We start from the raw sequence: 66,272 nt of genomic DNA, 5'->3' as shown, positions 1-66,272 counted from the left end.
GTGACAACAAACAACACATCTATAAAGGTAGCCTAATCCTGTCACTCAACAACATGAAAGCAGATCTAAATGGAAGAATCTCAGCATACTCCTTACAGGTAGAATAAACCATCTTTGGAATGGCGTGGCTCCCAAAGTTTTTATACCTCTTAAAATCTATTTCTAAACTATTGGAACAAAATTACAAGTTGGCAACATTTTTAATCCAGTATAAACTCACGTATAGAACGCATCATACGATTGGCAAATTTCACAAATTCTACAGCACACTAGCAGAGTCGTGTTTTAAGTGTAAAACTAACAATGACTCAATAATGAATGCCTTCTTCGAGTGCTATAAAGTCCAAAAGTCATGTGCTGAGTTAGAATGCTGGCTGTCAGAAGTTTTACAATGTAAATGTACTTTTTATCTGCCTATCTGCATATTTCAAGACATGGCATAGCCTATGAGGTTCGGTGAGATACCCAATGAGTTGGACAATATTATTTTTGTCACTTATATTACCAGTCAAAACTTTGGGCACACCTACTCATTCAATAGTTTTTCTTTATTTTTTAAACTATTTTCTACACTGTGTAAGGGCTATTTGACCAAGAAGGAGAGTGATGGAGTGCTGCATCACATGACCTGGCCTCCACAATCACCCGACCTCAACCCAATTGAGATGGTTTGGGATGATTTGGACTGCAGAGTGAAGGAAAAGCAGCCAACAAGTGCTCAGCATATGTGTGAACTCCTTCAAGACAGTTGTAAAAGCATTCCAGGTGAAGCTGGTTGAGAGAATGCCAAGAGTGTGCAAAACTGTCATCAAGGCAATGGGTGGCTACTTTGAAGAATCTCAAATATAAAATATAATTTGATTAACACTTTTTGGTTACTACATGATTCCGTGTTATTTCATAGTTTCGATGTCTTCACTATTATTCTACAATATAGAACATAGGAAAAATAAAGGAAAACCCTGGAATGAGTAGGTGTGTCAAGTTTTGACTGGTACTGTATAGTATATTGAAGAAGCTTTTACTTAAAATGCTGGAAGTCAAATGATACTCTAAGGTTAAGACAATGCAATAATCAAATGCTTCATTATTTAAATATGTATTGGAATTCGTTTTCTTAGTGATCCCCAATCAAGTGCAACATGGTAATTGTACCAGCATGCAGCTTCAAATCCAATACTGAAACGTGTGTGGCTCAGGGAGACCCGTGCGTAATTCTTTCCACTGAGCTGGAACCGCGGGGATAAAGCTCCTCCATGCTTCGCCTCATTAGGCTAATAATTCGGAGACTTTACGCATGTAGGCTAGCTCAGTTGAGCTCTTCGCTGTGTCAAAACCTCTGTGTGAAAATAAACTACTTTTACTGTAATTAACTTCCACTAGCTCACTGCTCACATCATGTGGACATCGAAATGCTCACAAAACACTTACACATTACTTGGGCTACATAGCTAATTATTTTTCCGAAAATGTGGATATAATATCTTGTTTAGGTTATAATATACCAAGTAATTATTGAACGGTCTTACCTCTACTTGAATTGTGGAACATTTGCAAAGCAGTGCGGCATCGTTTAAACACATCGCGCGAAATGATAATATATGTTCACACACTCCTCAACAGGTATTGCAAAGGACATCCGTCAATTTATTCCCAACCATGCCCAGAGCACTTGTCCGCATTCTCCAGACGCTGCATGTGGAGAGTTTAGTGCTGCGTGCATCTCCCAGTCAGAGCCAAATGCAGTAGCCTCCGGCTCCTCATCGGAGCAAGGATATATCAGGCTTTGTTTGCATCACTGATTTTGGCAACCTGCTAAAACATGTATTTACCTCCCATCCGCAATGCGAAAAGACGATTACAGCCGATAGGGATGCGCAAACACTCTTTACGCACCAACACAGACAAGAGCATTCAACCATCAACTCAGGTCGTCCTTTGCCAAACCATGAAAATATTCAACCCCAGGAGAATAAAACTAAAGCATTACTAGTTACTCACTGGGTGGTAACTCCATATCGGAATCCGCATAGTCCCTCACAGGATCCTCGCTGTTTCGTCTATATACACCATTAATTGCAACCGAAGCTCTTTTATGGATTTGTCGCTGGATTTGATTGCACTTATCCGGTAGTTGTTTCTACAACTGATCCGTTAGATTTTTGCTATTGATGACAATGAAAATGAAGTTGCATTGTCCTGTGATGACTATCTGAACGACTTCCGCTGTTATGGGTCCATTTTTTTATTTGATTGTTATCCAAATAATATCCATGTTTTCAAACAATAGTCCCAAAATGTAGCCTAAATCATGTCTCAAAAAAAGCAAGGAGGGACTTCCCATTCACCCATTATCTATGAATAATCCCCTGTACACGCTTTCCACTTGGCTGACTACAATTTCTACAGAAATTACATTTTAAACAACGGATCAAATATTCATTTTTTTACAAATTCATTGGACACAGTGACATCCTTTGTAATCCTGGTATGCAAGTGTACCAGAAGTGCCAGTGTGCCATGGTGCGCTCACAGGCCACAGCGTCACAAAAGTAATAGCCTTGTCCTAGAGTTTTATGTCAGTAATTCCGTTATTTGCTTGTTGATGGAATTTCTCAGAGGCTTTTTGTGTCAACATCTTTCAACTTTGTTTAGACGCCGACAACCCCCACCCAGTTTTGTTGACGCAGCGGTCGTCTCCCCGGGTTGTAGCCTGATGTCTGGGAGACACAGCCACGCGTGGCGGGGGTGGGGAGGCTTTCCTGGAGCCCTCCCAGGTTCCTGTCCAAAGATGTTGGTCACTGTCCTTCCTGCACGTTCACAGCAGCAGCAGCATCAGGCGACACATCAGCACAATGGGGAACCAATGTCTTTGCTCTTAGATGTAGATGACCCCCACTTCAGTCAATCAACATGGACATGGTCAACATCAACAACATAGCTTTTTTTTTAAAATCCACGTTATTTTCAGGTAATTTCAATAACAAAAAATACGACGTTGAATCAACGTGGAATACTGATTGGATTTGCGAAAATTCATCAATTTAAAGGAATTCTGCTATTTTTTACCAAGCCTTTCACCTAAATTTCAGATGTTTTTTTTGTGTTGATTTCATGTTAAATTCACGTTAGTTGGCTATCAGCCAAATGCAAATCAAAACTATAGGTTGAACTGATGTCGGTGCCCAGTGGATTGTGTGCACTGTAAAATAATTGTGTGCACCATTTAATCATTTCACCAACATTCACATGATGAATAAACATGTGGACTTGTGTTGGCTCCCCTAAGTTAAAGGCTTCAACTCAGTGGGCTAACGTTGTTTTCAGTTGCATATAGGCTATGACCCTGATTTGATACCCAGACAATCACATAAGGAGGTCCAAATAGTTTATTCCTGGTTTGAACTTCAGTTACTCAATACATCCTTGTTCCTAAACCCTGATGAATAAGGCTATTATCATTTAAGGAGTTTTATTAAGACTCTGTAATGACATTTAGGTTGTTGCTCAGAAGGAAACCGATAACTGTTGACATACTTTGACATATAGTACTTGGCTCACATCCAAATGAACTAGGTTCAGGTACCCAGTATCTGTATGAATCATTTGGGAACAAAGTTAATTTTGGTTTAAAAAAATGTGAGACGTGATACAATGATAATAACGTTACATAGCAACAGTAGCCCAGTAACTACTTGTAGTTACAAGCAGTGTCCATGCCAACACCGAAATAGAATCCATGTCTCAGGAAGATAATGAGTCACTTTCAAGGAATCTGATCAAGGTCAATGGGAGGCCGGGAGTCCACTCCGCAAGTTTGCAGACGGCATTCTTAGAAATGTTTCCTGCTGATATAGTTCCCTTGTGTTACAATCAAACACGTAATACAGTGGGGCAAAAAAGTATTTAGTCAGCCACCAATTGTGCAAGTTCTCCCACTTAAAAAGATGAGAGAGGCCTGTAATTTTCATCATAGGTACACTTCAACTATGACAGACAAACTGAGGGGAAAAAATCCAGAAAATCACATTGTAGGATTTTTAATGAATTTATTTGCAAATTATGGTGGAAAATAAGTATTATGTGCCCAGGGCTGGGGGCTGGGTCTATGTGTCCAGGGCTGGGGGCTGGGTCTCTGTGTCCAGGGCTGGGGGCTGGGTCTATGTGTCCAGGGCTGGGGTCTATGTGTCCAGGGCTGGGGTCTCTGTGTCCAGGGCTGGGGGCTGGGTCTATGTGTCCAGGGCTGGGGGCTGGGTCTATGTGCCCAGGGCTGGGGGCTGGGTCTATGTGTCCAGGGCTGGGGGCTGGGTCTATGTGCCCAGGGCTGGGGGCTGGGTCTATGTGTCCAGGGCTGGGGGCTGGGTCTATGTGTCCAGGGCTGGGGGCTGGGTCTATGTGTCCAGGGCTGGGGGCTGGGTCTCTGTGTCCAGGGCTGGGGCCTGGGTCTATGTGTCCAGGGCTGGGGTCTATGTGTCCAGGGCTGGGGTCTCTGTGTCCAGGGCTGGGGGCTGGGTCTATGTGTCCAGGGCTGGGGTCTATGTGTCCAGGGCTGGGGTCTCTGTGTCCAGGGCTGGGGGCTGGGTCTATGTGCCCAGGGCTGGGGGCTGGGTCTATGTGTCCAGGGCTGGGGGCTGGGTCTATGTGTCCAGGGCTGGGGGCTGGGTCTATGTGTCCAGGGCTGGGGGCTGGGTCTATGTGTCCAGGGCTGGGGGCTGGATCTATGTGTCCAGGGCTGGGGGCTGGGTCTATGTGTCCAGGGCTGGGGGCTGGGTCTATGTGCCCAGGGCTGGGGTCTATGTGCCCAGGGCTGGGGGTGGGGTCTATGTGCCCAGGGCTGGGGTCTATGTGCCCAGGGCTGGGGGTGGGGTCTATGTGCCCAGGGCTGGGGTCTATGTGCCCAGGGCTGGGGGCGGGGTCTATGTGCTGGGGCTTTGTGCCAAGAGATTGGGGCTGGGTCTTTTATTTATTTGTATTTTATTTAACTAGGCAAGTCAGTTAAGAACAAATTCTTATTTACAATGACGGACTACCAAAAGGCAAAAAGGCCTCTGGCGGGGACAGGGGCTGGAATAAAAAGATATATATATATAAGACAAAATACACATCATGACAAGAGAGACACCACAACCCTACTTAAAGAGAGACCTAAGACAACAACATAGCATGGCAGCAACACATGACAACACAGCATGGAATCAACACCACATGACAACAGCATGGTATCAACACAACATGGTAGCAGCACAAGTTAGGAACACATTATTTTAAATGATCAAATTTGAAGGAAACTTGCTAAGAAACAGGGTTCAATAGTGAAGTAGACTGTATAGACCATCTTATCACAAATTCAAACTACTGTATGTAATTCCTGTCACAATTCATTAACGCCATTGGGCCATTTGATTTTGGCATAATTTCAGACTTTCTATAAATATTGATTCAAAACAATGGAAGACCCAAGGTGTGAATTTCTCACCCACTATTAGTGTAAAATGTTGCATAGCAAACAGCTTGTGGGCACCTTGGATATTACAGGCTACAAAAGACAGGTGGTTTTACAAAGCACACCTTCACATGGGCATGCAGTGAGGCATCAAAGATAACCCAGGTGACTGGCTGTGCAGTCTCAATGTCTCTTAACATTGTCATGGCTCTCAGTCTGGACTGGGTCCATGGCTCGCTGAACTGTTTGCTCAAATCAAACTCTGAGCTGTTTGCTTATGCCTGAGCCAAAATGAGAGAGGGGGGAGAGAGAGAGACAAGGTACGTGCTGCGAGCCATGTGTCAGGGCTGGGGGCTGGGGGGGGGTCCCCGTCTTAGTGACTCCATGGCTGAGACCTACGTTGCCGTGGCATTAGGAATGATTTAAAAGGGAAAGAGGGACGAGCCCAAGGACACCCACCTCCCCTTGTTGTCAATAAACAAAGACAGCCAGGAGTCAGGGAAAGAGAGTGAGAGAGACAGAGGGAGAGAGAATCCACAACGTAGTAAACAGCAGCCGTGAAAGTGCATGGCGGCAGTCTTTCTCCCTGCCGACGGGAAGACAGCCAGAACGGTCTGCCTTCTGCAAGTCAGTCCACTGGCGCGACACAAGACAGGAAACTCACAGGAAAGAATGGTGGGACCATAGAGGCAGGAGCCAGGTCAGGGACAGTAAGCCTGTCGGAAGTTATTGTTTTCGGACCAACACCGGCGTCTGTCCGCAGTCGAAGAGTAATCTTCCAGTCGGGTCTGGCCTGGGACAGGTATCCACTTATGTCATGACCCCTCCAATAGGGATTTTCTGGGACAGGAAGCCCCGAAGTTCGTCACCACAAGAGCCGTACTGTGTCCTGCTTGTAATAACAGTAGCAAGTAGTTATTTAATACATTTGATGGGCCATGAGGAACGGGAGGACACTGACCTTTTGGATGTAAACAATGCTTCTGATAACTATCACAACTACCTCCCCACTCTTTAAGTCATTTTGTGGATGCCAGACACACTTCAACTGCATTGTATGTGACAATCTCACAGTTCCCTCCACACATTTCTTTAGATAAACTGGTCTTTCAACCGGCTACAGCGATCCTCTTCTCGCGCGATGATAAGTTGTATATTTGTCCATCTCTCCTCTATTCTGTTCAGTCTCCATTTCCGCCCACGAACAAAAAATGAAAAGGATGACACACAATAACCCGGTTAACTCCACCAGCACTCCCTCCTTCAATACTTAAAAACATTTTTACCAAGTTTTGTTTCCAGTTCCAGGGAAAATGGAAAACAAACAAGAACCAACAAGGCTAGTTCGTGCTGGTTCCGGCCCGGCACGCTTTGATTCCTCTACATGACATAACTCTCTCTCACCTCTTTAGTGTGTGGTATTCTATGGCCTGGCTGCCTTGGTCTCACCCTGACCTGCAGCCCAGGGCGTCATGGCGATGGTCGAGGAGGTGAGGCTCGTGCTTAACGCCACAATAAGGGAACATCTGCCAAAAGAGGAAATCTGACCTGCTGTTTGGCAGTCTCTACAACACCGCCTTTCCCTGTGGCCTAGCCGACCACCCTGACCTCGAGCCACCCCTGTTGATTGTTTATGGAAGAACCCCCCCCCCCCCACCCCCCACACACACACACAGCTATAAATACCTGGCGGCTCTTCAGCAAGAGGATTTTAATAGACTGAGAAGAGCCTCATCTACTCATAAACAGCAACTTGGTCGGAGACAGGTTCCACATCGCTAGTATAGCCTTTTTACTCTGGGGGGGAAACACAGCAGAGATACAGTATATTTGGTATTTAAATCTGTCACTCCTCCATAGACCTTTTCTGCAATAATAATGTGAAGAAATAATAGACCGTTATATTACTGTATGCTCCGAGACGGGGAGCCTACTTTTAGTATCATCCTAGGGTTTGGAAATGAGCCAAGTCTACTTGGGTCCCGAACTGTGCCAAAAGAGAGATGAAATCCCTATGACTGTAAGCAGTACAGGGCTGAGGGCTCGCACAGCTGTTCAAACTTCCCAGAAGCCCCGATCTCATAGCCTAACATGGCATAATAGAAAACACACTCCAGTCTAAATGACCCAATACAACACAGCTGTTTCATCTGCTCGTCCAGTGCCAATTCCCTTAATTCCTTTAACAGGGTGTAGTTGGTCAAGAAAGACAACACAAACACACGTGGCACTTGAGGCATGCAGGCAACACTATTCAATTGATCAACGGAACAAATCCAACAAGTGTCACAAACTAACAAAAAAGAATGGATCATTTCTTCAGGAGCTGTGGTTCAGTGGTTGGACACGCTTGATGCTCTCCTTAGCTATGGGGCCACAGAGTTCCCTATCTGAATAATCTTTTATCTATAGCGACATTGAGGCCCCGGTTCATTGACTGAACCCTGAGCTTTCTAACTACTTTAAGGATTTCATGGTTGGATTTGGCTCTATCATCCAAACTACGATAAGATCACCAAGTCTGATCATATCGGGTTGGGAAGGCTTCATGCTGTAATGAAAAGTCACAGATAAGGCCATGTGATTATCTAATGTGGTGTAGTCGCTTATTCTTTGTAAAAAAAAAATCCCATTGCATAGGGCTCAGACAATTACCGTATTATCGTGTAACCGACGGTTATGGATGAGACCATTATGACAATAAAATGAGTAAGTTCAGGAGTAAAGATTTGCTTAACAAGTCACATAATAAGATCCATGGACTCACTGTGTGAAATAGTAGTTTAACATGATTTTTATTAATGACTTCCTCATCTCTGTACACATGAGGTCCCTCAGTCAAGCAGTGAATTTCAAACACAGATTCAACCACAAAGACCAGGGAGGTTTTCCAATGCCTTGTAAAGGAGGGCACCCATTGGTAGATGGGGGGAAGAAGCTGACATTGAATATCCCTTTAAGCATGGTGAAATGACAAACACTTTGGATGGTGTGTCAATACACCCAGTCACTACAAAGATACAGGAGTCCTTCCTAACTCAGTTGCTGGAGAGGAAGGAAACCGTTCATGGATTTCACCATGAGGCCAATGGTGACTTTAAAATAGTAAAAGGAGAAAACTGAGGATGGTTCAACAACATTGTGGTTGCGCCACAATTACTAACCTAATTGACAGAGTGAAAATAAGGAAGTAGGTACAGAATTGAAAAAAATCCAAAACATGCATCCGGTTTGCAAAAATGTTTTCACTTTGTCATTATGGGGTATTGCGTGTAGATAGGTGAGAAAAAAAAGCGATGTAATCCATGTGGAATTCAGGCTGTAACACAACAATATGTGGAATAAATCAAGGGGTTATGAATCCATTCTGAAAGCACTGTAAATCACATCTGAAACTATAGACAAACAGAGTGTTTCTCCAGCAGACAGGATTTAAAGCAAATACGAAGCTACGGAGGGAAAGACATGTTTAGCCTCTCAGTTGTTTGGTAACATGACTGTTTTCCTTTCTTTTCACAATGGGGTTATTTTGGTGAAATTGTTGAAATTCCTGGCTTTTTCCGGGAAAGCATAGACCGCGATTTTATGGATATGTTCAGTTAAGCATAGTTAGATACATAACATGCACTATGTTAAAACATAACTCTGGCAGTACTTAATACATATTATTTAACAGTCTTTATTTAGGAATAAAATAGAAGTGTGTCCTAAGAGGGCATTTCCCCACCACACCACAACCATGGAAATAGTCAAACTGCCTGATCCATCTAACCACAGTATAGTTCACCACCTGTGGGTTTTACCCAGTTTAATTTCAAACACCACATGCTCTCAGGAATGATTATTCATCATCCCGACATATTCTCATCACATAGGTTCTTTTATCACTGCATTTTGATTGCATTATCTTAGCTTGACACCTGAAGTAACTCAAGCTCTAATCTTTGGAAGGCTGTCTAGCGATAGAAAGGTGACCCCTTCAATGGGGTTGTGTAGAGTCTGTAGTGGCCACATTGTGGTGTAAGGAAACAGTAATTGTCATTACTATGCAGTGGACACCAGCCATGCCAGCATGTCATTCACTAATCACCCCAAGGAGGATAACCATTAATAGCCTATCCAACTAGTGAATATAATTTTTCGATATTATGTCAACTTGATCTAGCCTCTCAGTCTTGTTAACATACAGTATGTGAAGCTGTGAGTTTAAAAGAGGAAAGTAAACTATTTCTAGCAGGGATGTGCCGGGCCAGTTTTCTAAGGTCCCACAGGTGGCAGTGCATGTCAGAGCAAAAACCAAACCATGAGGTTGAAGGAATTGTCCGTAGACCTCTGAGACAGGATTGTGACGAGGCACAGATCTGGGGAAAGGTACCAAAACATGTCAGCAGCATCGAAGGTCCCCAAGAACACAGTGGCCTCCATCATTCTTAAATGAAAGAAGTTTGGAACAACCAAGACTCTTCCTATAGTTGGCCCGCCCTGCCAAAATGAGCAATCGGGGGAGAAGGGCCTTAGTCAGGGAAGTGACCAAGAACCCGATGGTCACTCTGACAGAGCTCCAGAGTTCCTCTGTGGAGATGGGAGAACCTTCCAGAAGGACAATCATCTCTGCAGCACTCCACCAATCAGGCCTTTATGGTAGAGTGGCTAGATGGAAGCCACTCATCAGTAAAAGGTACATGACAGCTCACTTGGAGTTTGCCAAAAGTCCACTAAAGGAATCTGACCATGAGAAACAAGCGTCTCTGGTCTGATGAAACAAAGATTGAACAATTTGGTGTGAACGCCAAGAATCACATCTGGAGGCAACCTGGCACCATTCCTACGGTGAAGCATGGTGGTGGCAGCATCATGCTGTGGGGATGTTTTTCAGCTGCAAGGACTGGGATACTAGTCAGGATTGAGGGAAACATGAACGGAGCAAAGAACAGAGATCCTTGATGAAAACCTGCTCCAGAGCCCTCAGGACCTCAGACTGGGACGAAAGTTCAACTTCCAACAGGGCAACGGACCTAAGCACACAGCCAAGACAACGCAGGAGTGGCTTCGGGACAAGTCTCTGAATGTCCTTTAGTGGCCCACCCAGAGCCTGGACTTGAACCTGATCTAACATCTCTGGAGAGACCTGAAAATAGCTGTGCAGCGACCCTCCCCATCCATCCTGACAGATCTTGAGAGGATCTGCAGAGAGAAATGGGAGAATTTCCCCAAATACAGGTGTGCCAAGATTGTAACGTCATACCCAGGAAGACTCAAGGCCGTAATCACTGCCAAAGGTGCTTCATCAAAGTACTGAGTAAAGGGTGTGAATACTTATGTTAATAAGGTATTTGTGTTTATTATATATAGCATTAGAACACATTTCTAAAACCCTGTTTTTGTGTTGTCATTATGGGGTATTGTGTGTAGATTGATGAAGAAAACATGTATTTAATCAATTTTAGAATAAGGCTGTAATGTAACAAAATGTGGAAAAAGAGAAGGGGTCTGAAAGTGTACTTTCCAAATGCACTGTACATAGTAGTACATTCACACATACAGGAAGTTATGCCCACTGTTATCTATTCAAACACAGGCTTGTTCCTCTCTGTGAGACACTGGCCCATGCTTTCCAATGCATTTGTAGATGGGCACAGAGAGAGGGTCAGAGTTCGTAGTCCACTAAGATCGTCAGAGGGATGCAGCGGGCCTTACACCCTGGCCTCCAACAACACTGGCTCCCCCTGCTGGTACATAGTGGAGGTGCGGGCGAGCTCCATTCACCTGTTGTCGAGAGAAGTCAATGGCCTTGTCTGAATACCCATTCTTGCCTTCTAAATGGTAGACATTTTGGGTATGTCAAAAATGTAATGGCTTATTTGCTCCGTAAGGCTTATTTGATAGAATATACGTTTCGTAATGCTTAGGTTGTTACGAGTGTACTGATACAAATAGGACAAGTGACATCCCGTCAACTTTGAGAAAAAAACACTTTATATCGGATGTGTGCGCATGTTGTTCACACGCGTGTATCTGTACTCTCATTGGCTAGAATGGTCCCACCTGATCTTGCCTCTTCCCGACTGCCTCCGTTGACGTATTTTCATTTTTAGAGCGACCAATCGACAATCTTCTACGACTCTATTCAGGAAGAAAATCGTCATTCGAGACCCACGTGTGTTTGACAACAGCAGATAATTACATATGGTGACGCGTTGTACCAAAATTAACGAATGTCGGGAATCAACGAAATTGCGCATTAGATTTATGAATTCTCGGTATGGATGAGCCTAGTATGTTGATTTTTGTTGCTTACGTCATTCTATGTTCTTAAACAGTACGTTATCAGTAGTAGGTAGTACGGTTAGTACACAGTATGCATTTTTAGTAAGTAGTTGGCGAGACATATTTCAGACTCAGCTATTGTCTCTCAGTTGTTTGGTCCTAATCTAAATGACATGGTTATTTTATGAAGTGGTAATACGCGGTGTAGATTCATAATTCCATCTTCAACTGTAAAATCGCGAAAATAAATTAGATTTGTGCTATTGTGTCATTGGTTGTGAGCTCATATCCTAGCACTTAGTAAGTATCACCATTCATGCTGAGTAGAGAGAAGTGTAGCAGCCCCATGGCACTGACGGTGGAGGTCATAGGCAGCCATGTTGAATCAGTGGCTCCCCACTCACTTTGTTTCCTAAGAAACAAAAGCTATGAAACATGATACATATTTGTCTCCTTTAATGACCATCTGAGAGTGGGCTACAAAGTGGACTATAAAAGTCATGTTTTTTTTCTTCTGTGGTTTGCTATGTGTGCCATTTTCTCAAATAGAATGTACCCAAAAATATATAATTCACTACATTCATGCCACTCAGGACTCACTTCTTATAGTGGCCCTCGATGGGTATGACAGGTTTAACCCTTCTGACTATCAGGCTGCCACTGAGGATGGGGAGAGAACACATGCCAATAGAGAACACCAGTTTGTTGGAGTACATCAGCCATTCCCCATTTACCTGCAGGGGGTGAAGAAGCATTGGCTATAGGCCTACAACATCCTATAACTTCATATGTTTTGACAATTTAAAGAATGCATTGTCACTTAAATTGCCTACATACAGACAGAAACGTATTTGTCATTGACCATTAAAGACAGCCAAAAGAATAGTGAGACAGACCAAACTTTGTCATATAAAAGCTGACACTATTTAAATGTGTTATTTTTGTTTTTTTTCATTGCTACACTAGGCTACTTAATCTGGACTCACTGCCACAGCCCTGGGCTGGGTTTTCCAAAAGCATCATAGCACTAAAATCCTCTTTCGTCCATTTAGTTTCAATAGAATTAAGATTCTTTTAGTGCTAGGATACTTTTCGGAAAACCCAATCCAGACCAATTCAGATGTCAACTGCCATCTAATGAAACAGGTGCACAGGACAAATGTGAGGGTCAAGTGTTGCAATTGTGGTGGGGATCGTGATCCTTCGTTCCTGGAGTGCCCTGTAAGGGTGAATGAAATTGAGGTTAGAGTGGTCAAACGAATCTCCTATGCTGAGGCCATTAAAATAATTGAGATAACAAGTGATGCCAGTGAAGATATGGTAGTGGATATACCACAGCCTGTAGTAAATGTTTTCTGCAAGAAAAATATACCATGTGTATTAAAAAGGTGGATTTTGTTGCGTTCCTTGCCACAGTTATAAACTGTACAGCAAGTCTCGGAGGAAACTGGACTGTGGCTGCGGCAGAAACGTTTTTGGGACTCAGGGATTTTACATCTGAAGACTTGCAAGGGGTAATGGTAAGGGAAGACCCACCCCCCAGGTTCCCCTTGAGCCTGTGTAGGGATCAGATGTTTTATTTATTTTTAACTGAAAAGTTGTTTGATTTATTTTTGGTAGTTCCGTTATTTTCTGTTTCCATCACGCATCGTAGATGGCAGGATGCACATTGTGCGATCGCAAATATACCACAGAAGAATGTGAGGTTGCGAAAACAATGCCTCTCTCTTTTCGAATAATGATCTATTCATTGTATCCTAATTTTGCCTTTGGCACCTTCATTTCATATCATTTTACTTTTAGCCCGTCTATATCCCAATGTATTTCTGATTTTAGAGGACTTCGGAGACTAAATTGAGACATATTCTGTTTCAAAGAAAAGCTGAACCAACAACAAAATGTATTGGCAGAGGGAGGAATCTCGAGACGACCGTTGGAATATATATATACATATATATTTTGAGGTCATCGTTTGTCATTATCTTCTCCACACGCGCACAAGGTAGGGAGATCACCACCAAAGAACAATGTCATTTTTAGTAACAAAAACATCTGGTCGACTGTGAAAACGGTAAGACTGAGAAGTGTTAATTACTGCAATGCGTAATATCATACGGAATTTGACAGTTTATGTGGTAGGCTATATTACAAAATCATACAGACTAGATTGATCATCCAGGCAGGATCACTGACAGCCAGCTGTCAATCAATCATTTACAGGTGCCCGACTGTGCGCATCAGGCAAAAGAAGGGGGAGGTGTTAGGGAAGGGGGACAATCTATGTTTAAAACATTGAGAATGTGTAATCCATAAAATAGTGACCAATAACAAGCACCTACGCCGCTTCAGAAAATGTTTCCCACTAAGCCCAGATAGGAACTCATTCGTCAACTTTTGCGGATAGAGGGAACTATTTCAGCGAAGAACTGAGTCGCAGTTCTGACCAGACTGTAAACAACTCCACGTATGTTTTTCCCTGTACATCGAATAATATTCAAGGTTAAATGAAACAGGAAAACCGAGTAACACAATTGCACTTCTACCTGGATTTTTAAGGTTTAGATTGAAGAAGAAAATGACTTGCATCATGGAATGACAGCAGAATTGCCACATTGACAAGGGGTCTCAAGGATTGAAGACACATGGCTAATCTAGAGGAAAACATTTCTGAGCGGATTGACTGGGGTGAAAAGGCAGTGGTGGGAGAAAAACACAAAGGCACAGAGCTTAATGCAGATTGGACAGGGACTCTGCTGAATAATGCACACATTGGACTTCCTAGCCCAGCACCAGATGTTGTCAAATGCTCCCTAATATCTGGGGAGTGTCTCTACTTCCACTGTGGGTGTGATGGTCAGGACGACAGGGGCTGGGGCTGTGGCTACCGCACCTTACAGACCATGGCCTCTTGGCTGTGCCAGAGCTGGGCCCCACCACCACCTAAGGGCAAATGCAGACCCCCACCCAGCCTCCCCGAAATCCAGCACGCCCTGGTCGCAATGGGGGACAAGCTTGCCATGTTCGCTGGCTCTCGCGAGTGGATAGGGACGTTTGAGGCGGCCCTGGTCCTGGACTACTACTACGACGTCCCCTGTAAGGTTGTCCACGTGCGGGGTGGAGGGGTAGAACTAGAGAGAGCTGCTGAGGAGCTCCACCAGCACTTCCAGAGTCAGGGGTCTCCTGTCATGATGGGAGGCGACCGGGACAACTCCTCCAAGGGGATCCTGGGTGTGTGCACTCGGGCTGGGGGCCAGGGGAGCTACCTGCTGGTGATGGACCCTCACTACTATGGGCCCAGACTGGAGATGACGTCGGTGCAGGGGCTGGGGTGGGTGTCGTGGAAAAAAGTAGGGTCACTGGATCATAGCTCTTTCTATAACTTGTGTCTGCCTCAGACTTCCCGGAAATGAAACGGACAAGGACAGATCAGTGGGAAAAGAAGCGTTTTCGTAAACTCAGGCAGCCCAATTCTGATCTTTTTTTCCACTAATTGCAGCCAGATAGAATTCTTGTAAGGACTTAATTGGATAATCGCTTTGTTAAATGTCTGTTGTAATTATCTGAGAAAGTATTTTTAAAATAACACGTATTTGAAAGAGAACATCTGTTATGATCCACAAATAAAGATATGTTAAATATATTTCTACTGTCCTGTACAGCAGTAGGAACTGGTAGTGTATGAGTATAACACTATTGCCCTCTTGTGGATAAATGCAGACTTCATATGGTGTGAGGACATTACCATAGAAATAAAATCACTCAAGTTCTGTGTAGGGTTGCAAAATTCCTGGGGCCTCATTTATCAATCATGCGTACGTGCAAGTCTGTGCGTAAACCCAAGTGTGATTAATCAATATGAATGTTTCCTTCAGAGTGTGTTCAACTCTACCGATACTTCTGTCACAAACTGTTGTGTTACATTAAGTAGCAAATGTGCCTACTCTGGTCTTGGCATGTACTCACAGCTCACAGATACAGTGCAGGTAGACTGTGAGGGTTGTCTAGTCTACATGAGATTATTATGGATGGGAGAATATTGTATTTGTCAAACGACAGTCAAGCATCTATCATGTCACCAGAATAAGATTCTCAATATTTTTTGGAAAGGAGCATCAACTAGGGATGCATGATATACAGTTGAAGTCAGAAGTTTACATACACCTTAGCCAAATACATTTAAACTCAGTTTTTCACAATTCCTGACATTTAATCCGAGTAAAAATTCCCTGTTTTTGGTCGTTTAGGATCACCACTTTATTTTAAGAATGTGAAATGTCAGAATAATAGTAAAGAGTGATTTATTTAAGCTTTTATTTCTTTCATCACATTCCCAGTGGGTCAGAAGTTTACATACACTCAATTCGTATTTGGTAGCATTGCATTTAAATAGTTTAACTTGGGTCAAATGTCTTGGGTAGCTTTCCACAAGCTTCCCATAATAAGTTGGATGAATTTTGGCCCATTCCTCCTGACAGAGCTGGTGTAACTGAGTCAGGTTTGTAGGCCTCCTTGCTCACACATGCTTTTTCAGTTCTGCCCACAAATTTTCTACAGGATTGAGGTCAGGGTTTTGTGATGGCCACTCCAATACCTTGACTTTGTTGTCCTTAAGCCATTTTGCCACAACTTTGGAAGTATGCTTGGTGTCATTGTCCATTTGGAAGACCCATTTGCGACCAAGCTTTATCTTCCTGAGAGATGTTGCTTTAATATATCCACATAATTTTCCTACCTCATGTCGCCATCTATTTTGTGAAGTGCACCAGTCCCTCCTGCAGCAAAGCACCCCCACAACATGATGCTGTGTTTCACGGTTGGGATGGTGTTCTTCGGCTTGCAAGCCTCCCCTTTTCCCTCCAAACATAACGATGGTCTTTATGGCCAAACAGTTCTATTTTTGTTTTATCAGACATTTCTCCAAAAAGTACGATCTTTGTCCCCAGTTGCAAACCATAGTCTGGCTTTTTTTTATGGCGGTTTTGGAGCAGTGTCCTCTTCCTTGCTGAGCAGCCTTTCAGGTTATGTCGATATAGGACTTGTTTTACTGTGGATATAGATACTATTGTACTTGTTTCCTCCAGCATCTTCACAAGGTCCTTTGCTGGTGTTCTGTGATTGATTTGCACTTTTCGCACCAAAGTACGTTCATCTCTAGGAGACAGAACACATCTCCTTGCTGAGCGGTATGACGGCTTCGTGGTCCCATGGTGTTTATACTTGCACACTATTGTTTGTACAGATGAACGTGGTACCTTCAGGTGTTTGGAAATTGCTCCCAAGGATGAACCAGACTTGTGGAGGTCTACATTTTTTTCTGAGGTCTTGGCTGATTTCTTTTGATTTCCCCATGATGTCAAGCAAAGCGGCATTGAGTTTGAAGGTAGGCCTTGAAATACATCCACAGGTACACCTCCAATTGACTCAAATTATGTAAATTAGCCTATCAGAAGCTTTTAAAGCCATGACATAATTTTCTGGAATTTTCCAAGCTGTTTAAAGGCACAGTCAACAGAGTGTATGAATGAAGCCAGCGGAAGCCAGCCGTACCAATGTGTCGGAGGAAACACCGTACACCTGGCAATCTTGGCGCACTGCGCCCGGCCCGCCACAGGAGTCGCTGGTGAGACAAGGACATCCCTACCGGCCAAGCCCTCCCTAACCCGGACAACGCTAGGCCAATTATGCGTTGCCCCACGGACATCCCGGTAGCGCCCGGTTACGACAGAGCCTAGGCACGAACCCAGAGTTCGGTAGTACAGCGCCCTTAACCACTGCACCACCCGGGAGGCCCTCATTTTCATTATTCTGAGCAATGATCTTGTGAGTAAGTATTGTTGTTCGCCTATTGAAATTGAACTTCAGTTCAAGAAAATAAATATCTAGCCAGCTACTTAACCTTGTTGCCCAAAGCTAACGTTATAAGCAACCAGCTCGCTTTATCTGATTAGTGCGGCTCGACCACACCGGGTTATGTGTTGTGAAGCTAGGCACAAAAAGGATGAAGTTTGCCTTCAAAATAAAAGTATGTCATTGACAGTGATGCAAATGAATACAAATAGTAGAATTATGCAATACTTTTATTTTCAAGGCTAACCGCAAAGTCCACTATTGTGGCTAGTCCTTATTGTGGCTAGCTTCACATTTATCAAATAAGAACCGTTTTATAAATTAGGGTTATTTTAGATGATGACACCTAGCTATATAGTTAGCTAGCTAACCATAGCTACTGAAACAGATTGTCATTTAGTTATGCTTTTGCGGAAGAACATTGTTTGCATCCAGGAGCTAGCTAGCTTTTTTATGACCAGCATTGTAGGTGCGCGAGACAACTTTACTAGCATCATAGCATACATATCGATGAATTGTTGTGACAAATTAAATACGAGTGATAGTGTATCAATGTGTAATAACGGCGTAAAAAAAAATTATGAACACGTTAAATCATGTGGTGTGCAGTCATATTCAGGTCCTGATTGGTCAACCAGCTTATTTGACACGTCAAATAGTGTTAAATAGTATCTATTTTGACACGCAAAGATCCAAACGGTGTTCCATAGAAATCCTGGTTGAGAATGAAACGACAGAATAAATTAAGTAGTATTTGAGAATAGTTTCTACGTAATATTGATAAATGAGGCCCCTGGAACTTTCAATAAATTCCCTGGTTTTCCCGAAATCCCAGACCCCGGAATCAGGATGGAATAAGCAGGAAATCAGGGATCCTCCAATTTCTGGAAAACCAATATTTTCCTTTTACGTTCCAGGGAATTTTGCAACCCTAGTTCTGTGGCAGTAAATAAACCTTTAAAAGATGACTACAAAACTGGTGAATATAATTCCGGAATGTGAACACAGTAATTATCCAACATGAATTCTTATGGATTCACTTCATCTCGTACCAGATTATCAACATCCTTCTATGACGTTCAGTGCAGTCTGTCTCTGCATTCGAGAATATAAACCCGGCAAATTCTCCTTGATTGAAAATGAAAAGCTAAAATATCTTGAGTCAATAAGTTATGGCAAGCCTAAGTTCAGGAGTAAACATTTGCTTCAGTCACATAATAAGTTACAAGGACTCGCTCTGTGCAGTAATAGTGTTTAACATAATTTTTGAATGACTACCTCATCTCTGTTTATTTAATTTATTTATTTTACCTTTATTTAACTTGGCAAGTCAGTTAAGAACAAATTCTTACTTTCAATGATGGCCTAGGAACAGTGGGTTAACTGCCTTGTTCAGGGGCAGAACGACAGAGTTTTACCTTGTCAGCTCAGGGATTCGATCTTGCAACCTTCCTGTTACTCGTCCAAGTCTCTAACCACTAGGCTACCTGCCACCCCACACATACACATTATCTGTAAGGTGCCTCAGTCAAGCAGTGACTTTTGAACACAGATTCAACCACAAAGACCAGAGAGGTTTTCCAATGCCTCGTAAAGAAGGGCACCTATTGGTAGATGGGTAAAAAAATAAGCAGACATTAAATATCCCTTTGAGCATGGTTATTAATTACACTTTGGATGGTGTATCAGTACACCGAGTCACTACAAAGATACAAGTGTCCTTCGTAAGTCAGTTGCCGGAGAGGGGAAAAAAAGCTCAGTAATTTGGTGACGTTAAAACAGTTACAGAGTTGAATGGCTGTGATAGGAGATAACTGAGGATGGATCAACAACATTGTAGTTACTCCACAATAATAACCTAATTGGCAGAGTGAAAATAAGGAAGCCTCTACAGAATAAAAAAATATTCCAAAACATGCATCCTGTTTGCAACAAGGCACTAAAGTAATAATGCAAAAAAATGTGGCAAAGTAATTAACCTTTTGTCCTGAATACAACACATTACTGAGTACCATTCTCCATATTTTCAAGCGTAGTGATGGCTGCATCATGATATGGGTATGCTTGTAATTGCCTAGGGAGTTTTTCAGGTTAAAAAATAAACTCAATGGCGTTAAGCACAGGCAAACTCCTAGAGGAAAACCTGCTTCTGTCTGCTTTCCACCAGACACCAGACATTATGCAATACTTTTATTTTCAAGGCTAACCGCAAAGTCCACTATTGTGGCTAGTCCTTATTGTGGCTAGCTTCACATTTATCAAATAAGAACCGTTTTATAAATTAGGGTTATTTTAGATGATGACACCTAGCTATATAGTTAGCTAGCTAACCATAGCTACTGAAACAGATTGTCATTTAGTTATGCTTTTGCGGAAGAACATTGTTTGCATCCAGGAGCTAGCTAGCTTTTTTTATGACCAGCATTGTAGGTGCGCGAGACAACTTTACCAGCATCATAGCATACATATTGATGAATTGTTGTGACAAATTAAATACGAGTGATAGTGTAATCAATGTGTAATAACGGCGTAAAAAAATATGAACACGTTAAATCATGTGGTGTGCAGTCATATTCAGGTCCTGATTGGTCAACCAGCTTATTTGACACGTCAAATAGTGTTAAATAGTATCTATTTTGACACGCAAAGATCCAAACGGTGTTCCATAGAAATCCTGGTTGAGAATGAAACGACAGAATAAATTAAGTAGTATTTGAGAATAGTTTCTACGTAATATTGATAAATGAGGCCCCTGGAACTTTCAATAAATTCCCTGGTTTTCCCGAAATCCCAGACCCCGGAATCAGGATGGAATAAGCAGGAAATCAGGGATCCTCCAATTTCTGGAAAACCAATATTTTCCTTTTACGTTCCAGGGAATTTTGCAACCCTAGTTCTGTGGCAGTAAATAAACCTTTAAAAGATGACTACAAAACTGGTGAATATAATTCCGGAATGTGAACACAGTAATTATCCAACATGAATTCTTATGGATTCACTTCATCTCGTACCAGATTATCAACATCCTTCTATGACGTTCAGTGCAGTCTGTCTCTGCAGTAGAGAATATAAACCCGGCAAGTTCTCCTTGATTCAAATCACTCTGACTTGTTCTTGTTACCCAGAGGCCAACATGCAAATGAAGCTTCTGATCAAAGAACAGACATTGGGTTTTTAAATAGGACATGATTATTTTACATGGAGAAGGGTTTTACCACCCAAATGCTGCTATGTCTATAATCTCAAAAGGCTCTGAGTCTGACTGCACATGTGAGTGAGATTAGTTTTCTTACAAAAAGCTGTTTCTTGAACTAGGGGTTAGGCCTACACTTCACAATAGTTGTTATACATTGAATGGACAATGGAGGCGGAACAAGGTTTGAAAGATCATCTTTATTGCTTGTAAGCAACAACTCACCCACAGGCTACATTCATATTTTCAGAATCTACTCGATACAGAAAGTAGATGACAATGTAGAGGTGACATTGAGGCTGGCGTGATTGCAATCACTATCACAAGGTTGCTCACTATGAGTCAGGCACACAGTCGTTGTAGAAGATCTGGAAGTTCTTGTCCACGTCCATCCTTCCCCTGAGGAACTTCTCCAGGTTCTTCACCGGAACCTCCACCAGGTGGTTGTTGACGCGGTCATTCAGCCCGTAGGCCCCGAACGCCGGGAACTTGTACCGCAGGAAGTAGGGCGCGTTCTGGTCGTAGTCGGTGCAGCAGTAGGCCGACCACATGTACTCGGGAATGGCCACGCGGTCCAGGTTGTCACGGCGGATCATGTTCCCAGAGGTTGTGACCCCGGTGATCACGTAGGCTTTGCCACGGCAGTAGTTGTTGAGGCGCTTGCGGATGAGGTCCTCGTGCTCGGCCCAGGGCCCGATATTGAACTCACGGATCTGGGGCAAAAAGAAAGATCATTCCTGTTATTTCCCCATACTTCTTCTTCTTCCACCCTCCCCTATGTTTAAACAGTGTAAGGTAGACACACCAAACTAATTATTATATGTGCAGACTGAACCAACTTACCTGGGGCACCACGTTGGTCAGTGTGTAGGTGGAGGCCTTGTCCAGGGGATCAGCCTGGTGCTCGTCGGGGTTGAGATGCCCTCTCTCGTACTGGACCACGTCAGCATAGTCCTCCAGCACCGCCTGGCTGTCCTCAAAGTTCATGTGCATGTGGGAGGAGGACTGGGGGAACGGCTCCATGTTGCTACTGCCCTTCTCTGATGCCAACTAAGGACGGACGGAGGGTGGGGGGGGTGGGGAGTGAGTGGGTAGAGGATACAGACAGACAGAGAAGGGGGAATAGAGCCAGAGGGGGAGAGAGGGGATTTTGATGAAGAAATTATGATGAATTTAATTTGCATATGCACAATACTGCTGCCTACATGAACAGATTACAACAATGTCCTATTGTAACACCAATTCACACAGCCTGTGATGCAGCTAATATTAAACTCCTCATTTTGCCTAGAGCAGCAATATTGTCCTCACAGCTCGGCAAGCTTTACCTACTAGTGTATGGATGTCAGTCATCTGCATCCATGAGAGAACCTTTATCAAAACATGTTTTGAAATTACATAATGGGGATGCTGACTTGCTATATTGGAGCATATAAACATTGTTCAAAGGTGACATCCAACACACACACACACACACACACACACACACACACACACACACACACACACACACACACACACACACACACACACACACACACACACACACACACACACACACACACACACACACACTACATACACACACAATATTCTACCTGTGGCTCGAACATCCAGGGGAAGTCGACCCTCTTCTCGCCGTCGGACTTCTTGAAGGTATAGGCCGAGTAGACAGGGATGTGTTTGTGGGGGTCGTAGAGGGTGACGAAGCGGGGCTTGTCCTCGTAGCGCTGGCAGAGCTTCTTCAGGGAGTTACCGAGGAGGTAGCCCCGAGGTGGGGTTCCCATGTACAGGGAGTCCTTACAGCGCTCCACATGGTTAAAGTCCTCCACCACCCCGGCCTGGGACTCTCGCACACAGCCCAGTATCAGCAGGACCGCCAGGGACAGAGAAGAGTAGATGGAGAAGTGTTTCATGGTGACCATGTTAGCTCCTCAGTCTCTCTCTCTCGAACTGATCTTGTTTAGTTGTCTTGTTTGTCTCCCTCTGTGTCGGCATGTGTTCCCCTCGCTCCCTCTGCCCTTCACACACTACGGTTGCTACTTCGTGCGTGAGATTCCTGTCTCTCCCTTCACTCTTTCCCGTGGTAGTCTATAACTCTCTGTACAGTCTCATCTCTCTCATGAAGAGATACTCAGTGGGTCGGCCCATCTCGACTTCCCATTGTCAAGTCTATTTCCATATATTCAAAGTGGCGAGCCGGCCGTAGCAAAGTGAAGAGCATCAGTTAATGTTATCAGTGTTCGGCTTTCTTAGATTACCCAGGACTAGTCCCAGCTAAAGCATGACGCATTGGATAGATGTCTTATACTTGGTAATATGAAAACACAGGCTCTGTTAGGTCCTGAAAGGCTGTGTTTTTTTGTTATGTATCTCATGCTCTTTGCTCTGTAAAGAGGGACCCACGGTCACCTGTGTCCATCGGTGCAGAACGTAGTCGGAGCTGATTGTGATCTCTCCACTGTAGACTGCCTCTCATCCTATGAAGTGGAGAGATGCAAAGTGTGTGTGTGTGTGTGTGTAGATCTGTGGCTAGTCTTATCTGCTTATCCTCTCATGTAAAGACTGAGGTGTGAGCAGAATAAGTCTTTGTGCAGAGGTAGATTGGAAATGAAACTTCAGGAAGGCTCTGAAACAAAATGGAGGCCTAGCTGTGCCGTGGCAATTTCCCTTCAGACTTCTTGTGGATTCAATGATTTTCACTGGAATTAGTATGATGGGTTTCCAGTGAAGAAGTATGTGGAGGTACAGAAAAACAACATTCCATCCAGGAATTTCAGTGAAATCAGTAGCAACGACTTTGTTTTTATTTCTCCTCATTATTATTGGTGAAACCTGTCTGAATAGTTGCTGTTTCACTCAGTTTCTGTTGAATGTGGGAGTTGTTTAACACCCAGAGGTCGCATCACACCCCTTCCGTGCAGCAGCTGAATATTGCTCTGAATAAAAAGTGTTGTTAATGTATTAGTCATATCATAGCACGCGTTTATATATAGTACATCTGTTGTATGTCAGAAGAAGTGAGTCATCCAACTGTTCGGTGAACTTTATTCAATCAGAAGTACAGTGCCTTCAGAAAATATTCAGACCCCTTGACTTTTACCACATTTGTTTGTGTTACAGGCTGAATTTAAAATGGTTTAAATTGAGATTTTGTGTCACTGGCCTACACACAATATCCCATACTGTCAAAGTGGTTTTGTTTTTTGACATTTCACATTTTTTCAATAAAAAAATGAAAAGCTAAAATATCTTGAGTCAATAAGTTATGGCAAGCCTAAGTTCAGGAGTAAACATTTGCTTCAGTCACATAATAAGTTACAAGGACTCACTCTGTGCAGTAATAGTGTTTAACATAATTTTTGAATGACTACCTCATCTCTGTTTATTTAATTTATTTATTTTACCTTTATTTAACTTGGCAAGTCAATTAAGAACAAATTCTTACTTTCAATGATGGTCTAGGAACAGTGGGTTAACTGCCTTGTTCAGGGGCAGAACGACAGAGTTTTACCTTGTCAGCTCAGGGATTCGATCTTGCAACCTTCCTGTTACTCGTCCAAGTCTCTAACCACTAGGCTACCTGCCACCCCACACATACACATTATCACATACCATTATCTGTAAGGTGCCTCAGTCAAGCAGTGACTTTTGAACACAGATTCAACCACAAAGACCAGAGAGGTTTTCCAATGCCTCGTAAAGAAGGGCACCTATTGGTAGATGGGTAAAAAAATAAGCAGACATTAAATATCCCTTTGAGCATGGTTATTAATTACACTTTGGATGGTGTATCAGTACACCGAGTCACTACAAAGATACAAGTGTCCTTCGTAAGTCAGTTGCCGGAGAGGGGGAAAAAAGCTCAGGAATTTCACCATGAGGCCAATGGTGACGTTAAAACAGTTAGAGTTGAATGGCTGTGATACTGTGTTACTCCACAATAATAACCTAATTGGCAGAGTGAAAATAAGGAAGCCTCTACAGAATAAAAAAATATTCCAAAACATGCATCCTGTTTGCAACAAGGCACTAAAGTAATAATGCAAAAAAATGTGGCAAAGTAATTAACCTTTTGTCCTGAATACAACACATTACTGAGTACCATTCTCCATATTTTCAAGCGTAGTGATGGCTGCATCATGATATGGGTATGCTTGTAATTGCCTAGGGAGTTTTTCAGGTTAAAAAATAAACTCAATGGAGTTAAGCACAGGCAAACTCCTAGAGGAAAACCTGCTTCTGTCTGCTTTCCACCAGACATTGGGAGATGAAATCACCATTCAGCAGGACAATAACCTAAAACACAAGGCCAAATCTACATTTCCCTGGAGTTGCTTACCAAGAAGAGAGTAAATGTTCCTGAGTGGCAGAGTTATAGTTTTGACTTGAACATCTATGGAAAGACCTGAAAAAGGTGTTCTAGCGATGATAAACAACTAATTTGACAGAGTTTGAAAAGTTTTGAAAAGAATCATGGGCAGATGCTGCAAATTCCAGGCGTGGAAAGCTCTTAGAGACTTACCCAAAAGACTCACAGCTGTAATCACTGCCAATAGGTGCTTCTACAAAGTATTGACTCAGGGGTGTGAAAACTTATGTAAATGAGATACAGTGGGGCAAAAAAGTATTTAGTCAGCCACCAATTGTGCAAGTTCTCCCACTTAAAAAGATCAGAGAGGCCTGTAATTTTCATCATAAGTACACTTCAACTATGACAGACAAAATGAGGGGGAAAAAATCCAGAAAATCACATTGTAGGATTTTTAATTTATTTATTTGCAAATTATGGTGGAAAATAAGTATTTGGTCAATAACAAAAGTTTCTCAATACTTTGTTATATACCCTTTGTTGGCAATGACAGAGGTCAAACGTTTTCTGTAAGTCTTCACAAGGTTTTCACACACTGTTGCTGGTATTTTGGCCCATTCCTCCATGCAGATCTCCTCTAGAGCAGTGAGGTTTTGGGGCTGTTGCTGGGCAACACAGACTTTCAACTCCCTCCAAAGATTTTCTATGGGGTTGAGATCTGGAGACTGGCTAGGCCACTCCAGGACCTTGAAATGCTTCTTACGAAGCCACTCCTTCGTTGCCCGGTCGGTGTGTTTGGGATCATTGTCATGCTGAAAGACCCAGCCACGTTTCATTTTCAATGCCCTTGCTGATGGAAGGAGGTTTTCACTCAAAATCTCAGGATACATAGCCCCATTCATTCTTTCCTTTACACGGATCAGTCGTCCTGGTCCCGTCGCAGAAAAACAGCCCCAAAGCATGATGTTTCCACCCCCATGCTTCACAGTAGGTATGGTGGTCTTTGTCTGCAACTCAGCATTATTTGTCCTCCAAACACAACGAGTTGAGTTTTTACCAAAAAGTTATATTTTGGTTTCATCTGACTATATGACATTCTCCCAATCTTCTTCTGGATCATCCAAATGCTCTCTAGCAAACTTCAGACGGGCCTGGACATGTACTGGCTTAAGCAGGGGGACACGTCTGGCACTGCAGGATTTGAGTCCCTGGCGGCGTAGTGTGTTACTAATAATAATAATAATACTGATGGTAGGCTTTGTTACTTTGGTCCCAGCTCTCTGCAGGTCACTGTTTTCCTTTCTTTTCACAATGGGGGTATTTTGGTGCTCGTTGAAATTCCTGGCTTTTTCTGAAAAGCACAGGCTGGGATTGTATGGATATGTTCAGTTAAGCATAGTTATATTTGAACATACTGCATGTTATGTATCTAACTCTGGCAGTATTTAATACATATTATTTAGCAGTCTTTGTTTAGGAAATAAGTCAAAGACTATGAATACTTTCTGAAGACACTGTAGGAACATTATCCAGCACGATTTACATGATCTTTGAGGAGGAAAAAAACATAAATCCAACCATGAGTTTTGTCAATCAAGAGCAGCAATTTAAGAAGACTACTATAGTTAACTTGTTTCCATTGCAGGAAGTGTAAATTAAATGTAAGGAGTTTTGGGGAGGCAAAGGCCCACAGTGAGACCAGAGGTGTGTTTGGCAGGGCATAAAGTTCTGGAACCTTCAGGTAGAAAATCTCTGGAACTCCTCCAGCTTCTTAATGGTCAACTCCAGGACCTGGTGGATGAGTGAACGAACAGAGGAAGAGATGGATGAATGAACGAGTGAGTGAGTGAGTGAGTGAGTGAGTGAAGGAAATATATTTTTTATTTGCTCGTCAATTCGTTTTTAGCAACTCATCCCTTACAGGATTATTTGACACATTTTCACAAAAGTAATATTCTGTATGTAATATAACTAGATTTACCTCGTTGAAGGCGTAGTAGGTGAAGTCTGGAAACCTAGCTGTGCCGTGAGGATTTTACTTCACAGGCTGGATTGTCACTGGAGTTAGTATGATAGGCTTCCAGTAAATAAGATCGTTGATCACAGGAGGTTGGTGGCATCTTAACTGGGGAGGATGGGCTCGTGGTAATGGCTGGAGCGGAATTAGTAGAATGGTATCAAATAAATCAAACGCATGGTTTCCATGTGTTGGATGCCATTCCATTTGCTCCGTCCCAGACATTATTATGAGCCATTCTCCCCTCAGCAGCTTCCTGTGCTGTGGACGTATAGAAAAACCACATTCCATCCAGGAACTTCAGTGACACAAGTAGCAACGACTTTTGCTAGTTGTAAAGACCTGTTTGAACAGTTGTTTTACACATTTCCTGTTGAAAACCACAGGAGGGTTAGTGGAAGGTGTTAAAACATCTGCCTGAGGGGATGTCCAACCACATTCTCAGATCTCATATTCTAGAGTAGAGCACAACCAACCATAGGACTAAACCACAACCTCTATTGTCATGTTGTACTTTATTTGAGCTGGTATGTTATTTTCTTCACAGGTCACATGACACCCCTCCCACGCACAAACTGAATGTTGCTCTGAATAAGAACCTTGCTAATGCCACGTTATAGAACCCATTTTATGACAATATATATCAATTGTATGTCATAAGATGAACTTTATGTAAGCAGACACAGATGGAAACATCATTTTGGCCTACATGATCTATTCAGAAAGTATTTGGAGAGGGGGGGAAAAAAACATGAATCAATCTATCAATAACAGCAATTGAAGAAGACTGCTATATTGTTGACTACTTGTTTCCATTGCAGGAAGTGGAAATGAAATGTAAGGTCTTGTGGTTTGGGGAGGCAAGTCCACTGAGAGACCAGGGGACCTAATGCAGAGCAAAGGCAGGCGGGACACAGTCGTCCACAAAGATCTGGAAGTTCTTGTCCACGAAGGTGGACCTCTGGAGGAACTCCTCCAGTTTCTTGATGGACAGCTCCAGGACCTGTTGGATGAATGAACGAACAAAAGTGATGAATGAATAAATTAACGATTGAGTGAGTGAATGAACAAACAATTTCATATTTTTATTTACGTGTCAAGTCCCCTTTCGGGACCCATCTCTTGCGGGGTTATTGTATGTGATATAACAGTATATGAGAGTAGACGACACTAAGCCATCGCCCAAGACCTGCCAGATTGCTACATTAGTTTTGTTTGTTTTGACAGCGTCTTTGAGATTCTCTTTGTAATGAAAGGCACTATATAAAATACATCTATTGTTATTCTAGATTTACCTGGTTGTTCTCCTTCTCATTGAGGGCGTAGTGGGCGAACGCCGGAAACTTGTAGCGCTCATCGTACGGCGCGTTGTGGTCGTAGTCGGTACAGCAGTAGGCCGACCACAGGTACGTCGGGACCGCCACGCGGTCAATGTTATGGCGCCGGATCATGTTCCCTGAGGTGGTGATTCCGGTGACAACGTAGGCGGTGCCGTGGCAGTAGTTGTTGAGGCGCTTGCGGATCACGTGCTCCTGCTCTTTCCAGGTGCCAGCGCTGAACTCTCTGACCTTAAAGGCAGTGTTACTTCATACATAGGTGCCTGTTTATTGGTTGCTAAAGCTGGTGTTGGTATTTTACTTAGGTATGAAATTATTTCTGACTGGGATTTTAATTTAATTTATTTAAAAAAAAATGTATCTCAGTATTTAGTAAAGTATCTCAGTCCATTAACCCACTGTTATTTTTTTGTTCAATACATAATGTGACAGTACAATTGTAAGTGAAGAACTTTATAACAAAATGGCGGACCTGGGGCACCACGTTGGTCAGAGTGTAGGTGGAGGCCTTGTCGTCTGGGTCGGCTTGGTGCTCGTCAGGGTTGAGGTGGCCACGCTCGTAGAGGACGGCGTTGGTGTAGTCGTCCAGGATGGCCTGGGCGTCCTCAAAGTTCCTGTGCATGTAGCCGCTCGGGAACGCCTGCATCTCCCTGGTGTCAGAAACTGTGGACAGCTGGGTGGGAGACAAGCAAACAAACAATGAGAGAGCATGAAGGAGCGATAAATAGTGTCGTAGATATGGATATGAGATTAATGAATAGACTACGTTTTGAAACGCTTGCTCGCTGTAAAAAGGAGACTTTATGATCATTCAAATATTAGCCTATGAAAGGATGTGCAGCAGTCTGTACTTTTCATGATGACCATAGAGTATTGGCTTTGTGTTATTGAATTCCATTTAAATGATATAAAGAGTGAAGCTAGCGCTACATTCTTTCAAAAGCGATGGCAAAACATACCTTATGATATACTAGTGAGAGCCAATCAATATGTATTAATCCACTGGACTGGCATTACAGTGGCTGCATCGCAAATGGCACCCTATTCCCTATGTAGTGCACTACCTTTGTCAAAAGTAGTGGACTAAATAGGGGATAGGTAGCCTTTTGGGATGCAACTATTGACTTGAAATGTCTCCAGGTTACCTGTGGCTCGTACATCCAGGGCACGTCCACCCTTTTCTCCCCGTCGGAGCGTTTGAAGGTGTAGGCGGAGTAGATGGGGACGTGGTTGGCCGTGTCGTACAGCGTGACGTAGCGTGGCTTGTTGTTGTAGCGCTGGCAGATCTTCTGGAGCGAGTGGTCCTCCAGGCCCACGGGTGGCGTCCCCATGTACAGGAACTCCCTGCACTCTGGTGAGAGCTCCTTCTCCACCGTTCCCTGGACATCCGTCATCGCCATGGTGACCAGGAGGAAGGCCTGTGCCCAGAGTGGGGCCATGGTGACTTAGCTAGTCTGTCTTTCGGTCTCTCTTGGTTACCCCTCGGTCTTTCTGTCCCTCTTAGTACTTGTGTGTTTCTGTACCTGCCCTGAGTTCTTGGTGCCGGCAGCTCTAAATGAGAGGTACACCTGTGTGTCAGCATTAGCGCTCCCTAATCTGGGCTCACTATGCAAAGCCATGCACACCTTCTCTATCAGCTGACTTTAGCCGCCTATCATTGACAACCTGAGTTCTATTGAAATAAAGATATCATTGCTAACCTGGTTCCAGATGTCTTTGTGCCGTATTGCCAATCCTTATCGTCTTTGGCATGACAACAACTATAGAAGTTGGCAATACAGCACAAAGAGACCTGGGACCAGGCTAGGCTATTGCCAAAACCTGATGGGTTTTTGTTATTGGTGGCCCTGGTGGTATGACTGGACTCCGCTGGATTGAAACTTCTAGTGACTGATGACAGAAGACTGTCACTCCAGAACGAGTGGTTCCTAATCAAGTGTTTTTTTCTGAAGAGTACTAGAGAATTAGAACAGAAACCACACTCAGCTGAGCTCGCTCTGAGGTGACAAGTTCCTCTGTGTTTGTGGTTATGCAGCATGTGGTAGGTTCAATCTCATCCTAGCAGACTCTGGTTACTGGACTCATAGATGATGGTCTTGTTATGCTGCGTGACTATGTAACGTTGTGTTGGCGACATGTGGGACTCGGGCAGTGACTTGTTGGGAAATCAAAGAGCCCTTGCAGCAAATTTGTATTTCCCCTTGAAAGCGGAAACGAAGGTCATGTACCTCAATGACATGAGTGAATTACTTCTGTCAACGACCCATTTGCTAGTAAAGGTCATTGAAGTGTATTTGTCTGCACATGTGTGTATTGTGCATAGGATCAAATGATTGGTGAATGTAAACTCTTGATATGTGGGCTAATTTGGTGTTTTGTGGTATTAATATTGTCATGGATTAAATGAAGACAAACAATTCATTAAACATATAATGTATAATGATAATGCTTTATTGGTTAGTAATTACATAAATATCATCATATCATTTATATTTTCAGTGGCAGGAACATCTCCCTCGATCTCTCTCTCTTTTAAAGATTGTCTCTTGACATTCACTCTCATAACCGTTCACACTTCAGGGACACAGTTTCCATTGAACAGCTGAAAGTCCTGATCCACAGCCATCTCTCTATTCACCAACGCCTCCACGCTCTTCGTCGACGTCTCCGTGACCGCGTTACCTACCACGTCATTAAGCCCGTAGGCTGCATAAGTAGGGAACTTGTACCGGAGCTCATACGGCGCACCGAGATCAAAATCAGGACAGCAGTAGGCTGTCCACAGATGTTTGGGTACCCTCACCCGGTTAACGTTACCTCTCCGGATGGTGTTCCCAGTGGTGGTGACGCCACTGATGATGTAAGCCGTTCCACGACAATAGTTGTTGAGGCGTTTGCGGATGCCCTCCAGGTAGGGTAGCCAGTGGTGTTGGAGGAACTCCTTAGCCTGGGGAACCACGTTGGTCAGGGTGTAGGTCGAGGCCTTGTCCCCAGGACTGGCCTGGTGCTGGTCGGGGTTCAGTTGGCCACGCTCGTAGACGACTGCGTCGGAGTAGTCGGCCAGCACCGCCTGGCTCTCCTCTAGGGCCAGGAGGCTGGAGGGAGAACCGGGGAAGGGCTGCATGTTACCCGTCCCAGAGCCAAGGGACAGCTGGAGGAGAAAGGAGGAGATGGAAGAGGGTTAGAGCGATGTCAGCGTGTGATTACACAGACAGAAAATAGGTACAACACAGTATATGAGCCAAGAGGAGAGCGAGAGAGGGGTAAGAGTGCAACAAATCATTTCAGATAGAAAATGTGAACAGGAATATCATTTGTTAATACTATGTGACAATGTGTATCTACTACCTAGACTTTGTCACAGGGAAAGCTGTTCATTGTGAGGGCAATTTCATTGTGCGTCATGCTTATCAAGACGAGTAAACCAGCAGGTCAGAGCACTAGAGGGAATGTTTTAATGTGCTCTACTGTCTACGTATCGCCTTAAAGCCCTATTCTCCCCACTGTAGCAGACGGTCTATTCTTTGATCGACTCACCGACTCCTCTTCTTCAGTTTGATTTGACCAGACTTCAATAGCACAGACCATTGTGTCTCTAATGACTTTATCTGTGTAGACCATGGAGATGCTTGATCTCGACCAGAGAGACCTATCAGTATAGTTTGTAACAAACAAAAAAAGTCTAGGCCCTTACCTGTGGTTCGTACATCCAGGGCAGACCTTCCCTGCTCTCACCATTGGAGCGTTTAAAGGTGTAGGCGGAGAAGAGGGGGATCCTGCCTGCTGGGTCGTACAGGGTGGCGTAGCGCGCCTTGTCCCCGTAATGCTGGCAAACCTTCTGGAGGCCCCGAGTCCCCTGGAGGCCCCTTGGGGCCAGGCCCCTGTACAGGAACTGGCTGCATTCCCTGAAGGAGGAGTCCACGCTGGAGTTTACTGGGGGAGGTAGAGGAAGCAGGGCCAGAGCCAGGAGCACACAGGACAGCAACATAGTGCGGTGTGGATACACTATCCTGTCTGTCTGTCTGTCTGTACCTGCACCGGACAGTTAGTGTGGCTATGGACGAGAGAAGGAGAATGGGAGGAGGGAATAGGGAGGGAAGGAAGGAAGGATGGAGGGTAGGAGGTGAGATGAAGGGAGGGCTTCCAGAGTAGGTGATGTCATGATTTCTTCAGCAGGTCTGAGAACAGTGTTTTAGAACTGTAGAATAGAACTGGTGAGAATCATAAACCCACTGATAGTATGCAAAGAAGTGACTCTCATTCAGCCAGCGCTATCTGTGTGCAAGCATTGGGTTACCATGGACGTGTGGTTAGTCCTAGTCGACTCATGCACCATGCCTCTACCATTGTTTTTACACTGCACCGCGTATGTCCCATATTCCATGCAAATATTGGCTGTGAAACGGCATTGAACAGAATATTTTTTATTACGTTACAACATTACAGCTGTAGCTTACTATGGTACTTTCATTGAAGCAGTATACTGTAGTCCTGTCGGTTTAAGTTCCATGCAGCACACTTTGTTCAGAGCGTTTCTATGAGGTGTGAAGAAGAGTGTTGCTTCGTGATGTGGTTTCTCACACGTTTGACACCGACGAGAGCTTTTTGTTGTATTTTCAGTTCAGTTGATTGATTGTGCATGACAATTATTGACAGTTACCTTGTAAGAGTATAAAATGTGAATAAAATAAAACTTCCTTCAATTGGTCAATTTACACCCCCATTACAGTAAAAAAAACTAAAACAGACACACACACACACACACACACACACACACACACACACACACACACACACACACACACACACACACACACACACACACACACACACACACACACACACACACACACACACACACACACACACAGGCCTATCTCTTCCTTTTCTTCTTGAAGGTGTTCTCTGACACACAGTCCTCGTAGAAGATAGCCAGATTACTATCCATGTCCGTTTGTTTCTTCAGAAAGCTCTCCAGTGTCTTCAAAGGCACCTCTGTGACTCCATGGTCCTCCTGCTCATTCAGTGCATAGGCACCATAGCTAGGGAACATGAAACGCACCTCGTAGGGAGAGTTACGGTCGAACCGTGGGCAACAGTAAGCCAACCACACGTGTTTGGGGATCCCCATGCGGTCCTCGTTCCCCCGACGTATGGTCGCCCCGGAGACTGTCACCCCGGTTACCACGTAGGACTGCTTTCCGCGGCAGAAGTTATTGAGGCGGCGGCGCACGGTATCCAAATAGGAGCTCCAGGTCTCTTCCAGGAAGTCTGTGATCTGGTACCAGGACATTAGCTAACATTAACATAACATTCAATTCTAAATAGGATTATAAACTGGGTGGTTCGAGCCCTGAATGCTGATTGGCTGACAGCCGTGGTATATCAGACCGATTGACAAAACATTTATTTTTACTGCTCTAATAATGTTGGTAACCAGTTTTTAATAGCAAAAAGGAACCTCAGGGGTTTGTGGTATATGGCCAATATACCACACCCTCTCGGGCCTTATTGCTTAATTATAACATGATTTATAACGTCCCAAAACCATTCAAAATACATATTTGATAACAAAATGGCTGACCTGGGGTACCACGTTGGTCAGGGTGTAGGTGGAGGCCTTATCGTCTGGGTCAGCCTGGTGCTGGTCTGGGTTGAGCAGGCCTCGGGAGTACTCCACGGCGTCTGAGTAGTCCTCCAGCACCGCCTGGCTCTCCTGGATCAGAGGCTCCGGGTCATCACTAGGGGGCAGCACCTTCATGTTCCCACCCTCATTCCCAGACACCAGCTGTGGAGTGATTGGGGGGTGATGATTTAATGACAGATAAGATAGTTTGTAAAAATAGGTTTTTGAAAAGTTGAATTTAGATAGTAAGAGTGGTTAGATGACAATCATTCGTTTAGGTGGAGAAAAAGCCCTCATGAAAAAAGACAGGACCCCCAACGCATTGGCTGGTAAGTCATTAAGATGGGACTGTTATTGCAGGAGAATACTGCGGTATTGCATGAGAGTATCACAGTACGTTGCTGCTGAAGATCTCTCTCTACCTGCTGTGATGATGTGACACGATAACAGATCTCTTACCTGTGGCTCGTACATCCAGGGCGTGTCCATCCTCTTCTTCCCGTCGTTCTTCTTAAAGGTGTAGGCTGAGTAGAGGGGCAGGCGACGGCTGCCGTCGTACAGGGTGGCGTAGCGCGCCTTGTCCCCGTAGCGCTGGCAGATCCTCTTGAGGCTGTCCCTGGTCCCGTCGATGCCTGTCGGTGCTGCCCTCATGTAGAAAAACTGTCTGCAGTCTCTAAAGCTGTCGGATACACTGGCACCAGACAGCCAGATCCCTGCCAACAGGAGGAGGGCCAGCAGGTAGACCCGCAATGGACGCATCTCAGCTTGGGTACAGACCCTACAGCGGAGAGGGTGGAGGCAGTACTAGGAGAAATAGGGAAGGCTGTTAATACATCCAGGACTAGACTACTGTAGGGTTCAGTACCAGATGCAGTCCACACAGCACAGAGGGAGGTTGACTGCCAAAGCAAGGAAATGGCTGTGTATGCAAAGTGGCTATGCATAGGACTAATTTGATTGGATGCGTGGTTGGCTAATCATGGAGAGCAGGAGCACATGGGTGAGAGGACTTCAAAAGTAGTCTAGTGTTAAGTGGAATGAAACTTCTGGGCCTGATCTTGTTTTCTAGTGCCATGAGACATTCATCCATCTGTCTGTGAAGTGTTTCTCGTTAGTAAACATCCACTTTCACACCAACACACATTGCAACAGCTTGTGGTGGTATACTGTGTATAGCCAAAGAACTACAGGCCCCGTCTATATAAACAAAGCCTTGACCGCAACAACAACAAAAATACATCCCACATAGTGATTCCTTCAGTCAGTCAGTCATCACACAGACAGACGGACAGGTCAGGACGCTCCATTGTTCTAGGAGTTGATTTTCATCAACCTCATCATTACCAATAGATTGTGATTGATATGTCAGGTAAGAGGTTACTCTATATCAGGGCTATTCAACTGGGGTTCCATGGAGATACTGCAGGGGGTCCTCACATTTTTTTCTAAAAAAAAAATTATATATTTTTTTTATATCGCTAGCAACAACAGAATAAAACACATTTCGAATTACATACATACAGTAGAAACTAGGATAATATATTCTTTCTAATGATGTCAACTTTATTTATCAAACCCTAATATTGAGCAAATTGCACTAATTGGAGCTAATGACAGAGAAATGATAGTCAAAGTATCTAGTCGCTGCAAGTGCAAAGGCAATGGTGCCGCGTTATAGCGGAGACTGCATTCACGGTAAACGCTACATCTATCGGCTCAATGGGAAATTACCTTTACATTTCTATCACACAACCTGTAGCACTTCAGCAATACAGATTGAATCATTTTTACCAAAACACATGGCTAACCTTTATTTAACCAGCTGATATTAGTGAAAATGTGTTTGGAGTTACCTTTTTAGCTAGTAGACTATGTATTTTACACTTCCAATTATAATGTGAAAAGATCAAAATAATACAAATAAAATCTATTCATTTTTAATTGTTGATTACTTCTCCTTGCTATTTAGCTGATAATACCATGGTGGGGGTCCCTGGGTCAGCGGTTGGCCTGGGCGGGAGTCCCTGGGTCAGCGGTTGGCCTGGGTGGGGGTCCCTGGGTCAGCGGTTGGCCTGGGTGGGGGTCCCTGGGTCAGCGGTTGGCCTGGGTGGGGGTCCCTGGGTCAGCGGTTGGCCTGGGTGGGGGTCCCTGGGTCAGCGGTTGGCCTGGGTGGGGGGTCCCTGGGTCAGCGGTTGGCCTGGGTGGGGGTCCCTGGGTCAGCGGTGGCCTGGGTGGGGGTCCCTGGGTCAGCGGTTGGCCTGGGTGGGGGTCCCTGGGTCAGCGGTGGGTCAGCGGTTGGCCTGGGTGGGGGTCCCTGGGTCAGCGGTTGGCCTGGGTGGGGGTCCCTGGGTCAGCGGTTGGCCTGGGTGGGGGTCCCTGGGTCAGCGGTTGGCCTGGGTGGGGGTCCCCGCTCTATAGTCATTCCAAAAGAAAACAATACTTTTTCTTTTGTCGTTTTTTCCCTTTCCTAACTTTTTTAGGGGAACAGCAGTCCAATCACTCTATGCCTTGTACTGTTTAATGGAGATTATTACAGAGAGAGATGGAGTGAGTAGGGAGACAGATAAGAGATGTGCAGTTGAAGAAGTCGACTCCGGTAGCGGACTCCGGTAGCGAACGCCGGTCTCTCACGGGGGCATATGGACTCGAATTAACTGAGCTTTCGCAATACAAATCTCTGGCACATACAGTAACACTCTTATGTGTTTCAGTCAAAATAGCACCACAATATCTTAACACTAGACTACTTTTGAAGTCTGAAAATGTCTGACAACTTTAGATTTTGGTTGAATATTAAAGAACACTATTGAATTGAATATCTACCTCCTCCTCCTCTCCAGGCATACAGACTACTCTGGTGACCCTGCTATGGCTGTGGGGATGGTGGCTGACCCCCGTTCAGCCCTCGTGCACCACGGGCCGGCCAGTAAGGTGCAAGGCTGCCATGTCAGCTCCTGGTACCAACCTGGCGGGCGAGGGTTTCAACATTGTCACCATGGAGCGCAAGCAGGCCTATGTTGTTGATGTGGACAACTGGAAGACCCCAAATGGAGCCTGTACCCTCTGTGTTAACCCTTTCATGGAGGGCCAGACTCAGAGGCTGCCCGCAGCTGTGGTGGACTGGCGTCCCTTGCATCAGTGTCACATGAAGTTGTCCAGCATTGTCTTTGACTCCAGCGAGTCGTTTGTGAGCAGCAGCCAGACAGATGTAATACTACTACAACTACTACAGCTACTACTAATACGGCTACTACTTCTAATACAACTACAACTAATACTACATCTACTACTATAACAACTACTACTACTATAATTATAACTACTACTACAGAAAATAATAATTGATATATTAAGCATTTTATAATAAGACTAATAATATATAGAAATATTAATCAAATGTATAATACCACTAATAGAAATAGAAGTTTACCCCATTATGCGGTAAACTCACTTAATCCACCACCGATGTGTATATATAGGTGGACGGCAGTTGGCAGATTGGTCTGGACGTTAATATCCCCAACGCTAATGGGTCGGCCATGGTGGGGGGTACCCACTCCAGAGCTGCCAAGACGGTGATGAGCCAGTCCAAGGAGGACAAGTACAGCTTCATCAAACAGGATATACACTGCTCCTATTACAGGTTACCTATTACTTCTGTGAATATAATAACTTCACTTGTATTAGAAAGTTCACCTTCCTTTATATAGCCAACACTGCCCTCTATAGGCTATAGTAAGGTATACACTAGATTATAATAGTTGTGCACACACTCTGGGGTGTTAAAGAATAGTTATTTTGCGATAGAAAATCCTGTATGAATTGTAACTACATAATGTGTTTTGTTGACCATTTGTAGCCACATTGTTATTGAATTAAACTTCTTGAAAATAGTCAAACTTCTATCCCCATAGATAGGCCTACTTTTAGGCAGGGACTTTGATGCACCCCTCAAAAAGGCCACAAAATGACAAAACCATTTACAGAAAGATAACAAAGTAGTCTATTCTCTATCTTGGGTTTCTTCCTCAGTTACCGCCTGATAGAGGACCCTCCCCTGCACCCCGAGTTCTCTCGCTCCCTGGGCATGCTGCCCCCCCTCTACACCGACCAGACCAAGGCTGACTACAATCGTTTCCTTGCGACCTTCGGTACCCACTATATCCGGAAGGTTAAACTGGGGGGGCGGGTGAAGGGCGTCACCTCACTGCGCGTGTGCAAGGTAAGACTTCTCAAACTCTGCAAATGACATTCTCATTATTGATAGTGGTATGCCTATTTGTGGTGTACAACTTATTGAAGATGTGTTCATGTATTTAGGCAGATTATATGTAGTTCTGTTTTTAATTTGATTGTATGACATCACATTTTTATTTAAGAGTCTGCATATGTACCCAGATGTTTTAATAAACCCAAACCTAGGCGGCCGTCAATGGTTACAACGAGAACGAGGTCAAGGACTGCCTGGAGGCCGAGGCCTCTGTCGCCACCAACTGCGGAACAGCCGAAGCCAATGCAGAGACAAAGTTCTGCAAGAGTGACCTCAAAAAACGTAACACCAGTGACACCTTCAGCAGTACCTTCAACGAGAGGTTTGATCGTTTTCAGAAATGTTTGGTGGGATTAATGGGCATTATACAAGAGTTATAAAAAACACATTTCCAATAATGTCCTCATGCAAGACAAAACATGACTGACGATAAACAAACATACAGGTTTACCGAGGTGGTGGGGGGACAGACGGACGGAACGCCCGACCTGCTCTTCTCCAAGATTGGTGAAAACTCCAAGGCCTTCGCTGATTGGGCAAGTAGCCTGAAAACCATACCTGATATCATCAACTACTCTCTCCATCCTCTCCACCTATTGGTGAAAAAGGCCAGCAAGAGGGCGGGGCTGAAGAAGGCCGTGGAGGACTACATCCTGAAACACGCCCTGTTCAAGCACTGCTCTGGGAAGCTCCAGGTCCAGTACCCATGACTCCTGTCAGTGTGTGTGCCAGACCAGTAAGGAGATGACCAGCCAATGCTGCCCGCAGGAGAAGGGCTTGGCTCACCTTACCGTCACCGTGAAGAAAGCCAGGGACCTCTGGGGAGACACCACCTCCCAGACCGACGGCTTTGTCAAGGTATTATTCATCTCTTTTATTTTCACATTTTAATTGACTATGAAGTTTGTTTTCAAGTGCACTTTAAAGCTACAGTCTAGGATTTGACAAGGGTTACATCTCCCTAGCCCCATACCCGAGCTGCATACTAAAACAAGTGACAGGGACCTCGTTTTGTCATTTTTCTAATCACATACTGTAGCTTTCAATAAAGTTTGATTTGGTTTGCTTCGTCAAGGTGCTCATGGGAAAAGACGTCAAGCAGACCAGGGTGATCCATAACAACGACAACCCCATGTGGAAGGAGGTCTTCAAATTTGGGACAGTCAAGCTCTCCCTGGCCAGCGAGCTCAAGTTCACTGTATACGATGAAGACAATTGGTCGAACCAACTCCTGGGGGAATGCAAAGTCCAGCCCGTCAAAGCTGGGATTCACGACGATATGTGTCCCATGAGTCACGGCAGCCTGTTCTACTCCTACAAGGTTGACTGCGCCCCAGGGCTTCGGGGCCACACCTGTGGGGAGTACGCCCCTTCCGGGATGAACTCTGACCTCTCTTACCTCTATACCTCCCGCAACGCCCTGAACATGACTCAGGAACTGCTGGCTCACATCCGGATGGGCCAGCCCCTAGGAGACCCTTTGACCTTGGTGAAGCAGAGGGATAATGATCACCCTGCCCTCAGTGAGCCGTGATCAAAATATATGCCCTGTAATGCACTGTAAACCTTAGTCTGCCTATCTAACCTTAATGCATACAATTTCTAATCGCTTGTTCTTTAAAAAAATATAAATGTAACCTTTATTTAACTAGGCAAGTCAGTTAAGAACAAGTTCTTATTTAAAATGGCAGCCTACCGGGGAACAGTGGGTTGACTATCTTGTTCAGGGGCAGAACAACAGATTTTTACCTTGTCAGCTCTGGGATTCGATCCAGCAACCTTTCGTTACTGGCCCAACACTCTAACCACTAGGCTAGTTTAAAGATAGTGTTTTCAACATGCATATGACACACTGACATACAGTGCCTTCGGAAAGTATTCAGACCTTTCGACTTTTTCCAAATGTTGTTACGTTACAGCCTTATTCTAAAATGTATTAAATAAAAACATCTCAACAATCTACACACAATAACCCATAATGACAAAGCAAAAACAGGTTTTTTGAAATGTTTGCAAATGTATTAAATAAAAAAACAGAAATACCTTATTTACATAAGTACTGAGACCCTTTACTATGAGACTGAAAATTGCTCAGCTGCATCCTCTTTCCATTGATCATCCTTGAGATGTTTCTACAACTTGGAGTCCACCTGTGGTAAATTCAATTGATTTGACATGATTTGAAAAGGCACACACCTGTCTACAGTTGAAGTCTGAAGTTTACATTCACTTAAAATTCAATGTATCACAATTCCAGTCGGTCAGAAGTTTACATACACTAAGTTGACTGTGCCTTTAAACAGCTTGGAAAATTCCAGAAAATGATGTCATGGCTTTAGAAGCTTCTGATAGGCTAATTGACATAATTTGAGTCAATTGGAGGTGTACCTGTGGATGTATTTCAAGGCCTACCTTCAAACTGAGTGCCTCTTTGCTTGACATCATGGGAAAATCAAAGTAAATCACCACAGCCAAGACCACAGAAAAACAATTGTAGACCTCCACAAGTCTGGTTCATCATTGAGAGCAATTTCCAAACGCCTGAAGATACCACGTTCATTTGTACAAGCAAAAGGATGCAAGTATAAACACCATGGGACCACGCAGCCGTCACACTGCTCAGGAAGGAGATGCGTTCGGTCTCCTAGAGATGAACGTACTTTGGTGCGAAAAGTGCAAATCAATCCCTGAACATGGGGTGAGACATTCTTACTAATTTACTAGATAACCATTTCGGATTTAAGTATAACTTTTGTATGACTGATGCCTTTAGTGAGAGGTCTAATGCTTTAATATTGAATCATTTCTACCTTCCGAATTCATATTCATTAAATAAATAGGCCCTTTTAATTTTGCCTGGCTTGCCATTCCAAATCAAATGTAATATTTTTTTTGCTCATATAATTTAAAAAGCAGGTCGCAAATAGGTAAACTGTGATATGAGTAAAAAGTTGATCAGGGTGATTTCCCCCCCCCCCCCTCCCCCACACACACACACAAATAGACAGGTAATTCCTTTCCATGGTAGCAAGATCTTTCGAGAATTTATTGGAGTGAGAATTTCTTTCTTTCGGGTTATGTATACCGAGCATGTTCACATCCCGGTCAGAGCATTTTATTGGTAAACTACACGGTAATACAAAGTAGAATTGATATAGTATACTCATTATAATTTGGTTTAAATCCAGAGGTTAGAAAGGAGGGATTACACTTGTGGATTTAAAAGAAAACATGAATCATCAATATACAATTACACCTATCTTTTTAATGTTAACTAGCTAACTTTAGCTGTCTGACTTTATTAGCCAGCTAATTTTCACCATTAACTACATTATTTGATCAGTTAAATTGGCTAACGTCATTAACTACATTATTTGATCAGTTAAATTGGCTAATGTGGCTCAACATTTTTCTGGCTAGCTAATGGAGAATTTGATCCAGCTAGCAATGCTAACAATACTATTTCCACAACACTTTCTCCCTCACCTCAAACTTTGCAAATGCCAGTTTTTTTGGTTACAGCTCATGAAGTACGCTTCATCACCTTTTCACCCTCATCAGGCTTCTCACCTACCTCTTAGTAATAGTTCAGGGGACGTGCTGCTATAACTGGTGACCTGCCTTTCCACTCTCTTTCCAGAGCGTGCGCTGATGCTGTAACTAGCAAGTTGGTTGTCTCCTCTCTCTTCAGTCGCGTGCTGCATTGTTGTTAAACTAGCAACCAACTGACCGGAGCTAACAAACCGCTAACCAGAGCTAGCCAAAAGCTAACCGGAGCCAGCCAAAAGCTAACCGGAGCCAGCCAAAAGCTAACCGGAGCCAGCCAAAAGCTAGCCGGAGCCAGCCAAAAGCTAACCGGAGCCAGCCAAAAGCTAGCCGGAGCCAGCCAAAAGCTAACCGGAGCCAGCCAAAAGCTAACCGGAGCCAGCCAAAAGCTAAACGCTTTTCTAACATTTTACTGTACAACAATTACAAAAGTTCTTAAACATCAGTTACAGCATTCAATTCTCTAAACCATTGGGATATTGTCAGGAGTCTTTTTCAAAAATAAAAATGTTCAGGAGTTAATGCGTTTTTTCTAGATGAAAGGATTGCTTCAATTACTATGTTGTTCAAAACATTACATTCACTTCAACAGGAATGTTACAAAACTATATTGTGGTATTCAGTGTATTGTTGCACTTTACTGACCTGAAACACTGGCTAAATCATGAAACAGGAGAACGTGGCTTCTCTTTCAAAGGTTCAATCAATCAATCAATCAAATGTGTTTATAAAGCCCTTCTTACATCAGTTGATGTCACAAAGTGCTGTACAGAAACCCAGCCTAAAACCCCAAACAGGAAGCAATGCAGGTGTGGAAACACAGTTCTCTCAATTATGAGAACACTGGTGCAGGATCGCATATCGTCCCAGTGCGAAGCGAACACGTCTCACTGACCCCTACTGGCTAACAGCAGTATAAATGCATCACAATGGCTAAACCTTGGGAACTGGCATTTCAGTAAAGGTATTCTAACCCCAATACAAAGGAACAATAAATAAACACAAATGTGACCATAGATTTAAATGTGACGCACAAAAAATGTATCAAGTTGTTTCAGATCTACACATGTGCCTAGGGAGGAGGGGTTAGGATTTCTTCTGGACAGGGCCTAACTATACTGGCCCAATAAGCACATTTCCTAGAGATATCCCTTATTGGGAGAGTTGTTAGGGCGTTCGTCATTGGCCGCTAGGGGAGTCACCCTACTGTCTAATTTTAAGCAATTTACAGTACCAGTCAAAAGTTTGGACACCTACTCATTCAAGGGCTTTTCTTTTTACTATATTGTAGAATAATAGTGAAGACATCAAAACTATGAAATAACACATGGGATCATGTAGTAACCAAAACAAAAGTGTAAAATCAAAATATTTTATATTTGATAATCTTCAAAGTAACCACCCTTTGCCTTTACGACAGCTCCTGCAAGAACCTGTTCTTAATGATGCAACTACGTTTTTTGCCAAAGCAGAGATGCTGAAAAAACGATTTGCCGCACTAGACTTCGATATCGAGCCGCTAACACAAGTAAAGGTCCAGTGCACTACTTTTATGAAAACATATTTTTTAAAATATATTTGTTATTCATATTTTCTATGAATTATTAAAATGTTCAGGGGGTGCTGCAGCACCCTCAGCACCCCTACTTCCCACGGCTATGCTTTCCATGACAGACTGACCAGGTTAAAGCTATGATCCCTTATTCATGTCACTTGTTAAATCCACTTCAATCAGCATAGATGAAGGAGAGGAGACATGTTAAAGAAAGATTTTGTAAGCCTTGAGACAATTGAGACATGGAATGGGCCTTTAAAATGGGGTATGGTAGTAGGTACCAGGCGCACCAGTTTGAGTGTGTCAAGAACTGCAACGCTACTGGGTTTTTCATGCTCAACAACAGTTTCCGTGTGTATCAAGAGTCAACATGGGCCAGCATCCCTGTTGAATGATTTCAATATCTTCAACATCAGTCCATGCCCTGATGACTTCAGGCTGTTTTGAGGGCAAAACGGGTTGCATCTCAATATTAGGAAGGTGTTCCTAATGTTTTGTACACTCAGTGTATAAACTGTATTCTAGTCATGGTCTATCCTATATAACTACTGCTGTACACACCTTTTCTAGTCATATATTGCCAATAATGTCTATACACACCATCAAATAAATATATATTTATGGCTGACATTGCTTGTTCTAATATTTATATATTATTTTAATTTGGGGGATTTTAGTGTATTGTTTTGTATACATCATACATACACAAAAGTATATGGACACTCCTTCAAATTAGTGGAATCGGCTATTTCAGCCACACCTGTTGCTGACAGGTCTATAAAGTCGAGCACACAGCCATGCAACATTGGCACTAGAATGGCCTTAATGAAGAGCTCAGTGACTTTCAACTTGGCACAGTCATAGCATACCACCTTTCCAACAAGTCAGTTCGTCTCGGAGTAACAACGGCTCAGCCGCAAAGTGGTAGGCCACACAAGCTCACAGAATGGGACCGCCGAGTGCTGAAGCGTGTAACATGTAAAAATTGTCCCGGTTGCAACACTCACTACCGAGTTCCAAACTTCCCTTTAATACAAAAGTTTACATAGAAGCATTTACCTCAGTTGGTGTAGCCTACTTTGTTTAAAGACATTCATATCCAGAGTGTTGACTGCACCTCAAAGGCTCACTGTTAAGATAATTTGCCATTGATTGTGTTTGAGGCCTGAAATGTGACGGGGGGGTCGCAAAGTTCAAGGGGGCCGAATGCATTCGCAAGGCACTGTTAAGTATTAACTGCTTAGAGTTCATGCTAAATGTGGTGACAGAGAGATGTACTGTATTTTGTAATTAATACAACAAATGGAATCAAGATCAAATGAATACTCACATACTTTGTGATGACGTATTTTTTTTTAATCAATTCAGATTAAAAAAGGTTCAAATGATCACACACAAAATAATTCAACAGAACACATTGTACATAACATTTTCTACACAAGGAACAACATCTTGAAATTAAATTAATTCAATATATTGTGCTGGTTCAAATCATACCTAAATTGATTCACATAGATAACACCTACTATACATTTAATTTCCTACAATAGGGGTGACATGTCTTCTGAAATGTATTCCGATTCAACATACTATACGGGTTCAGGGGATCATAAAGTCACAGAAAAAAACTAATTATGTAGCTTGGTTTAACAACAAATTATTCACTCTGCAGTGATTCATAAAAAGAGTGTGCAGCAGCTGGCAAGTAGTTGAGCATGGTCATCAGATCTTGGTACTTTTTTTTTTGATGGGCAGAGGACTCTCATATGCTCTAGGGTAGTGGCTTGCAAAATAGGGAGGTTGAGGTGTAGCTCCTTGTTTTGGTTTGGAGATCAGCCACAATTTTCATCCCTCAAATAGACTGTTGCTCTGTCTGGCATACAGATTCCAAGGATCCTCAACTGAAATTAGAACAGAAACAGTTTAAGTTCCTGACATCAATAAACAACTTTCACAGTCAAGCATTGGGATATTTTATTGTTAGAACAACATGTTGCATGTTGATGGGATGTTTGTAAACTATTCTGTGCTTTTAACTACCTCACGGAGGTGATCTGTAGTCCGGCTGGTCGCTTGAGGACAGAATCTGGGAGGTGCCTGAAGTCTTCACATTGCATCCTCATCACCTTGAATGGTTTTGCTGGTTGTGCTTCAAGTATCATCTTTGAAACATCATCAGGTGTATGAGGGACTGACACCTTGCTCCTCTTCTCGATGTTGGCAAAAGATCCATCACAAGGAAGACAAGAATGACCAGAGACCATGAACTTCTGCTCAACGTGGGGAAAGTAACCCATAGAGACGAGCATCGACATGAGATTGAGCATCCGCCAGTTGTTATTCTGCCCACAGCATCTGTCACTGAAGATGATCAACTTGCGCACCACTTCAATATGCAGCTTGCCACCTCAATGGACCCTCGGTGTGCAATCCCTGCAGGATACAGTGTAACGTTACATATAACTAGCTAGCTACTGTAGCCATGTCGAATCATCCGGTGGATGGAGAAAAAGTAGCTGGATATGTTTATTCTATCATCTAGCAATAACATTTGTAACGATAATGTATAAATTAGTAGCCAACGAACTTTAGCTAATATGTTTTCTCTATAGTTACGAATTAGACAACCCAGAACATGCATGTTAGTTATTGTACTCTATAGCTAGCTAGCTTGATTGTTTGATATACGGTTCTTCCACATACCTCTTTTGGACAGCTTTTCCCAGTTTTTTTCTTGACGCTTGCGATTTGTATTGGGTTTTCCCGCATCCAAAGGTCTTCCTTTGCCTGTCTTTCCATTCTTTTAGTTTTGTTTTACGTTTCTTTCCCACATTTTTGCACACATGTATCCTTGTGCACTTGATCGATGTCTACTGGATGTCATAAGGTGAATGCACCAATTTGTAAGTCGCTCTGGATAAGAGCGTCTGCTAAATGACTTAAATGTAATGTAAATGTAAATATAATATACAAGAAAGTGATGAATTATTATGGAACACAATTGGTGTGAAATACTTATGCAGTAAGAAGCATCAGGATGTTTGTGTGTGTGTGTACACGTCTTCTGGTTATAAGTATTATACACAGTCTAATAACAATATTCAGCTAATACAAGTAGCTACTGATATTTCACATGGAAGAAAAACACACAATAGATTATTTCATATCAAAGTGTCTTTGGAAAGTGAAGAGTTCAGAAGTATTAGTCTCAGAATAATGTCATTTTCTAATTCAATGGTTTCAACACTTTCCTGAATAAATGTAAGTAAAGAATGCCAGAACAACGCTTGACTTTACCCAGTGTTACAACAAAATGAACCCATTCACCACATAAGAACCAACACATGTAGTGAATGCTAGCACAAATAAAAACTAAATGTGACAAGAAAACATCTCTTGAATTATGACCATCATTCCAATGCAGATTCTCAAAATATACATAAAAAAAAACAACACATCATTAAGTGTCAATGGTTGCTAAACTTTGATCATATGCAAAAATAAATGATTATTTCTGGGACAGCAAAGTAAATGAGGCAAAGTGTATGACAGTTTTATCATTCCAGCCAGCAGACTCTTCTGCTTAGTGATGAAGCTGATGTCTTGTATTATTAAGTCATGTTCTTTGTTTACTATTAAATTTAACAATTTTGTTTGACTATGGCCTGACACTTCATTACTCTTCAAGATGCCACTCTTCTTCAAGATGATGAAGAGGTTCTCAATTAATGCTAAAAGACTCTCTAAGGCTGTTTTCTGCCTGTTCCTTTGTGATCCGTTTCCAGGAAGGGGGGATATCTCCAGGGTGTGAGACATACTCTTTGGCAAATTCCTTGTTGAATTTTGCCATCACATATTTCCAGTAGTCTGAGGCCTGTATGCTGGGATCTGCCGGGATATGCCAGTTGGGAAAAATTTCTCTGTACTTTTTTAAAGGCTGAAATTCTTCATTTGTCTCGTAGCATTTGAAAGAACCCTCACTAAACACTGCAGAGGAGCAGATGTCAGTGCATAGTTTCCTTGAGTCATTAAACCTGAACTGACCAAGTCCCTGTGGTCTGTGTATTGAGGCACAGTGCTCATTGTGGGCCTCCCCTCCCGCCTCACATGGTGCCCCGCAGAATGGACACTGCTTCCCGCAGCCAAACACTCTTGTGAACAGCTCATTCTGAGGCTTGATTTTCTGTCTTTTCAATTTATGTTTCACATCCTCTGCTTTTTGGAATTCTTCTGTCAGAGACTGTTCCATCTCCACCACAGATGTTTTGAGCCAGTGGGAAAACTGTTCCTGTTTGGAATTGTTAAGGATCATAGTGGCTTCCAACGCATCTTGGGGAATGACCAGCTTCTCTCCAAGTTCCCTGCATATGTCCTGAAGGAATTCCTTTATGTTGTCGTTCTCATTAGTCTGTGCCTTTGAGATTGCCTCATTGATTACTTTGATAATCCCATTGAGTTGATACTTCTCCAATTCAAACATTTTGTTCCCTTGTGAAAAGTGTTTCAAGATTTCATTCAAAATCCAATTCTTGACAAAAGCTTCATAGTGACAAATGTAGCTCACATAGTTGTCAAAGTTGAATGCTGACAGCAGTTGCTTCAGGATAGAGTACTGGAAAAATGTCCGAGAGCTGAATTGAAAGGCATTCTGCCCCGTCAGCATTACGTCAACAATTTCTAGACCCAGAGAATTGGTGACACAGGCTTCTACTGCAGGTCTGAGACACAGGTTGGTGAACTCTGCAGCTTTCTTCTGACACTGATCTTGTCCACTGAACAAGTCTTTGAAGTCTGCCAGGTATTTACCTTTGAACTGTTCAAGGCACCAATGAGGATTGTTTGCACATATGAACTGTTCGTGCATTGCTTGGAAAGCCCTGGATGCAAACCCACAAACGTACAATTTAATGGAGAGTTCAAATTTATTGCTTGTCCCAAGATTTTTGTTGGCTTCCAACTTCTCTTCAATCATGTGCAGGATCTCTTGAATGTATGTGTCATGGTAGTTTGTCTTATTTTGAACAGTCTCTCTCACAAATTCATTGCATTTGTCTATGAGGTTGTCTGCCATGGCCTGGGTTTTTCTTGTGTTCTCATTCATGTAAATGCTATTCACTAACTTCTTTAAGAACCCCCCTGGAGAGACTATGAAGGGTTTTGTTCCATGATCTTCAAGTTTCACATTGTTCAACTTTTCATTCACTGCCTTCTGCATCATGTTAGACCGGAGCTGGCTTAAAACATGGCTCACAATGTCTATTTTCTTCAATCCTGGAAAAGAGAGCTCCTGCACAGTTTCCTCCCACACCTTTTCAAATTCTCTGTCAAGCTCCTGATCTGGCCTCTGACATTTGTCCTTTCTGCAGTTCTCAACCAACTTCAGCACCTTTTCCTCAATCACCGCGGTGTAGTTCTTCTTGATTGTGGCAAGCTTGTTCATTCCTTGTTGAATCTCAACATCAGCGACCAGTTTACTCAAAACAGAGTTTTCTATCTCCCTTTTTAGACTTTTGATGCTGTTTGCGAAATCCTCTCTGTATCTCTCCACCAAGTAGACATGTCCATCTGCCTGTTCATAGTACTTGGTCAGGTTGTCAAGAAGGTTCTTCTCCCATTGGACAAGTTCTATTGAGGCTTCACTTTTCAAATGATGGAGAAAATCCCTCACGTCTCCTGTTTGATATTTCATTGCTATTGTTCCGAAGTTGGAAATCCTTGTTTCAGCATTTGTCATCCATGTGTGCATGTGCTTTCTGAATGACCATTCCCACTTACTGAACTCAACACACAGCTTCATGTAGGCATCAGCCACCAGGCTGTTTCTGAAGCTGAAGATGAAGTTTTCATACTTCACAGCATTCCACAGGCTTTTTGTCCACTCCAGAAAGTCCATGATGTTGTTTCCAGAGGCTCCACAGTTCTGGAAGATCTCGATCATGTTCTTTTTGAACTCGTATACAGACTCGCTGTAACCGGCGTTGACGGGTGCCATTGGGGGGTTCCCGTGCCAAAGTCCAGGAATGTACCAGTTACCAGTCTCTGGGTTGTACTCCATCACATCAGTGAAGCTCTTGTTCTCCTCCTTGTTTTCCATTCTGGCTGCTGCCTGGGTCATCTCGTTTAACTGCTCCAGCAGCATTTTCCGGTCTCTCATGTTCTTATCATGTGCCGAGACATCTGCCACGTTCTGGTGGACAAACTGACACTTGGGTTTCTTTCCCACCTCTTTCATCCGGAGAAAAGCGTGGACCACGATCTGCAGGATGTCCTTCATCTCGGTCGAGTTCTCCATGGCAATATTGATTATAGTGACATCACTCAGGCCGACAACAAGTGTGGCTAGCTCGTTGTCATGCTCGTAGCTGTCATCATGCTGTGCCAGCTCTGGCGACTTCAGCCCTTCTGTGTCGATGATCACTAAGAAGTCGCAGTTCAGCTCTTTTTTGAAGTTGTCTTTGACTTTGATGAGCAGCATAAAGGCTCCTCTTGTGCATCTGCCGCTACTGACTGCGAACTGCACTCCAAACATTGTGTTCAGTAGAGTGGACTTTCCCGTGCTCTGAACACCTAGAACAGTTACCACCAGGATCTTGCTCTTCGGTTGCACCAAGACATTGAGTTGATACAGCACATCACTCACCCATCTCAGAGGTATGTTAGATGCGTCTCCATCCACCAGCTCCAGAGGAAACCCATCCAGAAGCAACTCAGCACATAGTCTGGGCAGGTGCTTCAGTTGTTGCCTAGACTCTTCAGCTTCTTCCAGTAAGACTGCAGATTCATACAGTTGACCCATTTCACGTAGGAAATGCTCAGTTCCCAAAGAACTGTTTGAAATCTGTCTGTCAAGGTCTGCAATTTCATCTTTGTTTTCAGATGAATCCTGAGACTTTTCTTTGTACAGCTCTCTAAGGCCAGAAAGGTTTTTACGAGCCATATTGTCCAGGTTCATTCTCATCCATTTCAAGAAATAGGTCCTTTCTAGCCCTGCGCTTGATATTGCATTTATGAAGCAGGTCATTGCCTCTGAAATGTCATATCTCCTTTGCTGTTCCCTAAGTTGTCTCTTGTCTGTTTGGAGTTCACTTTTGTACATCTCTAGGTTCTGGTTCCCAGCTTTCCGCAGTCTGCATTCCTCCTTCTCCAGACGTGCCAGCTCCTTCCAAATCTGTCCTTGCAAGGGAAGCTGACTTTCCTTATACTGTGGTGTGTCATAAATCTTTGACGTGATTGCGTCAGCATTTTGCTTGGCACTCTGACATTCTTTGTAGTCCTCATCAACCAGTATTCCAAGCTCATGCGCCACTTCAGCCATCTGCTCCAATGGCATTCTGGACTTTGAATTCTTAATCAACTCACCAACTGTGTTTCGCAGGTTCTTCACAAAGTCTGCATCATTCATCTGTTTGGTCTTCAGGATGATGCTGCTTTTTTTCAAGTTCAACTCTGCTGCTGTTCTCTTCAAAGCATCAATGCTGAAGCTCTTGCTCTGTGTGTTACCCACCAGAAACAGCTGAGCCTTGGTGTGTTGGCTGGTCAGTAGCTTGTACTTGGTGTCCAGGTTGTCAAAGAACACAAAGACTGCTGCAGACGTCTGGCAAAGAAATGAATATTGTGTTTCAAAAGACCTGATGTCCCCTCTAAGATTGGATACAGCAATAGCTTCACCAAAAATATCAATGTTTTTTTTCCCGCTTGGGAGGTACCAGCTTATCTCAACCAATCCGTTGGATATTCTCCTTGGGCTATCGCCACATTCCATGTCATGGTGGACAAACGTGTCGTGATACTGTTGAGGATTACTCAGCAGCTTGTTTAGAATCTGAGACTTGGACAGAGAGCACTCGCCCAATCTGACAAAAGAGACCATAGGGAGGTCAGAGAGAACAATCCTGTCTTCAACAAATCCTCTGGAATCTGCCAATGAATGCGGTCTGAACTTCTTGACAATGTCTCTCATGGCCCAGAGCATTAGCGTACACTCTTCTGTGTCACAATTGGGGAGAAGCAGGGGCACTGAAAACTGACACATTGACATTTTCAAAACCATCTCTTGCTGGAGAAAACCATTGGAACACAGAAAGAGAGCAGTCACAATGTCCAAGGGGTTTACAACATTACTAGAGTTCAGGTTATCAACCAGACTCTCCAGATCTAGATCTATGTTGCAAAATGAAGCATCACAACTTGCCTCGCCTTCTAATGAGGTACATTTCACACTCCTAGCAGTCACATTCACCATCATCAACCTCTTTAGGAAAATCCATGGCAGGGCTGAGAGAGTCTGAGCAGGTTCATCGGTGACAGTCTTCTCATCAATCTGCAGCACGGTGCTAAGGTCGAGCTTCTCTGTGTAGTGTTGCGCCAACCCCAGGTCCAGCAGCAAACTCTCCAGGTGGGTTTCTGTGTCGGGAAAGAAAATAACGGTTTCAGATCTGACCTCCTTGGTTGTCAATCAATCGATTGTAAAACATCCTCCCGTCACACGTTTCAACACACTCACTTGTGCGGCCATATGTCACCACCGACTTGCTTTGGGTCCCGTTCTTCAGCACCGTAGAGACGTGAAAGGAGTACTTGACACCTGGACTCAGACTGGAGAACGTCAGGGTGTTGGACTCCGTTGTCATCTTCTGGACTTCCTCCCCATCACAGGAACAGGTCACGAGACATGCCTCAGTGACACCAATCGGTTTGTCCCAACCCAGAGACACTGATTCACTGCTGACTTGGTCAATCTTTACCTTTTCAGGTGGCAGAGGTTCTACAAAAAGGACAAAAAGGGCCCAATTCAATTACAACTTGAAGAATGAAAACAAGTCAAACAATTCGTCCTGTAATGCAAGAGGAAATGTTTGAATCGTTGCACTTACTTGTATACATGGACATTGTGATCACCGGGCTCAGATTCCCATCTTCTGTGACCGATGTGACGCTGAATGTGTACTCCGTCCCGGGAAACAGACCTTCCACATCAGCGCTGTTGGACCCTTGGATGGAACGGATCTCTCTCTGGGTGTTGCAGGAGTAGGTCAACTCGTACCTCCGGTCAGACGGGCGCCAGCTCAGAGAAACACAGTCACTGCCAACATAATGAACTGTTATCTCTCCGGGGGAGGAGAGGTCTGTGGAAGAGAGCAAAAAATGTTTGAATAACTTGCACATATATACAAGAAGAAATATATAAATGTTTCATCTCTGGGCTAGGAAATGAGATATAGCAGCCAATCACAAACCTGAAAATATCGTTCAGCTATACATAATGAGTCTTCAACACAACTCTTCAGGCATGAAACATTTATAAATACATGCTATTATACTGCATCATCCCTACTGTTGTTATGCTATAATAATGACAATAATATTAGTAAAATAATAACAGTAGTGAAATAGTGATAAATAGTGAAAAACGAGTGAAAGATTATTTTTAAACAGTGCTGATCGCCATTCACAGTGAATAAAGTAACGTTCCTTAAATGTTGAAATGCAAATAAGCATACATGCAGTGTTTGTGAATGGAAAGCAACTGGTAATGATTTTATTCAATTATAAAGTATACGATTGTCACAAATTCAGAGATACGGTATAATTCCTCTAATATTATTGAAGTACCTGCTACAGCAGCATCCATCTGTTGAGATGGCTCTGTCTCCAGACTGTCAGCTTGTACTCTCTGAGATGTGTCCTCATCTTTCCCAAGATATAAGTCAAGGAATAGATCACTTGCATCTTGAAAGTCCTTCAATTCAAAAGGAAAACGTCTACAGTCAATTGAATGTTAAAAAAAATGAATAAAAATGTACCACAAACTGCAAAGTACTTGATAAAAGAGTGTATGTACATTGTTATGGCTGTCATTGAACAACCCCATGCCATGATTAGATGGTGAAAAAACACACCGTTCTTTAAACAATAAAAGCTAATTTACCAACATTTCTGAAAATAGATATGCATTTTGGAAATAAACTATTCTTATATACAGGTAACTGACAAAATAAAGGAAATGAGGGATACAAAGGATGCATTTACACAGACAGCCCAATTCTGATCTTTTTTCCCCTAATTGGTCTTTTGACCAATCAGATCAACTCTGAAGAAGATTTGCTGTGAGAAGATCTGATTGAGCAAAAGACACTTAAAAACCCCATCATAATTGGGCTGCCTGTTTGTTTAAACGCGGCCAAAGTGTATTAAAAGCAGGTGTGGTTCCTGAGTTAATTACGCAAATAACATCCCATCATGCTTTGGGTATTCAATTAGAAAAACACCCAGTTACCCATTATTTTGGCAATGTCCCCAATCACTTCCCTGGGGCATTGAGATATTATTTAGACCAGAGGAAAGAGTGACCCCACAAAAACACTTCCAGCAGCAGCTGGTTTCCTATTCAGGGACCGAACAGGACCAACCCTGCTTAGCTTCAGAGGCAAGCCAGCAACACATTTATATCTGCAAAAACCTCCGTGTGAAAGAGCAACAGCACACCCTACCTCTTCATCTGAGGAGCTATCCATTGGCAGGGTGTCTTCAGTCGCTCCACTCCTAACCCGGTCAAAGGTCACATCTTTTAGACTGCATGGTTCTGAAATACGTTTGGGGTAATAGAGTGTTACAATGCCAATCAAATACATGTTGCAGCACATCAAAAAGTTGGTGAAGCATTATCAGATGCATTATTTTCCATTATATCTCACCAAAGAGAAAAAGCACTACCTGTAATATTGATAATTATGGCATTTATCCAAAGCGACTTACAGTGGTCCTGGCTGCCAGGGGGGGGGGGGCACACTTTAGCTAGGTTGTTTAGCCCATATATTTTGTTCTAATGTTTGAGTCCCTCTAAAATGTGTAGAATTGTAGGAATTAGCTTTAATGCGGCAAAAATAATGTCTGCAATCCATGACAAACTGTGTATAAGAACAGGAAATGAGCTTTAAAACTGCAAAATCCTTTCTCTGTCAACAAGAGAGGTGTTATCAGTTTGTGTCGTGAACAGTGCTAGTAGAAATAGACGTGGCACTCGCACAGCGTGTAGGTGGGGGGCAGGATGTTCCCCAATGCTGGAAGGGGGGCCTGAGTGAAAAAGTTTGGGAACCCTGAACGAAGCTACAGAGGACCATCCCTTGACACTGATTCAGGTCAGATTAGTTCCCCCCCCCCACACAGGGTTAGAATAGGTTGATCCTAGATCAAAAACTAAGAATGGGGGGGGGGGTAATAATTATTTGCCTGCGCCTCAGCTCAGGGATTCTATCCAGCAACCTTTTGGTTACTGGCCCAACGCTCTACCCACTAGGCTACTTGGTGGTCCTATTAGGTGCTCCTAATGTTTGTACACTCAGTGTAGTTTATCAGTTACCGAACATAAAAATCCCTGGGCAACTGTGGACAGGGCCTATACACTTAGCAAGGATTTTTTTGGGGGCAATGATTTATATATAAACCCTGGATTGCTAATGGTATGCATTGGCCAATTAGCGGCTTTGAAACTACCAGTCGCCATATTGGTACTCCCCAGAACGAACAGACTTCCATAGGAATTAATGGTATTTTAGTATTTCTTTGTTGATTTGGGATACTTAACATTAAGTACCTCAGAAAATCTATACTTTAAGGTATGTTTATGTTTAGTTCACATAATTTAAAATAATAAATTACGGTGTCTGTAACAGAATATACAAAACGAATGTAGACGTTAATAAATGCATTTCTCTAGCTTCCAAAACATTTTTTTCAATGGGGAGGAATAACAAAATGACTGTGCAGTGGCTTCAATACAATGCCCCTCGTCAGTCATGCAGGTTTCACCATTGATAGATACATTGTATTTTATTTGTAAACGTATTCAATGTACGTGTGAATGTCAATAGATTGTTTCGTTTTTATTAATAGCGTGTTATATTTTGTAGTGTATTTTTAAGAATAACTGAGACAAATACAGCCGAAATATGACTTCAGGTCTTTTAAAAAGTCCCGAGGCTACCTACCTCCCTCTTCCTCGACGATTGCTTTACATCTCAAGCAAAACCGCTGTCCCTCCTCACAAAGCATGTGACATCGAATACACTTCATTTTCCGAAAATGTCTGCCACAGAAAAACATCAATAATGTGCATAGCAGTAAAGTGAAATGTTGTAGTGATTTAGGCACCACATATAATTAATACAAAAAAATCATGAATGCCGCATTATCGGATCATGAGAATGTTGAAAAAAACACATCACATATTTGCATTCACAAAAAGTATATTAGCCTACAAGTAGCTTAGTTCATAATAAGCTACCGTTACTGTGATATTACATGTACAATTTATTAGGCCTACGTGTTGTATAACATTCCATTTTTGTAATAAAGATTTTTTTTAAACGTTACCATGTGATTTAGACCATTAAAGAGTTTGATTAGCAAAGTTTGATGATACACGACTCACCTCCTGATCACTCCGCAGCTCAATGACGGATAATCAAACGTTCGAGTGGGATGAACCATGTGCATGAACGACAACCTGTTTTATCTTGCATGACAACATTCATGCCATCATATTTGAAACATTTTCAGACCTTTACTGTATTCGCCTACGTTTTATTAGGATGTAATTAACGTTAAATCTTTTTTTATATCCTAATTTGGTTCAGGCCATCTATGCTTATGCTTTCAGTTTCATTTCCTTGAAATGCGAAAGTAAGGTAATTAATAGCCTAGTTGAGGGAGAGGCAGCCGAGGAGGAGGAGACTAGAAAAAGTTTTGGCATAGATTCAAAATCAACTTGTATTTGTTACATGCGCCGAATACCTTACCGTGAAATGCTTACTTACAAGCCCTTAAACGAACAATGCAGTTTAAAGAAAAATAAGAAAGTATTATTAAAAGGAACTGAAGTAAAAAAAATAAAAAATAAAAAAACAAATAATTAAATAGCAAAAATAAAATAACAGTAACAAGGCTATATAGCGGGGTACAGGTACAGAGTCAATGTGCGAGGGCACAGGTTAGTTGAGGTAACATGTATATGTTGGCACAGGTAAAGTGACTATGCATAGATAATAAACAGAGAGTAGCAGCAGCATAAAAAATGGGGGAGGGAGGGGTCAACGCAAGTAGTCCTGGTAGCCATTTGATTAGCTGTTCAGTAGTCTTATGTCTTCTGGGAAGAAGCCTTTTGGACCTAGACTTGGCGCTCTGGTACTGCTTGCCGTGCGGTAGCAGAGAGAACAGTCTATGACTAGGGTGGCTGGAGTCTTTGTCAATTTTTGGGGCTTTCCTTCGACACCGCCTGGTATAGAGGTCCTGGATGGCAGGAAGCTTGGCCCCAGTGATGTACTGGGCCGTACGCACTACCCTCTGTAGTGCCTTGCAGTCGGAGGCTGAGCAGTTGCCATACCAGGCGGTGATGCAACCAGTCAGGATGCTCTCGATGGTGCAGCTATAGAACTTTTTGAGGATCTGATGACCCATACCAAATCTTTACAGTCTCCTGAGGGGGATTGACGTTGTTGTGCCCTCTTCACGACTGTCTTGGTGTGTTTGGACCATGATAGTTAGTTGGTGAAGTGGACACCAAGCAACTTGAAGCTCTCAACCTGCTCCTCTACAGCCCCAGCGATGAGAATGGGGGCGTGCTCAACCCTCCTTTTCCTGTGGTCCACAATCATCTCCTTCGTCTTGATCACTTTGAGGGAGAGGTTGTTATCCTGGAACCACACTGCCAGGTCTCTAACCTCCTCCCTAAATGCTGTCTCATCGTTGTCGGTGATCAGGCCTACTACTGTTGTGTCATCGGCAAACTTAATGATGATGCTGGAGTTGTGCTTGGCCATGTAGTCATGGGTGAACAGGGAGTACAGGAGGGGACTGAGCAAGCACCCCTGAGGGGCCCCGGTGTTGAGGAGATGTGTTGTTACCTACCCTTACCACCTGGGGGCAGCCCATCAGTAAGTCCAGGATCCAGTTGCAGAGGCAGGGTCCATAGTTTAGTGATGAGGGCACTATGGTGTAGAACGCTGAGCTGTAGGCAATGAATAGCATTCTCACGTAGGTGTTCCTTTTGTCCAGGCGTGAAAGGGCAATAGAGATTGCGTCATCTGTGGATCTGTTGGGGCGGTATGCAAATTGGAGTGGATCTATGGTTTCTGGGATAATGGTGTTGATGTGAGCCATGACCAGCCTTTCAAAGCACTTCATGGCTACAGATGTGAGTGCTACGGGTTGGTAGTCATTTAGGCAGGTTACCTTGGTGTTCTTGGGCACAGGGACTATGGTGGTCTGCTTGAAACATATTGGTATTACAGACTCGGCCAGGGACAGGTTGAAAATGTCAGTGAAGACACTTGCCAGTTGGTCAGTACACATACTGATAATCTGTCTGGCCCTGTGGCCTTGTGAACATTGATCTGTTTAAAGGTCTCACTCACATCGGCTACGGACAGCATGATCACACAGTCGTCCAGAACAGCTGGTGCTCTCATGCATGCTTCATTATTGCTTGCCTCAAAGCGCGCATAGAAGTAATTTAGCTCGTCTGGTAGGCTCATGTCACTGGGCAGCTTGCGGCTGTGCTTCCCTTTGTAGCCCGTAATAGTTTGCAAGTCCTGCCACATCCGACGAGTGTCAGAGCTGGTGTAGTAGGATTCAATTTTAGTCCTATATTGACGCTTTGCCTGTTTGGTGGTTCGTTGGAGGGGATAGTGGGATTTTTTCTCAGAGTCCGGGTTAGAGTCCCGCTCCTTGAAAGCTCTACCCTTTAGCTCAGTATGGATGTTGCCTGTAATCCAAGGCTTCTGGTTGGGGTATGTACGTACGGTCACTGTGGGGATGACATCATCGATGCACTTATTGATGAAGCCAGTGACTGATGTGGTGTACTCATCAATGCCATCGGAAGAATCCCGGAACATATTTCAGTCTGTGCTAGCAACACAGTCCTGTAGCTTAGCATCTGCTTCATCTGACCACTTTTTTATAGACAGAGTCACTGATGCTTCCTGCTTTAATTTTTGCTTGTAAGCAGGAATCAGGAGGATAGAATTATGGTCAGATTTGCCAAATGGAGGGTGAGGGAGAACTTTGTACACTTCTCTGTGTGTGGAGTAAAGGTGGTCTAGATTTCCCCCCCCCCCTCTGGTTGCACATTTAACATGCTGATAGAAATGAGGTAAAACTGATTTAAGTTTCCCTGTATTAAAGTCCCAGGCCACTAGGAGTGCCGCCTCTGGATGAGCGTTTTGCTGTTTGCTTAGTGTTGCTACTTTGCTGAATGCGGTTTTAGTGCCAGCATTGGTCTGTGGTGGTATGTAGACCGCTACTAAAATACAGACAAACTCTCTAGGTAAATAGTGTGGTCTACAGCTTATCATGAGATACTCTACCTCAGGTGAGCAAAGCCTCAAAACTTCTTTAGATATCATGCACCAGCTGTTTACAAATATGCATAGGCCCCTGCCCCGTCTCTTACCAGAGGCTACTGTTCTATCCTGCCAATGAAGTGTATAACCCACCAGCTGTATGTTATTAATGTCGTCGTTCAGCCACGACTCGGTGAAACATAAGATATTACTGTTTTTAATGTCCTGTTTGTAGTGCTTTCAGTTCGTCCCATTTATTTTTCAGCGATTGAACGCAGATTAGCCACTCATCGCCTGATCCTCACAAGGCACCCCGATCTCGTTACGGAAAATCTATGTTTCTTTCTCCAGCGAATGACGGGGATGAGGGCCTGTTTGGTGCTTGGAGTATATCCTTCCCGTCCGACTCATTAAAAAAAAAAATTACTTGTCCAAATCGAGGTGAGTAATCAAGAAGGGTGCCGGTCAAGTGCCCTCCACATCATTGTGGAAAAGAAAAATGAGTTGATCATCAATGGCAACAACTTGCCAATGTCTCAACCACTCTCTCTGAACGACCAACCAGTACGGGTGGTTGACCAACTAGTAAGGGTACCTAGGGACACAAATTGATAACAAGCAAGAGTTTTACAGAGAATGCAGACTGTATTTTTTAAAAGCAAGTCAAAGCCTGTTTTTAATCAGGAAATATAAGGGGTTTGGGGTCAGCCAGGATGTTCTGAAGAGGGTGTTCATCAGCTTGGTGGAGAGCATCCTCATGTTCAATATGACAGTCAAGTATGGTAGTCTGAGCGTGTGGAGCAAAAGCAAACTGACCAGAATAGTAAACACAGCCAGCAAAGTAATTGGTCGACCACAGTCCCATTTGATCAATCTGTTCCACAAGGCAACCAAACAGAAGGCGCTGGCTGTCATTGACGACCCCTCTACATCTTCAGTTCAAGGGTCTTCCCTCTGGCTGGCGCATCAGAATGCCCACAGCCTAGAAGAACGTGTTCAAACATTCATTTGTTCCTTGTGCTGTTGGACTACTAAATGCAAAGTCAATTTTATTCTATTACATTCTATTCTAATATGTTTACTAGACAACAAATGAAAGTTGAAATTATACTACAACTCCCTGTATCATTTATTTTTGCAGTAAGATTGTAACTAGTTACTTCCAAATACATTTCATGAATATCACAATGAATTGATCCAGAAGTTGAAGTCAACACTTTATTGGTTTCTGATGCATCTGGAATCATTTAGTCACTTGCCAGTACACTTGTAAACAAAATGATATAAAACATTTGATTAAACTCGATTATATACATACACTACATGACCAAAAGTATGAGTTGGTCTGCCCTTAGGCTTGTGAGCGGCTGCTCGGCCATGGAAACCCATTTCATGAAGCTCTCAACGAACAGTTATTGTGCTGACATTGCTTCCAGAGGCAGTTTTGCAATCGAGGACAGACAATTTCTATGTTCTACGCGCTTCAGCACTCTGCGCTACCATTCTGTGACCTTGTGTGGCCTACCACTTTGCGGCTGAGCCGTTGTTGCTCCTGGACGTTTCCACTTCAAAATGACAGCACTTACAGTTGACCGGGGCAGCTCTAGTAGGGCAGAAATTTGACGAACTGACTTGTTGGAAAGGTGGCATCCTATGACGGTGCTACGTTGAAGGTCACTGAGCTCTTCAGTAAGGCTATTCTACTGCCAATGTTTGTTTATGGAGATTGCATGGCAGTGTGTTCGATTTTATACACCTGTCAGCAACGGGTGTGGCTGAAATAGCCGAATCCGCCTCCCGGGTGGCGCAGTGATTAAGGGCGCTGTACTGCAGTGCCAGCTGGTTCGCATCCAGGCTCTGTCGCAACCGGCCGCCACCGGGAGGTCCGTGGGGCGACGCACAATTGGCCTAGCGTCGTCTGGGTTAGGGAGGGCTTGGCCGGTAGGAATATCCTTGACTCATCGCGCACCAGCAACTCCTGTGGCGGGCCGGGCGCAGTGCACGCTAACCAAGGTTGCCAGGTGCACAGTGTTTCCTCCGACACATTGGTGTGGCTGGCTTCTGGGTTGGATGCGCGCTGTGTTAAGAAGCAGTGCGGCTTGGTTGGGTTGTGTATCGGAGGACGCATGACTTTCAACCTTCGTCTCTCCCGAGCCCGTACGGGAGTTGTAGCGATGAGACAAGATAGTAGCTACTAAAAAATTGGATACCACGAAATTGGGGAGGAAAAAGGGGTAAAAAAAAATGTAAAAGAAGAAAAAGAAGAAGAAAAAAGAAATAGCCGAATCGAATAATTTGTAGGGGTCTCCACATACCTTCGTGTATATATAGTGTACATCCCTTGATTTATTGGCAACAGATTAAAGGTATGTCATTAAAAAAAGTCATAACATCATTAACTTACAGGCAGTTGAAAACCCTGCATGTATCTATTTTCGTTTTTATATGTCATTGCATTGTAACTGTCAATAATTTAGATTGTCTAGACCTAGGATTTTAACTCGCAACATAAAAACAGTGGGGATCTTGCAGTATAACATGCCTTAGGCTATAACATGAACTTTGCCATGCCTAATAAGAGTCTTGATCTTCCTAGACCATAGTTTAAACATAGCAGTCATAACCATTTGTAAAGATCTGGGTTTTCTTCCACAGAGCTCTCCTCAGTTTCAGCATCTCAACGGTCACTGAAGATGGGAATCGGAGTGTGGCGGTCAGCATGTCTACGTGTACAAGTAAGTGCTTTTAAAAGGTTACTGGGAACTTTACCTTTGAATCCATTCGATATTATTCAAGACACACACGTTTGCCAATCAGTTCTTAAATAAATATTGCGTTGCAGTATTTATACAGTAAAGTCGTTTTAGTTTTCACATGTAATCAGATGAAGGCATTGTCTGCTGGCAGTAGTTGTGTACACATGAAGGTTTATTGTCAAACAAAGAACACTCAACTGTATTCTTAAAAGGAGAATTATGTTTTTGACTTGCGTTTTCGTTATTAGTTGAATTGAGCGCTCAAACTTTATTTATTGTCCTTTTCAGTGTCTGTACCACCCAACAAGGTTAAGATTGACCAATCCAGCAGTCAATCATTCTCTAAATTGGGATAAACCGTTGTCGCTGGTGTCATTTCAGCATGTCACATGACAGAGAGGAAGCCCATAAGGTGACAAGAGTCCAACACTGTGACATTCTCCAGTCTGAGTCCAGGTGTCAAGTACACCACCTGTGTTTCAACGGTGCTGAAGAACAGGACCCAAAGCAAGACAGCTGTGATTGTTTTTTTGTGTGTTTTTTTTAAACGTTTCAGTCTAGCAGGAGGGCATTTACCAACCTTCTAATATGTCATCTATGAAATATGGGCAGTGCTTCACAGTTTTAGTAACAAAGGTTTTACTAAATTCACCTGTCCATATTTAAAGATATTTCAAACCGTTCTCTTTTCCCCCACCTGGAGAGCTTTCTGCTGGACCTGGGGTTGGAGCAACTGTAACGATCGTTGTCCTCCTCGGATGATGAGGAGTAGGAAGGATCAGACCAAAACGCAGCGTGGTAAGTGTCCATGTTAATTTTAATAAATAAACTGAACACTGCAATAACCAAAAAACAACAAAGAGAGAGAGTGACCGAAACGAAACAGTTCTGGAAGGTGAAGACACACAAAACAGAAAACAACTACCCACAAACACCAGGTGGGAACAGGCTACCTAAGTATGGTTCTCAATCAGAGACAATGATTGACAGCTGCCTCTGATTGGGAACCATACCAGGCCAAACACATAGAACTATAACACACAGAACAAACATAGAATGCCCATTCTAACTCACACCCTGACCAATCTAAAATAGAGACATAAAAAAGGAACTAAGGTCAGGATGTGACAGTCCCCCAAAGGTGCGGACTCCGGCCGCAAAACCTAAGCCCATAGGGAAGGGTCTGGGTGGGCATCTGTCCGTGGTGGTGGCTCTTGTGCGGGACATGGACCCCACTCCACCTTAGTCTTGGCCCACTTAGGTGGCTCCTTTGGAGCGGCGACCCTCGCCGCCGACCCCGGACTGGGGACCCTAGCAGTGGGCCCCGAATAGGCGGGAGACTCTGGCATCGCCGGACGGGTGGGAGACTCTGGCAGTGCCAGACAGGCGGGAGACTCTGGCAGTGCCGGATGGGCGGGAGACTCTGGCAGCTCCGAAGTGAAGGGCGACTCTGACAGCTCCTGACTGAAGGGCGGCTCTGGTGGCTCCTGACTGACGGGCGGCTCTGGCGGCTCCTGACTGACGGGCGGCTCTGGCGGCTCCTGACGGCTCCGGACAGGAGGGAGACTCTGGAAGTGCCAGACAGGTGGGAGAACCTGGAGGGAGGAGACGGAGAGACGGCCTGGTGCGTGGGGCTGCCACAGGACCGACCAGGCTGGGGAGACCTACAGGAGGCCTGGTGCGTGGAGGAGGCACCAGATGGACCAGGCTGTGGGGGAGCACTGGAGCTCAGCCTTGGCACCACTCCTCCAGGCTGGATCACCACTTTAGCCCGGACCCTCCAGAGTGCAGGCACAGGTTGAACCGGGCTGTGGGGGAGCACTGGAGATCTGGTGCATACCACTCGCCCCTCTCCCTTAGGCTCAATGCCCACATTCGCCCGGCACGGGCGGAGCGCAGGCATAGGGCGAACTGCACCCTCTCAGCGCCCCGGAGACACAGCACGCAGAGCCGGCACAGGATACCCTGGGCCGAAACGGCGTACCAGAGACCAAACGCGCTGAGCTGGCACAACACGCCCTGACTGGATGCCCACTTGGCACTTGCGGGGGGCTGGCCTATAGCGCTCCGGGCTATGAGCGTGCACTGGTGACACTGTGCGCTTCACCGCATAACACCGTGCCTGACCAGTACTACGCCTCTCCCAGTAAGCACGGGGAGTTGGCTCAGGTCTATCGCCTGACTCCGCCAATCTCCCTGTGTGCCCCCCCAACATTTTTGGGGGGGCTGCCTCTCGTGCCTGTTTCACTGCCTTACCTCATATCGCCGCCGCTCAGCTTTCGCTGCCTCCAGTTCTTCTTTGGGGCTGGGATATTCCCCAGCCTGTCTCGAGGGTCCCTTGCCGTCCAATATCTCCTCCCATGTCCATTTCTCCAGATATTGCTGCCTCTCGTTACCACGCTGCTTGGTCCTTTCTTGGTGGGTAGTTCTGTAATGATAGTTGTCCTCCTTGGATGATGAGAAGTAGGAAGGATCAGACCAAAACGCAGCGTGGTAAGTGTCCATGTTAATTTAAAAAAAATAAGTGAACACTGCAATAACCAAAAAACAACAGAGAGAGAGAGTAAATGAAACAGTTCTGTAAGGTGAAGACACACAAAACAGAAAACAACTACCCACAAACACCAGGTGGGAACAGGCTACCTAAGTATGGTTCTCAATCAGAGACAACGTTTGACAGCTGCCTCTGATTGGGAACCATACCAGGCCAAACACATAGAACTATAACACACAGAACAAACATAGAATGCCCATCCCAACTCACACCCTGACCAATCTAAAATAGAGACATAAAAAAGGAACTGAGGTTAGGACGTGACAGCAACACTAGACAGAGAAGCTCGACCTTAGCACCGTGCTGCAGATTGATGAAAAGACTGTCACCGATGAACCTGCCCAGACTCTCTCAGCCCTGCCATGGATTTCCCTAAAGAGGTTGATGATGGTGAATGTGACTGCTAGGATAATAAGAATATTGTAAACGCCTTAGACATTGAGACTGATCTCGTTCTGTGCTCTAATGGTTTTCTCCAGCAAGAGACTACAAAATGACAATGTGTCAGGTTTCTGTTCCCCTGCTTCTCCCCAATTGTGACACAGAACAGTGCACATTAATGGTCTGGACAACGCGAGACATTGTCAAGAAGTTCAGACCAAATTTGTTGCCAGATTCCAGAGGATTTGTTGAAGACAGAAGTGTTCTCTCTGACCTCTCCATGGTCTCTTTTGTCAGATTGGGTGGGTGCTCTCTGTCCAAATCGCAGATTCTAAACAAGCTTCTTAGTAATCCCCAACAGTATCATGGCATGTTCGTCCACCACAATATAGAATGTGATGATTGCCCAAGGAGAATATCCAATGGAGTGTCTGGCCTCAGAGGGCAGTAGAGAAAGAAGTGCCAGAACTCCTCTGAAAAGAAAGAGGAAATTGTAGACCTTGACAGACACATTTCTAACAGTTCCTTGGGAACCGAACGTTTCCTACAAGAAATTGGTCAACTGTGCGAGTCTGCGGTCTTAGTCAAAGAAGCTGAACACTCACTGAAACAACTGCAGTACCTATAGTGTCTTCAGGAAGTATTCACACCCCTTGACGTTTTATAGATGTTGTGTCACTGCCCTACACACAATACCCCATAATGTCAAAGTGGAATTATGTTTTCAGAATTTTTTACATTGAAAATGAAAAGCTGAAATGTCAATTAGTATTTAACCCCTTTGTTATGGCAAGCCTAAATAAGTTCACTGGTAAATATTTGCTTAACAAGACACAATAAGTTGCATGGACTCTGTGTGCAATAATAGTGTTTAACATGATTTTTGAATAACTACCTCGTCTCTGTACCCCACACATACAATTATCTGTAAGGACCCTCAGTCAAGCAGTGAATTTAAAACACAGATTCAACCACAAAGACGAGGGAGATTTTCCAATGCCTCGCAAAGAAGGGCACCTATTGTAGATGGGTAAAAATAAAAAAGCAGACATTGAATATCCCTTTAAGCATGGTGAAGTTATTAATTACACTTTGGATGGTGTATCAATACACCCAGTCCCTACAAAGATACAGGTGTCCTTCTTAACTCAGTTGCTGGAGAGGAAGGAAACCGCTCTGGGATTTCACCATGAGGCCAATGGTGACCTTAAAACAGTTACAGAGTTTAATGGCTGCGATAGGAGATAACTGAGGCTGGATCAACATTGTAGTTACTCCACAATACTACTCCAAAGGACAGAATGAAAAGACAGAAGCCTGTACAGAATATAAATATTCCAAAACATGCATCATATTTGCAATAAGGCACTAAAGTAAAACTGCAAAAAATGTGGCAAAGAAATGTACTTTATGTCCTGAATACAAAGCGTTATGTTTGGGGCAAATCCAACAAGACATCATTGAGCACCACTTCATATTTTCAAGCATGGTGGTAGCTGCATCATGTTATGGCTATGCTTGTCATTGGCAATGACTAGGGAGTTATTTTATGATGAAAATGAATGGAATAGAGCTAAACACTGGCAAAATCCTAGAGGAAAACCTGGTTGTCTACTTTCCAACAGACAAATTCATCTTTCAGCATGACGATAACCTAAAACACAAGGCCAAATATACACTGGTGTTGCTTACTGAGATGAAATGCAATGTTCCTGAGTGGCCTAGTTAAAAAAAAAATCATTTTTTTTTACAGTTTTGACTTGCTTTCTAGCAATGTTCAACAACCAAACTTGACAGAGCATTAATCATTTTTGAAAGAATAATGTG

The 66,272-nt window shown here is 43.6% G+C and overlaps 7 protein-coding genes and 1 pseudogene across 9 annotated transcripts in view; 2 read left to right on the top strand and 6 right to left on the bottom strand.

The window, feature by feature from the left end:
- epoa (erythropoietin a) overlaps nt 1-2,363 on the bottom strand; it is a 13,722-nt gene extending 11,359 nt beyond the window's left edge. Inside the window, exon 1 of one of the 2 annotated variants that reach the window (XM_035784681.2) lies at nt 2,002-2,363. In XM_035784681.2, coding sequence (XP_035640574.1) covers nt 2,002-2,017 — 16 coding nt within the window. In that variant the 5' untranslated portion in view covers nt 2,018-2,363. Of the gene's footprint in view, nt 1-1,529; nt 1,812-2,001 lie in introns of those variants that run through there. The other variant, XM_035784680.2, reaches the window with a different exon arrangement.
- Nucleotides 2,364-13,994: 11,631 nt separating this feature from the next.
- ufsp1 (UFM1-specific peptidase 1 (non-functional)) lies at nt 13,995-15,483 on the top strand. The gene is made up of 2 exons (XM_035783685.2): nt 13,995-14,174; nt 14,267-15,483. The coding sequence occupies exon 2, from the start codon at nt 14,353-14,355 to the stop codon at nt 15,118-15,120; it is 768 nt and encodes a 255-aa protein (XP_035639578.1). The 5' UTR covers nt 13,995-14,174; nt 14,267-14,352; the 3' UTR covers nt 15,121-15,483.
- Nucleotides 15,484-20,930: 5,447 nt separating this feature from the next.
- On the bottom strand, nt 20,931-22,998 carry LOC118392058 (endonuclease domain-containing 1 protein-like). The gene is made up of 3 exons (XM_035783681.2): nt 22,349-22,998; nt 21,594-21,800; nt 20,931-21,463 (listed from the first exon to the last, which is right to left on the bottom strand). Exons 1-3 carry the CDS (start codon nt 22,673-22,675, stop codon nt 21,086-21,088), a joined length of 912 nt encoding a protein of 303 aa, XP_035639574.1. The 5' UTR covers nt 22,676-22,998; the 3' UTR covers nt 20,931-21,085.
- Nucleotides 22,999-27,577: 4,579 nt separating this feature from the next.
- LOC118392059 (endonuclease domain-containing 1 protein-like) lies at nt 27,578-30,235 on the bottom strand. The gene is made up of 4 exons (XM_035783682.2): nt 29,562-30,235; nt 28,889-29,089; nt 28,375-28,647; nt 27,578-28,082 (listed from the first exon to the last, which is right to left on the bottom strand). The coding sequence occupies exons 1-4, from the start codon at nt 29,853-29,855 to the stop codon at nt 27,966-27,968; spliced, it is 885 nt and encodes a 294-aa protein (XP_035639575.1). The 5' UTR covers nt 29,856-30,235; the 3' UTR covers nt 27,578-27,965.
- A 611-nt stretch (nt 30,236-30,846) lies between these two features.
- LOC118392060 (endonuclease domain-containing 1 protein-like) lies at nt 30,847-32,404 on the bottom strand. The gene is made up of 2 exons (XM_035783684.2): nt 32,111-32,404; nt 30,847-31,567 (listed from the first exon to the last, which is right to left on the bottom strand). The coding sequence occupies exons 1-2, from the start codon at nt 32,402-32,404 to the stop codon at nt 30,986-30,988; spliced, it is 876 nt and encodes a 291-aa protein (XP_035639577.1). The 3' UTR covers nt 30,847-30,985.
- Nucleotides 32,405-33,279: 875 nt separating this feature from the next.
- Nucleotides 33,280-40,573, bottom strand: LOC118392056 (endonuclease domain-containing 1 protein-like). Of its 2 annotated transcripts, none has more exons than XM_035783679.2 (4): nt 40,509-40,573; nt 34,502-34,846; nt 34,001-34,204; nt 33,280-33,694 (listed from the first exon to the last, which is right to left on the bottom strand). In XM_035783679.2, the coding sequence occupies exons 2-4, from the start codon at nt 34,799-34,801 to the stop codon at nt 33,290-33,292; spliced, it is 909 nt and encodes a 302-aa protein (XP_035639572.2). In that variant the 5' UTR covers nt 34,802-34,846; nt 40,509-40,573; the 3' UTR covers nt 33,280-33,289. The 2 variants fall into 2 exon arrangements, with proteins under 2 accessions (XP_035639572.2, XP_035639571.2); XM_035783678.2 differs by lacking the exon at nt 40,509-40,573 and adding an exon at nt 36,022-36,185.
- LOC118392055 (perforin-1-like) lies at nt 35,274-40,359 on the top strand (annotated as a pseudogene).
- A 6,046-nt stretch (nt 40,574-46,619) lies between the features above and the next one.
- Nucleotides 46,620-56,092, bottom strand: si:dkey-85k7.12 (interferon-induced very large GTPase 1). The gene is made up of 7 exons (XM_035783677.2): nt 55,844-56,092; nt 55,401-55,498; nt 53,904-53,995; nt 53,026-53,152; nt 52,287-52,538; nt 51,917-52,177; nt 46,620-51,816 (listed from the first exon to the last, which is right to left on the bottom strand). Exons 1-7 carry the CDS (start codon nt 55,906-55,908, stop codon nt 47,135-47,137), a joined length of 5,577 nt encoding a protein of 1,858 aa, XP_035639570.1. The 5' UTR covers nt 55,909-56,092; the 3' UTR covers nt 46,620-47,134.
- Between the last annotated feature and the right edge of the window lie 10,180 nt (nt 56,093-66,272).

Source organism: Oncorhynchus keta, chromosome 13 (genome assembly GCF_023373465.1).
Source record: "Oncorhynchus keta strain PuntledgeMale-10-30-2019 chromosome 13, Oket_V2, whole genome shotgun sequence".
Lineage (NCBI taxonomy): Eukaryota > Metazoa > Chordata > Actinopteri > Salmoniformes > Salmonidae > Oncorhynchus > Oncorhynchus keta.
This window is presented reverse-complemented; position numbering and strand designations above follow the sequence as displayed.

Coding starts and splice junctions, on each gene's coding strand:
- LOC118392059 (XM_035783682.2), bottom strand. CDS start 29,855: ATGGCCCCACTCTGGGCACAGGCCTTCCTCCTGGTCACCATGGCGATG. Junction 29,090..29,561: donor CCTGGATGTACGAGCCACAG/GTAACCTGGAGA, acceptor TCTCCCACCCAG/CTGTCCACAGTTTCTGACAC. Junction 28,648..28,888: donor TGACCAACGTGGTGCCCCAG/GTCCGCCATTTT, acceptor ACTGCCTTTAAG/GTCAGAGAGTTCAGCGCTGG.
- si:dkey-85k7.12 (XM_035783677.2), bottom strand. CDS start 55,908: ATGCACATGGTTCATCCCACTCGAACGTTTGATTATCCGTCATTGAGC. Junction 52,539..53,025: donor GATGGATGCTGCTGTAGCAG/GTACTTCAATAA, acceptor TCTCTTCCACAG/ACCTCTCCTCCCCCGGAGAG. Junction 51,817..51,916: donor GGTGACATATGGCCGCACAA/GTGAGTGTGTTG, acceptor TTCCCGACACAG/AAACCCACCTGGAGAGTTTG.
- LOC118392058 (XM_035783681.2), bottom strand. CDS start 22,675: ATGGTCACCATGAAACACTTCTCCATCTACTCTTCTCTGTCCCTGGCG. Junction 21,801..22,348: donor CCTGGATGTTCGAGCCACAG/GTAGAATATTGT, acceptor GTCCGTCCTTAG/TTGGCATCAGAGAAGGGCAG. Junction 21,464..21,593: donor TGACCAACGTGGTGCCCCAG/GTAAGTTGGTTC, acceptor TTTTTGCCCCAG/ATCCGTGAGTTCAATATCGG.
- ufsp1 (XM_035783685.2), top strand. CDS start 14,353: ATGGCTAATCTAGAGGAAAACATTTCTGAGCGGATTGACTGGGGTGAA.
- LOC118392060 (XM_035783684.2), bottom strand. CDS start 32,404: ATGTTGCTGTCCTGTGTGCTCCTGGCTCTGGCCCTGCTTCCTCTACCT. Junction 31,568..32,110: donor CCTGGATGTACGAACCACAG/GTAAGGGCCTAG, acceptor TTTCTCCTCCAG/CTGTCCCTTGGCTCTGGGAC.
- LOC118392056 (XM_035783678.2), bottom strand. Junction 34,205..34,501: donor CCTGGATGTACGAGCCACAG/GTAAGAGATCTG, acceptor ATCACTCCACAG/CTGGTGTCTGGGAATGAGGG. Junction 33,695..34,000: donor TGACCAACGTGGTACCCCAG/GTCAGCCATTTT, acceptor TCCTGGTACCAG/ATCACAGACTTCCTGGAAGA.